The sequence below is a fragment of the Electrophorus electricus genome, chromosome 10, assembly GCF_013358815.1.
Source record: "Electrophorus electricus isolate fEleEle1 chromosome 10, fEleEle1.pri, whole genome shotgun sequence".
Taxonomy (NCBI): domain Eukaryota; kingdom Metazoa; phylum Chordata; class Actinopteri; order Gymnotiformes; family Gymnotidae; genus Electrophorus; species Electrophorus electricus.
Window position 1 is genome coordinate 12388848 of NC_049544.1, and position 60948 is coordinate 12449795.

Below are 60948 nucleotides of genomic sequence, written 5' to 3' on the forward strand. Positions count from 1 at the left end.
ATTGGAACAATCAATTAGGCATGATTCTCAGCTGTAAGTCTCACAGACTAGAACATAAAAGTTGGTAGTATGGTTTGGAGCTACGTAATATTAACTTCAACAGTATCCTTGACCCTTTTTTAAAATGTTAATCATAATCCTACATTACTCAGGTGTGAAGATTTGCTTTTATAAAATTCGACATATGTACACAAAGCTCTGAGCAGAATGGAGTGCTTGCATTTAAAACTTTGAGATCATATAATGGACAGACATAAGGCTTTCCGAAACACAGGACCATGTCAGTAAAAGTGGATTTAGGGACACGTCAATTTTATGAGTGTGCAGTTACAGACCTAGCCCTGTCCCCTTACTGTGGGCCACATAAAATGGCTCAAGTGTTCATGCCTCACAGTTACTGACATGGCTCAAGTCATGCTCATACAGTACGATGTGTGTACAGACAGAATTATGTGTCTCTGATGTGAAAATATTTTGCTGTGTGTTCTTTATGGGCATAAAAAGATCTTACGCAAGTCATATAAGCTAACATATAAATTCAGTGGTAATAGCATGCTCTTACAACAGCACCGAACTATACAGTGCATAATAGTATGGCACAATCTGGCAATCTGTCATATTGGTGGAGATGGGGTTTCCTACTCCAGCTCAGTAGGGGTATTTAACAAGAAATTCTATGAGCTCAAACACTGCACTGAAATCTGTACAAGAAGGGAGAGTGTTCGTCTGCCAAGTAAAACAAAGTAAATAAACAGTAGCACATTAAAAAGCCTGGCCCATTCACCTCTGAACCTCTGCACTGGACTGGGCAAACACACATTTGTCCTCAGCTTGTATTGACACTGTGTTCAGACTGTGATGGTGGTTTTTCCCTGCAGCCTTTGTAAACCACTGTATAATTTTTCAGTTAAAAAGGTGAAGGCTAAAACTGAAGTGCCATATACATCATTCATCATTGCCAGACACAACCTCACCCCAACATACTCTTGGAGACTCATCGTCTTTACGGGGGTTTTCCATAGACCTAGACCTACATGTTGCTGGTAAATATTGCAGTGTCTACTTCTGAACCTACATGCAACCAAACAACTAAATTAAATTATTTGACCCTTCAAGTTTTTAAGTGAAAGAATCAAACAAAAATCCAAACACAGCAAAACAAAAAAACAAAGAAAGTGTTTTCTCTTGTTGGGGAAAAAACAAAACAAAACAGAGTACACACACACACACACACACACACACACACACACACACACACACACACACACACACACACACACACACACACACACACACACAAACACACACAAACAAAGAAGTGAACTGTTTTGTAGTGAGTATAAACTTACTGTTTGTGACTAATTTGTTCCCCCAAATCACCCTGGCAACCTCACATGATGTTATAAAGTAATCAGCCCTCAATCATTTCCAGATAGAACTAGCAATAGTTGTCTATCAATGTACCTAATGATACTAAGCACTTAAAAGTACCTGTGTCAGCACTGCATACATCATTCAGATACTTTAAATACCACAAACATATTTGTGTGTATGATTGTGAATGTGTGTGTCTGTGTGTGTGTGTGCGTGTTGTGTTTGTGCATATGACCTGCATTATTCCTCCCACCAAAACGCCTTGGTTACAGTCATCCACATTCTTGACTCATGATTTGTGCCCTGAGGCTGACGGCAGGGGTTCCATACTTAACTTCCTGTAAAAAATACCACAGTACTCCACATCCTAATTAATCTGAAGGGCATGCCCAAGGTCCCTATAAAATCAAACAAGACTATGCCAATCTCCTGATAGCTCACGCACTACATGTGCTTCTTGTTCCTCAGCATGAGTCTGCTTCCCTGCAACTCTACAAACTCCATCTTCTGGGCTCTTTTTCATTCTAAAGCCATTTTACGTTAGTGAGATTTGGGTATTATAACATTATAATGAAAAGATCTTTTTTACCTTTGCCCTAAAACAAAACATGAGGATTATATGAAGAGGCCCCACTGGAATTTGTTCAGAAAACATGAAAACCATCTGGCTTCTGCTACTCTAGGACAGAATGGGATTAAATCATAGAATAACATATGTAGTGAACATACAGAATTGCGAGCCTCTTTGATCCTGCATGTCTGTGCGCACATGTGGGTGTGTACCAATATATGCATATTGAATTACATGAGTTTTTAAACAGTCACAGTCTAAAATGTACAGAAACAAGCACGGCTTACAGTGAGCACTCTGCTTCCAGTCAGAATGACAAATGCAGTGAAAGAAAAAAAGGCTCACTCCACATTTGCAGGAGCTGTGTCTTACAGTCTCAATGCCTGTGGACGCAGATGCATCTACCTTTTTCTTCTGTCCCACAGCCCAGAAAGCTACAGTGTAACAAAGATCAAGTTCACAATGAAAAATGCCAAAGCCAGTGCTTTGAACAGCGAGGCTAGCGATGTGTTGATGATCGGGATAATCAAGGTGATCACGACTTGGTACGGCACCCACTAATGGCCAAATGCTCTGATGAGATGGCACGAGGAGCTAAGTGCCTGCTTCTCCTCACCTGTAGAAGATGATGTAGTCCAGATTATGCTTCCAGCAATGCATCCGTGTTTGCTACGCACATGTCTAGAGCCAGGGCCAGCTCTGTGCCTTTATGCAGAATTGCAAACTAACAAATAATGTAAATGAACAAATTTTAAAAAGTATCTATCTATCTATCTATCTATCTATCTATCTATCTATCTATCTATCTATCTATCTATCTATCTATCTATCTATCTATCTCTCTCTCTCTCTCTCTCTCTCTCTCTCTCTCTCTCTATATATATATATATATATATATATATATATATATATATATATATATATATATGCTCATTGAGCATTAAATAACCTTATTTCACTAAAAAAATCTAAACTCTGTGCTCTACACCCATAATGTGAAATGAGTTTCACATAAGAAGAATGTTTTCGTTGGCCTCAGACTAAGGGGCAGGAAAAGAGGGAACACCAGTTGGGCCACAGCGACAGACTGGCCTCGAGGAAACAACTGTCGCTTGGCAAAGGCAAGAACCTTTACTGTCTGATGGATGTGGGAGCTGAAAGAGTATTGATAAGCAACTGTTTTGGCTGCAGCAGCAAAACATGTAGTGGAGAACAATGTGCAAAGTCAAAGAGAGGAAATTGGGATGTACAGCCATAAACTCACTAGGTGGAACATGAGCTGTGTTCTCACATACCAGTAGTTTCTGCTCAACAGGTTGTCAGCTCTAGTGTGCAATTGTGAAGCATGTGATGAACTAATCTAAACCTAAGAACATGCTTTACTACTTTTCATCTGTTAAAGGAGTAATCAAATCTCTGAATACCCTATATGTTTAGATATGAAATGAATAAAATGATATAAAGTGACAGGTTACTGTTCCAATAATAATTATTGTACTACTACTACTACTACTACTAATAATAATAATAATAATAACAATTATAATAATAATTATTATTATTAGGGGTCTACACACCTAGTGCCTTGTAATTTCTTATAGGACTTATATGATAATGATGATGATGATAATTAATTACAGACAAGGTAGCCTACTTCCAAATAAATTGTCTAAAGAAAACACAGCATACATCCAGATGAAAACTGGATCTGTCTGTTTGCTTAACTTTGTCAATCTAAACAGTCCCGCAGATTCTTGGTAATCTTTCCAATAAAGTTTTAGAGTGCACTAGATTACTTCACTTACCTCTAATATGTAGCTATACGTAACTTAAAGCTGTCATTAGTAACTTTGCGCTGTTTCGACGCCATTGAGCCACTTTTTAATAGGCAAACGTGATGCACTATCCAGTTAAGTTTAATAGCGTTTTAGAGCATTCAAAAGTAATCAAAAGCAGTTAGGCCTATAACCATTTTGTAGTGGCTATAACAAGCTCAAATTAGCATAGACAATAATTGAAATATTCTTACACAACAATTAGAACCATTTTAGTATTCTTTCGTTTGGTGCTGTATTAATTATTTGAGCAACATTGGGAGTGGTTTGCGAATACTCGTTAGCATTACGTCTGATGAGGAGTAATCAATTATCAACAGATGTGCTCAAATTTAAAGCTAAAAAAGATGATTTAGTAACGCGGACATTTTTGATGCAAACACACAAACATAAAATCATTGTAAACATCCATTAACAGTAGTTTACCCGATTGGTACAAGTGTTAGGTAGACTTAACGTACCAGGAACTGAAGCCTCGTTTTTTTTCATCTTTCTCAGGTAAGCTGATCTTTTATACCCATACTTACATGCATGCACACGGATAGATTCCACAACAGCAAGTGAAATTTGGGCACGAATGCTTAAAGTAGTGATAAAGTCTTTGACAGAGGTTAGATATTCCACGGTCCTCTAATCAAGCCATATTCTTAGATTCCTCCCAGCCATGCTCCATAACTTTTAGCCCTGCACTGTAGCACAGAATGTCTTTGATCTGAGTTCCTCATTAGCATTGCAAATACTTGTGGGTGCTTGTGGGTGCTTGCTCAGAAGGGGGAACAGATGAAATACTTGTATAACAGCCCAATTCATATCAGGGTTATGTTTATTAGTTTTGAAGCATATTTGCCATTTGTTGGGAAATACTAAACCAGTGAAGGGTCTTGGTGAAGTGCTGGGGTGGTGCTCTTTTCTGGGTCAGTGGGAGCACTGAGGAAATCTACTCTGACATTAACAGGCTGCTATAGGAAGTGTTGTTGGATTAAATTAACGTGGTGCTGGCGGGTGTAAGGGCTGATGGGGGTTGGGAAATAGGGTGGGTGGGGGGGTTGTCGGGTTGTTGTTTAGGGGGTGACTTTGGCTTGGGTGCTCATGATGTATTTTTCATGTTGAAATGGAACCCCTGACTGCAGCTCAGGGAAGGAGGAGCAGGAGATGTTTCATAGGTGTGGATGTATTTTTATTTCCCATTTACAGCATAATTATGCCCCAAGCTCAGGGGCCATCACTGAATGGTAACAGCAGAGAATTACAGATGGTGGGGTGCTGCCTCCCGGTTTTCATGAGTGAGTGTGTGTGTGTGTGTGTGTGTGTTTGTGGGGGGGTGTTGGCAGGGTGTAGGATGTGTGTTTGTGTGAGATGGTTTGCACTCTTAGTCCACATGATATATGATGTACATTGCAGAAAAGTTTGGTCTTGAGAGAGACCCTTTCTTCTCATTCAGTGAGATGAAGGAGAGTTTGGCTCTTTGTCCTTGAGCAAGGGTCACAAAAAGCCAACACGTTCTAGAAGGAGCTCAGGGAAATGAGGCTATCAGCCCCCTCCTGACTGGCCGGCCTGCCGCCCACTCTCCCAGATGAAGATTACAGTTGGATAAGGCTGTGGGGGAGAGGGGAACGGCGCTCCTGCCCTGAAGGAGCGGGACTCCAGGCTTGAGTAGCTGCCTCCTCATAGCTGTCTCTCATCACGCCGTTGACCCCCCAGGAAGCTTTAGATGCCAGGGCTGGTTTCATAATTCTCTTATCCAGGCAAATCTGGGAGATAAGCCCAGAGGAGTTGAAAGTGTAAACGGAGCACCGTGGCGCTGGACTCCTGTTGCAGACTCATTCTTTACCTGCCTGCCAGATTCACTTACAGCTGGCATCCTCCCCTGCACAAGCGAGTGTGTATTAGAGCTAAAGACAGAAGTCTGTGTGTGCATGCACGTGTGTGTGTGCAATGGACTTGGAAGGGGCTTCCGCCCTGTCAACTGCCTCACCTCCCTCATCAGAAGCCACACACACACATACACAACTCAGAGTGGTGCAAATTTGATTGATCTGCAATAAAACAGAGAGAGATGAGAGTGTGAGAGAGAGAGAGAGAGAGAGAGAGTTACAATAAACCTTATTAATCATTTACAATATACAACCACACAAACACCTTGCAGACACATTACAATTACAAAAAAGAAAGAAAATTTAAAAATCACCATCACACTTTATTTTTTTAGAGTACAAAAACATTTTATATCCCAAAAGTAATGAGAGCGAGAGAGAGAAAGAGAGAGAGAGAGAGAGAGAGAGAGAGAGAGAGAGAGAAAAGGTGAGAGAGAGAGGATGAAAGATAGAGAGAGAGAGAGAAAGAGAGAGAGAGTTAGTGAGTGAGGGTAAGAGAGAGAGATTTTGGTCACATCCTGTGGCTGGTGCTGATTTCCCGCTCCTGAATGCAGCCCTGGAGTATATCTGGGGTTCAGTGTCACGTTTGTATATATTTTCAGAGATCACTGAGAAAGTGAGCGGTGGCGGTGGCCTCCAACCTGAGCAAGTTTAAAGCCAAGCAGGGCCTCGCAGACATAAATCTGTGTCATGGGCAGCGGATGTAGCTACTGGGAAGTGCGCTAATTGATCCACAGATCACATGAATTGCACAAACAAAGGTTTAAACCTAAAGGCAGCCCTTTTGAACCCCCTTCCTTTTTGCCCCAAACCCCAGTCCCGTCCACTCTTCTCTTCAACGTCTTTCTTACCCATTTTGTCTTTAAGTGTGAATCCAGTTTCCTAGTGCTTTGTTCATGACGTGGGAACTAACTGGTGGTTTTTGGCTCAGTAAATAATTTTGGGAAGTGTAATTTAGGATGTTCCTTATTTACAGCTTGTAATTAGCTCTGATATTACACACAGTAACATGATTCATGCCCTTAAAAGCAACAGATTGTTTTTATATCTTTTTTTTTCTTCTTCTGAGCTGTTTTATATGACTCCTGATAGTGATTCATCTGCCCTTAATAATGTCTGCACAACTTGTAAACTCAGCTAAAACCTTAATTATAGGTACACTAAAGAACATTGTCACAGGCATGATGCAGTGCAGGTCACATAGGCATCCACAAGAACTCAAACAAGCATTGTACACTCTGAGGTAAAAATAAACTGCTCCACAAAAACTTGTCTTTACTGAGGAACACAGGAACTGAAGTTCCAATGAAATGGTAATCGCACTTAATATGCAGTCTTAATGGGAAGGACCACTTATCATTCCTTTATGCCATGGGCAGCATGTCTCCAAGGAAACTGCCTGCTTTGATTCAGTTAATGTTACCGGTTTTACTTATTACATTTCTTGGGTGTATTGTCTATATTTTATGTAAGACCCGGCAGCGTGCATTTATCCACCTCTGCTGTAGTCAGTAAAGGCCTGACCGTGAGCACCCCAGCCTCTCTCCTGTAGTCTTCAGGCTTCTCTTCACTTCCACGCCACGTTTTAGCAGGCCCAGATTATAGACCGCTGCAGCGTTTCTTGGCTATCACAGTAATTTAGTGATGCGCCGGCCCTTTAATTATCTGGAGTCAATTTTGCACGGCTTCCTTTTTCCCCTCCCTTTTCTCTTCTCTCTAAGCGGCTTCAGTCTCACTCCTTTCATCTCTGTTCCCACCTGACGGCGAGCTGATGTCAATTTGAGGGTACAGTGCGCTGGAAAACAAAATGACACACTGGCGGAGAAGAGCTTTTACACGCTATTCCCTTCATGTAATGAGACTTCAGGTCCCTCGTGGGCGTAAATCAGACGGACCTACACACATGCGTGCATGTACGCACGTGCACACGCAGACACACACACACACACACACACACACACACACACACACACACACACACACACACACTTTATCTAGTGTGATTCATATAGAACATGTTGAAGCAGTGGCTTCTGGCTGATAGTTGCCAAAAAACAAAATGGCTGAGGAATGACTTGCTGGTTATCTTAACATAATTAGTACCACACACATTTGATACTTTTATAGTGTGTTCATTTTGGTGTTATGGTTGTTTTTAATGAAGTCATTTGGAACCAATTATTGAAAATAGGAATATGGTATTCAGGGCACCATATACTGCCTTTATGTTTCAAAGGCTAAACCTTTCTTAAAGTCTCAAATGCACAGAAACAAGATACATTCAGTGATTCCTTAGAGTATGGTGATTATGTGAATCCAGTTCTGTTTCCAACTGCTTAAATGGGATGATCCTTTCTCGAGACCTCACACTACTATTTTAGTGTGCACACTTTTGCATGGCTGTAAGGCTTTCCTGGGCTCCATCATTACTGTAGTGTTCTATGCCACAAGGCTTACACACCATGATTACCATAACGTCTTTCCATTTACAGTAATCTGTTTCAACTGACCTTTGCCTGACCTCATAAAAACATTAATCAGCCCCATCAAAAACAACCTCAACACCACAGTGAACACACTATAAAAGTATCAGATGTGTGTTGTACTAATTACAGTGATAATCAGTAAGTAATTTTACAGTCACATCATGGAGGTTTATTTAACCAAACTCATTTTGGTCTTTAGCAACTTCCAGCTAAAAGCCATTGCTTTAATAAATTCTATATATAATACTGTATGAATATAGGGTGTGTTGTTTGTATTTGTATATTTTGTGTGTCATTGTGGTTATTTGAATTCTGTTTTATTTCCAACTGCTTAAAATTAGGTTTTTCTTAACTACACACTACTGTTTTGTAGAATGTACTCACTTGCATAGTTGTTTCATCATTTAGCCTGCTTGTCAATACTGTTAGTCTGAAGTATGCAGTCGATTGTTAGGTGTGTGTGTTGGGCGTGGGGAGGTGTTTACTGAACACCTGCCCAGATAACCTGGGGATTAGAACTGTTAAGCATTGTTTGCCCAGTGGACTACAGGGTTGACTCTAATGCAGCAGGTTGTGGTGTGTGTGTGTGTGTGTGTGTGTGGAGGCGGGGGTGAGCGTGAACACGTAATGTTCCCAGGCTCTTAAGTCAAGCCTAGTCGCAAAAACCTGACCCTCACATACAGACTATTTGGAAAACGAGAAGATGGAGAGAAATGGCAGTAATAGCGCAGGCTTGAGCCCATAACTGATGAGAAAATGCAGAAAATAAAGGATTAGAGGAATTTCTTCTCTTACTCCTGATATGAAAGACTGACTGATGAAGGCTGGCCCATAATGCTGCTCCCTCTTTCTATTCTATTCATTTAATTGAGAAGAAAGGGGAGAGAAAGAAGGCGAGAAACAAAGACACGTGAGGAAGAGTGAAAGTAAGTGACTGATGTAATGACACAGTGGGGTGAGAAAGTGTACATTTCACTGTTTGTGATGACATCTGCCTTGCCTGGGTAAAGGAAGCTGCAGCTTTTCTCTAAGGACATCAGAGTTAGCCAATACTGTGTGCTGTCTGGACATTTAACAGTTATTTGGCCAATTGAACTGCGTCTCTTTTTCCCTAATCCTGTACATGGAGAATGAGCATTTCTCTTGTAAACCTTAGAAGTTAACTGCTGGGTGACAGTGAGCTCAGCCTTAAAAGACAGACAGTTCTGGACCTTCTGCCCACCACACTCTTTTTTACACACACACACACACACACACACACACACACACACACACACACACACACACACACACACACACACACTTTATTCTGACCACCACACTCTTTCTCACACACACACACACACTCACTCACACTCACACACACACACACACACACACAGCATGTGACTGAATCCAGATTCAGTGGCTTCTCCCCAGAGGTGGGGGCTTTAGGTGAGGTTGCTGGGGCACTGGAGGACTCAGTCGGACCCAGGGAACCCCCACCCTCAACCTTACACCCCAATCAAGTCAGGGTGGCCTGGATTACATCACAGTGGCCATTGGTAATGTTAAAGCTCAATAGAGACTGAATTTCTAAATTCATGTTATGAATCTGTGGGATGAACACTTCTATACATATCCTCATTCATTCATGCTGATCGGGCCAGACTGTGTAACACTACCACAAAGTCCTACTTACCTCATGACATCCATTTAGTGTGGTATTTAAGGAAAATGCATGGGACCCAAGTGTATGAGCATTTGTTTCTGGGGTCTGACATCCTTTGTCGGACTCCGGCAGTCTCTCCGCCGCATAATGAACTACTTCTGAGATATAACGTGCATATGGAGACCAGTGGCAACTGAGATCATCTGGGTTCTGTCGCGCTTGACACAGGGCAAGCAAGGATCTGCTCTTAATCACTTGTCCGTCTTTACAAGCTCCTCTTCTCATTACGTTGCTCGGTGGTGGTGCTGGGGAATGATAAATCCCTGACAAAATATAGCTGCGTACACAGATATGAGCCTGTGAGCCCTCTCCATTATAGCCCGCAGGAGAAGATCAGCAGTCATGGCCTCACTCACAGAGGAGCACCTGCAGAGGACAGGAGGACTAATCTGCTGCACAGAGAGGAGCTGGCTAAGAGATTGGTATGCTGTAATGTCTTTTAGCATGGGATCAAATTGGAAATGGGGTGTATCTTCATGTGTGTGTGTGTGTGTGTGTGTGTGTGTGTGTGTGTACGTGTGTACGTCTGCGGCAGGTGTGTTGGATCCTATGGAGACATGGAGGCAAAGTATGTCAGCATTATTTTGTGAGTCTGCCCATGTGTGTGCATGTTTTGGTGCTGGACCAGGGCCAGTTTATGGTGAGCTCTTCTTGTTATTGCTTAGTGGATGCTTCCTGCTGGTGCTGGGACTTCTAGTGTTTGCTTTGTGGAGTGCTTCCATATGCAAGGTCCAACCAAAGAGGCATCTGGCAGTGGGAGCAGGGGATGGGAGATGGGAGGGAGGCTTTGCTGCACGGCAGCCCCGCTCCACTGCCTTACACGGAGCTCCACATGCCCACATGAGTCACAGCAAACATCAACAGAGTCCTTCCCGCTTGGCTCAACTTGGTCTATGGATGGTCCACTGTGTTGTTCACTAGATGTTTCAATATATCTTGCACTTACTCATCACTAGTAGCAGCCCCCTTTTCAGACTGAGCCACACTGACGCTTTTTAGTAGAAACGGGGAACAGCTTACACAAAGCCTGCTTCTTCCCCGGAGATGCCTTGCGTCACACAGGACGTGAAGTACCATCATATTAAAAGTCACTTTTAACACTTTCCCCAGACGGAGGGGAATGTTCCCTGCAGTATGGAAAAGGGTTTTTAATGGCCTCTCGCCACTCCCCACTCTAGGGGGAAAACAGGTTTAAACAATTATCAGGCTACTGTATGAACACAGTGCACAAAAACCTGCTCTAAATCACCTCGCTTAAGCTGTTTTAAAAAATGCACTGATACCTTAAGGAAGGAACATGTAGTGCATGACCCAAATAATCACTATCAGTTCTGCACACCTTGTGCTCCACTGCTGTGGGAGTATTTAACAAACTTCCTTTCACTTCTGTCACTCTTCCAGGAAACACAGTTTCTCACATGACCAGTCCTACCTGTTCGTGGCTTATGTTAGATACACGAGGAGGCATATACTAGATATGTGAATGCCGTGTGGTGCCCGTGATAATAGCAGCACAGACTGACGGAGCTCAACAAACAACCTGAGCATAAAAACATATTGTAAATCATTTGCTTCAGGCCTGTCCAGGGCGTCTTACACTTGGGGTTCGGTGGGGTTAGAGGCTAAAAGGAGGCCGAGGCTACAACTGATGGACAAGAGCAAATTGATTGCATGTGGGAGAGGAAGGCTTTCTATTAAAGGTATTTATTTTAAAGATGTATGACTATGCCTGAGTCCAAGCGCTTGCTTATTATAAGAAGTCACTTCCAATCACATTCTGGCCCCAGCCCTGTGGTGCGTGCCATGAAGCCATCGACGCCACCTCACTAGGCCCCTCTCACCAGTCTTGGCTCCTGCCCCCATTGCTGGCTCTGCCTCCTGCCCCAGCTGAAGGAGGCCATGCCAGCGAGGGTTGGGGTGTTTGGTGCTGTTGTTAACCTTTGTTTCACACCTGCTGCTCAGTGTGGGGGGGTCATAGTTCAGTGGTGCTCTGAGCGTAACTTTACTCAGGTGTTCCTGCTTGAGCACCCACCCCCCATCTGGCATCTCTCTGCACAGGACAATAAATGTTCTTGGTAGGAACAAGAACAAATCATAAACTGCATTTGACATCAAATTGTATTTTATAGGTTGTTTTCTCCTGGGAGCAGCCAAGCCTAGAAACCTAATCAGTTATGGTGCAGATATTTTTTAATTTATTGCCCATCAGAAACACCAAATGACACAACTGGTCATATCTAACCTAGGCATTGCATTAAAAGAGGTTAAAAGAGCATTGTATGCAAACTGTTTTAGTAAATGTGATTTCTCACCATGGTGAGATCCTTCCCCAGACATCTTCTAACTGGACAGGTAACAGTGAATTGTAGTAGCATAAGACAAGAGGCGCAAATATAAACTTGCATTTATTGTTTTTGCTGATGGTTCTGCTGGTGTTAGGGAGCTTTTTGAAGGTGAATGTGTCTGAGTGGTACAACAGATGAAGTGGAATTTAGCATTTATCATCTTTACTGTTAAAAAGAGGTAGAGATCTGAACCAGTCAAATCCATTTAGCTTAAACCAACAGCAAAAATACATGTGTATCAGACATCAGACATGTGTATCAGACATCAGACATCTGTATCAGACATCAGACATCTGTATCAGACATCACTGAGGAACCCAAGATGTCTGGGACAGAGACTGTGGAACTATGAATTCACTGCTATTTTATCTATCTTCAAAGTGCCAAGGGGGTTTTGGTTAAATTAGTCCAAATTGATGCTAATTGTGTCAAAAAGTGTCTTCTTTCCTTTGTTATTTTTTTATTTTATTAATTTTTTTATTGTCCAGGTCCATTGCTCCTAATGTTTTTATAATCAAGGCCTTACTTTGCTTATGTACAGTTTACTTATTCTGAGTGTGCTTACTGTCTTTTACTGGTTGAATAATTGCAGTGTTTTATTTTCACTGAATAGCTGTTCTGGCATTCTCACTGAAAGAATGGGAAGGACAAGAGGCACCTTATCATATTTATATTTTGTAACTGTAAAATTTGCCCTAAACTCAGCTAAATTGTCATATACTGGTATCTATGTCCCTCCAACCTTCCCAGGTTTGTCATTAAATTACTCCAGACTATATTGTATCCAGTCCTAGAGTCTTTTCCAGAGGTTCTCTGCTTTAAGAGCATGTATGACTGGTTGCTGAAGCAATGGTACACTAGTGGATCTGAAGAAATACTTTGAAGTGCAACACACATGGCCTTTTAGAGTAAAATGCTTTATGAAAGGTTGGGTGGCTGCATGGATAAATTATTCACCTTGGAGACTGGAGCTCCATTGTTCTGTCAGCTCTAATTGCCAATTTATATGACAGGCTGGTTCAGGATTAAGGAGATTTTTTTCCCATGGAGATTAAAACATATTGCTGAAAGTTGTTTAAAACAACACATTCACTGGAGGTCAGAGGGCAACCACATAGTAGTGCCTAATGGTAGCAAATAGTGTCAATCATGTCAAATGACCTGGTGGTAAGACTTGTTCCTGACTTTTACTGGAATGTCAAGAATGAGTTTACTGAGAGAGCGCTCAAGTGGGGTCACAAGTGGTAGTCCCTCTGTCACTCTTTTCCCATTCTTTCTTTCTTTCTTTCTTTCTTTCTTTCTTTCTTTCTTTCTTTCTTTCTTTCTTTCTTTCTTTCTGTACTGTCTCTCTCTCTGGCTCTCTGGTGCTCCCTTCCTCTCTTTCCCCTCATGTTCCCTCTCTACACTCATTTCACCTCTTTACGCTCCTCATTCATCTCCCTCTTGTTGGAGGTGTCACAGTGGTCAGGCCTGGTGAGAGCGTGTGCAATTATTGGCAGAGTTCGGGAGTCGACTGGTGGATGAGGAGCAGGGACTGGGAGAGGCATGACTAATAGCAGTGCTGTTCTGTCATCCAGCCCAACACCCAGCACAGCCAAGCACATCACACTCTCTCCGTCAAGGTGAGACTATGGGTGCACCAGAACCTTACTCTACACTCTGGCATCCTCAGATTGTATGTGCTCTGTGTATGTGTCTGTCTTTCTGAGAGTGGTGGGGCTGAAGGTGTTTTTGATCGTACACAAACATAATGTAAGTGTTTGTGATGGTATATAAACATGCTGTAGGTGTATGATGGGATTTGAGCACACTGAGTTTATGTGAAGGTATTCCCACATTATTGCTAGGCTTTCTTTACGTCAGCTCTGCCTAAAATCATTACTCATGATGTGCCACAGCTGATTAGGTGATTGTATTGCGGTGTCCTACACATTTTCTAGATTCATGTAACTGTAAAATGGTGAAACAGTCTGGGTGACAAATTCCAAGAATTTTTCACCCTACTTGAAGGATTTTTCATTTACCACCAAACCAGAACCTTTATTAAGTTTTTGAGCAAAAAGGTGTCTTACTGAATCATTATTATTTGTTACGGATCAACGCAGAACCTCAGACTCAGGATAGTTAACAGTTTAGTTCTCATGTATAATCATTTCACTAGTGTTTTTACTTTAGGAGGATAAAAAGTGTGGCATATTCATGTATACATTACACTTTAATTTGAACTTGATTTAAAGATTTCAGTGCATTTCAGTGCCGCTCTGCAAGAATAATGCTAAAGCATAGAAAGCATATTTAATAAAGAAAAGAGTGAGTAATAAAATTTTAGAAAGCTAGCTAAGTGAATAAGTGTATAGAAACAGTAATGCAACAGAAGTAGCACAAAATGCTCAATGTTTTAAACTAGTAAGAGAGAGTAGCTAATGAGATCTTAAGGAAGTGCATGAATATGAATAGATAAAAAGGTTGTGTCCTCACTTTTGACTGTGGGTATATTCTGTAAACCTATCTCCTTGGTAGGATAATATCTAGTTTTTAAATTATCTAAGTCTTTAAAAACTCAAAGGAAAACAACGTAACAGTAATTCCCAAAATTGAGTATTGTAAATGTTCTACTGTTTAAATTCAAAAGTTCTATTGTTATAATAGGGCAGGTTGCTGGTTCAAGCCCTACCACTGCCAAGTTGCCACTGTTGGGCCCCTGAGCAAGACCCTTAACCTTCAATTGCTCAAGTTGTACTCACTCATAATTGTAAGTTGCTTTGGATAAAAGTGTCAGCTAAATGATGTAAATGTATACAAATTCTTGTTAACACTTTAACCTGTGTTTTGTGCAGTTGAGCTACAGTCTTTTAGTGGTTATTTCAGGTAATTTTCTAACATGTAAGTCATGTTTGTAAGACATAAGATTAACATGTTTCTCCTCACTTTATATTTGTACAGCCAAATTCCCTAAAATGCGCCTAGATTTTTTTTTAGTTTTAAGTTATCATTCATCCACAATTCAACACTGATGTTTTGTTATTGTTGTTGTTGTTGGTGGTGGTAGTGGTGTTGGTGGTAGGAGGAGGAATAGTGGTTTTGGTCGCCACTGCAAAAGCCACTGCAGTAGCATGTTTAAGTTGTATTATTTGTAAACGTGCTTTGGGTATTGTAAGTATCTGTGAGACTAGTCTCCTCTCTCCTCCTGTTTATTTGTGGCTTTTGAGGTGAAACACACATAAACACATTTTTATAATCACTCGCAATGAGCACACAACTACATGCTATACTGTATAGTATAGTTTGTAAGTTTGTATAATAGCTTAGACCGCTGGCAATAGGTGAAGGGTGGGTGTGTGTGTGTGTGTGTGTGTGAGAGAGAGAGAGAGAGAGAGAGAGAGAGAGAGAACACTCTCTCCAAGGAGTACCTTGTCATTGATATGATGTATATCAGTATCAATGTTAGTAAATGGCCATTGGTATTCAGCCCATGAAACTGGATCTTTGGTGTGTGATGCATAATCAGGACATTAGTGTCACTACACATACACACAGACATACACACACACACACATGCGCGCGTACACACACACACGTACACACACATGCGCGCGTACACACACACACACATGCGTGTACACACACACACACACACACATGCTCGTGCACACACACGGTATTTTATATATTTTTCACTTTATTCCAACAAGTGTCCAGGAAAAAAGAGAGGTGCGTGGTTTGTTTTTCTTATGTTAGCCATTCCATTTTACCCTTTTGTAAGACTTTGATTCAGGACCATGGCATAATTTATTTACATGTATTCACTTGTCTCTAGCTAGAAGAAAGTGATGAGGTGAGAAAGTGTGTCAGTCAAGGACTAGAGCAAGTTCTCAGTGTGTGCAGGTGCAAGGTAACACTTTTATAAGCTAAAGAAACCGTGTGTGTGTGTGTGTGTGTTGAGGTAGGGGTGTCTGAAAGTTGGTGAATGTACACCTTAGAGACAAAGCCCAGTAAAAATTCCTTCACAGCGAAAAGCCAAACACACACACACGCACTCACACATGTGCATGCATGCCACTCTGTGTTTGATCAGTTTATGGCAGACCTTTTGGCACTGAGTTAAGTGTGAGAGATTCATGTTCCTCTAGGTGAAGAGAGCCTACCAGGGGCCAGTTGGGCCTGCTCCTAAATAAATGAGTCTGTGTACACACCTAAGTGTATGCACACATGTGTGTGCGTGTGTCTGTGTATGTGTGATCCAGTGCGCACAGTCCTGCAGTCATGCAGATGTTTGCTGACCGAGGCTGTGTATCATGACACCTGGTCCATGAATCCTCGCTCCTTTCATATTGCACTACACTTGCAGAACTCAGTTACAACAAGAATCATTCCTCCTGGTCATGTTTGTTTTTGCTCTGCTGAGCATGAGCTTTAGCAGAGGGAGACACTTGCTTATTGTGTGTGCATGTGCTGGGCGTACAGTAGACTATTTATCGACACTTTGCTGCCTCAGAACTGTCTCTCCATGCAGTGGGAGGGGACTTTATTCCAGGCATTCATCTAAAAAAAGCGGTAGTGTCATTGGTATTTTGTTGATACAGTAAAGTGCGGCATATGATTTGTGTTTTTCAGTGAGCTGCTGCCTTGGTGTCTTTGGTTTGTATAGTCTACGTTAAAAGACTGAGGGCTAAAGGCTGTTTTAGACACACATATTTGCAGATGAAAGATAACGCTGCTCTGTGGAGATGAAGACATGTCATGCCACAACTTCTTTTTTCTTGTCCGAGCTTCATCTCTCCTCTCTGAATGATCCCTCATTGTTCAAAATGAAATGCAGTTACTTTATCACATTAAGCTGCAATGACACTCAAAAGCAAGTATTTTCACAACCCACAGGCATCAGTGACCAAATCTAAAAAATAGCTTCATTCTGTTATTGACCAGATTATAAGATGGTGGGTGCGTCTTCACCAGGCAGCCAGCCTTTTAATCTCAGTGAGGTGCCAGCCAGAGAAGTTAATTATCTTTAAGCTTCAGTGCTATCCTTCTCGCTCTCCTCTTTTCTCTCGTTCTCCCTCTCTCTTTTAGCTATTATGAAGGGCAGTGTTGCTAATGTTTCTCTGAAGTCCCCAGAGCTGAGCTCATCACATGACTAGGGAACACTGTGTTCTCACACCTGTTAAATCTACTGATTTTAATTTTTTTAAAGAGCAGCTTTTTTTGGGGGGGGGGGGGGGGGGGGGGCTTGATGTGGAAAGGGTTATTTTTGTCCACTCAGCCAAGCTAACTTGTTTTGCCTCCAACTTTTCATATTTGTCAAAACAAATTAGAGGTATGGAGGTGTGTGTGCGTGCGTGCGTGTGTGTGTGTGAGTGTGTGTGTGTGTGTGTGTGTGTGTGTGTGTGTGCATGCATGTGCATGTGTTTTTTTGAGTATGCATGTTCACGACAATCCCCACCAAATCTATGAACAGAGACCCCCACCCCCACCCCACACAGCCTCACATTTGCCACAATACAAGAAGCCAACAAAACAATCAGGTTCACTTGAATTTGACACTAAAATTGACACCCCCCCCCCCCCCCCCCCCCCCCAAAAAAAAAAAAAAAATTGTCATTGGGACCATTAACAGTGTATGACCATCATAAAACATACATGTCTCTGTACATGTCTCTCTCCACAAGACAAAAGGAAAAATAGTATGGGGGTAAAATCTTGGTCACAGGAAATGAGGTAATAATGACTACACGGCTAGTCAACCTGCCTCTCTGCAGTGCATGCTTGTGTGTGTGTGTGTGTGTGTGTTTGTGTGTGGTGTGTGTGTGTGTGCATATGTGCACATGCATGTGTGTCACTGACCTGAGAACTGGAGAAGGAAAAGCGAGTGGGGTAGAGGAATGGGGGGATTTGGGTGAGTTATGACCTTTAATCCGCCGCTCAGCCAGACTCATGATGCAGGAGGCAGGCAGGAGGCATGACGCAGGAGGTGTAGCAGTGAAAGCAATCTAATGGCCAAGCAGTAATCAACACTATTGACTGTCCGGACTAATACAGCCTAGCATGCTAGTAAAGAAGAAGGGACACAAAATGCCACAAGTATGGAGTTGTTGCTTATAGATTTACACACACACACACACACACACACACACACACACACACACACACACACACACACACACACACACACACACACACACACACACACACACACACACAGAGTGTCAAAGGTATCAGTAATCAGTAATGTATGTGTCTGGGTGCGCTTTGGTGGCTTGGAACTAAGGGCTATTGTTTAGTGACTGAGGGCTAGTGGTTAGTAACTGAGGGCTATCGCTTAGTAACTGAGGGCTAGTGATTAGTCATTGAGGGCTACTGATTAGTAACTGAGAGCTAGTGGTTAGTAACTGAGGGCTACTGGTTAGTTACTGAGGGCTAGTGGTTAGTAGCTGAGGGCTACTGATTAGTAATAGAGGGCTAGTGGTTAGTAACTGAGGGCTAGTGCTTAGTAACTAAGGGCTAGTGATTAGTCATTGAGGGCTAGTGGTTAGTAACTGAGGGCTACTGATTAGTTACTGAGGGCTAGTGGTTAGTAGCTGAGGGCTACTGATTAGTAATAGAGGGCTAGTGGTTAGTAACTGAGGGCTAGTGCTTAGTAACTAAGGGCTAGTGATTAGTAATTGAGGGCTAGTGGTTAGTAACTGAGGGCTACTGATTAGTTACTGAGGGCTAGTGGTTAGTAGCTGAGGGCTACTGATTAGTAATAGAGGGCTAGTGGTTAGTAACTGAGGGCTAGTGCTTAGTAACTAAGGGCTAGTGATTAGTAATTGAGGGCTAGTGGTTAGTAACTGAAGGCTACTGATTAGTAACTGAGGACTAATGATTATTAACTGACAGAGAGGTTCAACTGGTCTCTGCTAAATCTAAGCGACACCTACAGGGCTGCTGTGAAGCTCGGAAAGCCTCTCCCCACTGACGGAGTGGAATGGCATGCACTAGGGGCCCACTCACCTCTCTAACTACGCGGCTTGGCTGCCCTGAAGAACTGAAATTTGTGTATTGCTTTTCCACGAGGACTGATTAATGTATCTGTCAGTTATGGATGTTTGGTGAATTTGGAATACGTGGGTGCACCAACCTTTGGTGTGTGAGGATTTTGTTCCCTAAAGAAGGGTAACCTTTTTCTTGCAAGTCCACCAGTGGTGATTACTCACTTTTAACTGCAGTAGAACTGTGATGCACACCACAGTGGTCCAAGTCCTGAAGTTCCTGCTTGTGCAGCTGCAGTGGCACCCGACCTGCGCTGTGGTTAAAATGGACCACTGGCAGATCAGATGGAATAATAAAAGAAAAGTGCTTGTTTGATAGGATTTATGGAAACACATAAAACTGCATTTATTTAGCTGGGAGGGTAAGGTGGCAAAGGGGCTATGAAAACATGCCTTGCCCCTGCCTTTGTGGAAGTGCCTCGCCCCTGCCTTTGTGGAAGTGCCTCGCCCCTGCCTTTGTGGAAGCTCCTGTGCCTTTCCTGCTCTTGGGACTCTGGGGTCCACATGCCAAAGCCAGAGCCCAGCTGAGTCTGGCCAACTCTGAGGTGTGAGGTATGCGGGAGAGAGAGCCCTCGGTGCATTCCCAGCCATGGGAAGTGACATGAGGAAAATGTACACACACATCCATGTGCCAAATAGACTTGGCTCATAGAGATTCTTATCTCTCCTGAAGGAACAAAGGAAACCATTTCAATGTTAAAGATCTCTTTTAATTCTGAAGAAAGGTTTCCTGTCTTTGTGTTCTTTCATTCACATAATGAAGCAATGCGATGCTTGAGATACTAGTCCAATCTCTGGAAGGGAGGTAGTGCATAGTAAGAGACCTGTGTATACATTTAAGGTTTTTTTTAAATAGGCATCTTAATGCAGTTATAAAATGTAGTGTGTATTAAGGAATATACACATATGGAAAAATGATAAAATCAGTACACCTAAAAAAATATTGATTATAACAAATATGCCACATTATATTCTTACTGATGTGTCAAGTTTATGTAATGTATTTTTATGACAGGAGCTGTCGGGCTCAATTACAATTTCAGTGGTATGGTTCCCAGAGTGGGGATTTTCTTGCATGAATTTGTAAAGGTGCCCTTTGAGTGCCAGTCTGGCAGTCAGTTAAGATTTAGAGCTGAAAGCTTTGACATCCAAATGTTTATACATCCTTATGGCATACTAAATGTTTATCTGTGGTTCCAGCATGCATATTTATCTCTCCTGAAGGAATGAAGGAAACAATTTAAATGTTTAAGATCTCTCTTAATTGTGAAGAAAAGGTTTCCAGAATTCACAAAAATTGGAATATTGGTGGTTACTAATAGTGTGCTTGTTTTGTGGCGGATATATTTCTATCCCCATCCACTGACTGTCCCCCAAATTTAGTTTGCCGATTTTTGGCTGGAAGGCAGCGGTCACAGTTGATCCATCTCTGCTAATGGCATGACAGAAGCCATCTTTCAAGAAAAAGGATGATGGAGAAAGTGGAAGCCTGCTAACCTCTGTCAAAGGCTCCATCCATCAACGGGCTGTTTAACCAGGGCCACACTGAAAGACGGCCCAATTACACCAACTAATGAAGGAAATAAATACGTCCTCACATTAGGCCTCATTACTACTGCACTCTGCCATTGCTCCAGTTGTTCCTCACTGGGGAGGGATCAGAAGCCAAGCTGGGAAGTGGAGGACCGCAGGCAGCATGGAGGCCACCCCTTGGCCCTGACCTTCATCAGTTGGTTACAGCCCTGGGAGCCTCCTGCTCTCTTGCTCAGAAAGTGAAATAAAGCATCCTTTAGTCCATAGGGGTTCAGTGTAACCAGAGTGAAGGAGGACATTAGGTGTTGGGTTTGAAGCACTGATTGGGGTCGGGAGAAAATGTCAGGGGAAAGTCATCTGCTTGATGCAGTAGAGGAGGAGCTTTCTCTTTCTGATCTCTGAGAATTTGGTGATGATCAGCTCATCGGGGGGTGACCTAGCATAAGCTAACCCACTCAGTAAACTCAGTGATTTGTGTTCTCATGTTCTCACTTCTGTACTTGGCCTTATCATGTTGATCGTGATTGATATGTATCACCCCAAGATCACTCATTCACCCCCTCTTTTTGTCCTGTTACTGTTTCCATTGCAATCCAGGTGTTTTGAGTTTCCTACCAATTTTTGGCCTTTAAAGCACAATAAAGGGGTGAGAAGCTGAGTTAAATGGGCAGGGGGAGGAGAAGTGTGGACCTCTGTTTATTAGACAGCACATAGGTTTATGATGTGGAAGGTCATTGTTGGTTAATAAGTGGCTACATGAGTGCAGGCAGGTGTGTTAACACCTCCTCTTAACTTCATACCATTCATTAGCTGAGTGGTAATGACGGTTCAGGCATTAATGGGTGGGTGGCAAAGAAAGATTGGCCAGTTAATCAATATGGGCCCTGTTTGAAGAGCTAAACCAAAGGAGAGGCAGAGCTGGACCCTGAAGGCGACGATAAGGATGGGCAAGCCTCCTGTTTCGGGTGGCATAGCTTGGTTGTTAGGAATGTGTTGACCTTCTTGGCGAGGTGCTTTTGTGTGTGTGTGTGTGTGTTGATTAAATTGTGTCAGTAATGCCTAGAATGCTGATGAAAGCTTGCTTGTTCTTTTACATTCTGAAGGAAATGACATTGCACAACTTAGTCTGGTTTCTCAGTTCCAAAATATCAACAGAAAATGGGGTAATGCTATTAGTAAATTCTATGTGAAAGCTTTACTGTTTCTAGACTGTTTAATTGACAGTTTCCCCTGAAGGCAAATCACCCCCTTATTTAACTCTCTCTAAAGGAGGGTTAAGCAATTTACCATTTGACTCATCTTCCAGGAGTGTTGACTTTTGTTTCTTCAAAAGAGGCATATAGATGGTAAGCTGCTATTGGGGAGCAGTGAGAGCTACTGAGCTGGGGCTCATTATATGCTGCCTGCCTTGATATTCTACTCCTGAATGTATTTCTGAATAAATTATTTTCTAATATATATATATACATTTACATTTATTTTTCTCTAGTCATTTATTTTACATGTATTGTAGGTTAAATGTAGGTTAAAAACAATTTTTTCTACCTACTAGTCAACACAGAGAGGGTAAGGGAGCATTTTAAAAGGAACATGCCAGGTTGTACATCTCTGGGCTTCCAGTTTCCCCTGTCCAGGATGTCTGAACCCCTAACCGGGTAAGATCGGGGGTGATGGCTGGCGTTGGGGGTGCCTGGAGCTTAGTGAGACAATATGGTGTGTGAATAACAATACGGAAAGGCCAAGTCAGTGGGGAGGGTATGGGATCAACGAAGCGGCGGGGCGGGGGGGGGGGGGTGCTCTTTTCTACACTCTGAGACATTACAAGTGGCCTTGCTGGCTTTCTTCTGTGTGAGGAGTTTGATATTTATCACTGTACTTCCCTTTCTACCCTCACAGAAGCACACTCACACTGATGCACAACTCAGAAAAAAGACCAAGAAAAAAGGAAAAATGTTTTCCAAAAAAGCAGGTTCTGTCTTAAACCATCTCAACCTACAAAAGAAAACAAAAACATCAATGCAAACATTTGAAGCAAACGCAAAAAAAATGAAGCAAAAAGCTAAAGCAGACCCATAAAGCCTCAAGCTGAGTAGAACCATAATTGTAAGTGAAGCATGAAGTAGTTTCTGTAGTTTTTACCTTCAGGGAGTAATTCCTCTGTAGTTATTGTTCTTAGGGAGATGTGTTTGTAGTTAGTTCTCTGTAGTTCTTACTCTTACATTGATGGTTTTATAGTTCTCTGGAGTGCTTTGTAGTCGTGTGCATGTGTAATTCTTTTGCTCATGTCCGGGAACTGAGTAGCTGCACTCTGCTCTTAGACTATAAAATGTTGTTGAGCATCTTTATGGTGCTGCATAGCGATTGGTGGACTGATCCGAATGTGAATGGAGTTTAGTGGCCCTTGCGGTAATGTTGGCATACTTTATGGTTCTTTAGTTTTTTTAAGCGATAGCTTGCAGCATTCATGTTAATTATATTTTGTAGCACTTTCATGGGTTTTTTGGGAACTTGTGGCACGTTGCATTAATGGCATCCAGTTGGGACGCGAGATGGGGTGGGGAGAGAGGCTGGAGAATGGTTAAGTGAAAGGAACCATTCTTTTATTCAGCAATTAACCCCATCTGGGTAAATAATACCGTGTTGTGCGATGGGGTCGTCGCTCTTGCACGCAGTGCTCAGAACCGGAGAACACTTCAAAAAGATCCAGCCCAGGGAATGATGACAAGACGCAGCAGACACTGCCTCTTACAAAGCATATAATGCACAGTATAGTGTGTCATTGTACAGTACACAGAGACAGAGAAAGAGAGAGAGAGAGATAGAGAGAGAGAAGGAACGAGAGGGAGAGGGGGAGATGAAGAAAGAGAGGGGGGAGATTGTGAGGGGCTTGAGCTCCTGTGATAACATAGATAACGTGTCTGGATGCACTTACCTGCCTGGAAACCTGATCTTATTATTTTAAATTCTGTGGCTCAGTCACTTATAAACAGAGAGAAAGAGAGAGCGATAGAGGGAGTGGGGGAGAGAGAGAAAGAGATAGAGGGAGTAGAGGGAGATGCTAGAGCAGTGCAGGAGAAAAGAAGACCTTTAAGTGTGACAGTGAAGGAAGGTAATGCTGTGGCATGTCTGTCTCTGTCTAGCTCACTCTCTCATCTTTTGGAGACGTGGATATGTTCATCTGCATGATCTGAACCCCCCCCCCCTCAGGACACACCCCCGGCCATCACATGCTCACTTAGAAGAGCTGTAATTACCTTTGATCAAGGCTTCATGCTCCCCAGATTGGGAGCAAAATGGGAGAAAATCCGATATGGTGAATGTGAGAAAGCCGGAGCAGGGGCTGGTGGCTGAGAGGGGTCCAGGGCCTCACGAAGAGGGGACCTGATCTTCCCACAGCGACGAGCCCTTCTGCCTCCAGCAGAACAGCCCTGCTCCTGGGGGTCCTGTTATCCTGCCACCCGCCACCCCCCCCCCCCCCCCCCCCCCCCACCAGCTACACACACACACAAAACGCACATACAGGCTATGGTGGAGGGTGGAGGGTGGAGGGAGAGAGCCTCTTGGGCCTGGTCTGTGGAATGCACCGCTGCAAGAGCAGAGGCCACTCACCTCCTTGCCATGGCTGGAATGCACATGGACACCCGGCCTCGCTCCCTGTTCTCCTACGTCTCATCTGATCTCCTCCCATCATCAATCGCTTTTTACGGCTTCCCTCTCTTTGCTAGGTGAAGTGGGATTTTTTATATACACTCTTTACAATTGAGAGTCCATTCATTTTTTGTCCAGCAGACTTGCTAGCACATGACACTTTTTTCATACGAGCAAATCATTTACAGTGTATTTGTCATTTTACAACAAACATATATCATTTAAATTGACCAAGAAACACAACACCGGCTGGTAAAAGCAGAGGGATTAGGTTACAGGCCAATGGGAAAACAGGAGTGTTGCAAACTGTAATAACTGTAATTTATTTTTCTTTAATAAAAATACTTCACACCAGGGCTGGACCACTGGAATAAACATGCCGTAAAGTGACCTCTTGGTGTAAACTTTCAGCTGTGTGCATGCGTGTATTTATGTCTGCCAGTGCACCACAGCCAGCAATACAACTGGAATCTATGTCATTTAACTAAAACATTAATTGATAAATTCTTTAAAAATAAACATTCATTTTTTGAAAAAGTAGGTGATTTATTTAGCATGAGTCATAAACATTCCTAAAGGCATAAACATCTTGGCATGGATGAAATGGCTCTATTAGCTCAGCAATGTCACTGAACGATAATCTACAAGGTTTGAGGCCCATCTATCAGTTTAACGTATGACTAGATGCAGGTGAAAAAGCTTCGGGACCGATGTTTAGTGCCAATTCATCCCTTTGTGAGAGCAAAGCACAAAATGTTCCGACCACAGTCCCCTATTAGAAAGGGTCCCATTTCCACCTCTGGTTTGTGTCAGCTCGGGCCCTCCTCGGGGACATGACAGTGCGACGGCGAGGGCCCGGAACAGGCTGCAGCAATATGGCTGGCGGAGCCATGCTATGCATCTCTGCGGAGTTTATTATCTAACCGTGGAGCCGTCAGAGAGCCAGCCATGCTCAATGGAGCCAGACGACACGGCCAATAGAGCGCCCGACGGCCTGCGTCGTCGCAGCCCCCGGAATCAAAAACAAATACGCAGTTCTTGTTGCCTTTCTGCTGGGACTCAGACGAGGCCATGCTTTTTGGGGTGGGGACGTGGGGGGATCACGAGAGTTGACGTAGCGGCACTGAGAGTGCTCAGGTCAAGTGAAGTGTGTTTTTATCCCCTCCCTTTATTTACTTCTTTTGCTGGCTGCCACTTAGAGGACACGAGCAGTGTGACAGAGAAAAGAGGATGATTGCCAGGTTGTTGTACATGGTTTTGAGCAGGTTGGTTAAGTGGATGTAGAAAAAGCTGATGGTCGTAAGATGCATTGCCGAAGCTTTATTTCCTGCTCTTCGCCTACTTGATAAGTGTTAATACCCTGGTTAAACCAAGCATGGGCTTCAGTTTAGTGCATCAGTGCATGTGCTAGCGGAGTGCCTCAAAAGAAGCAAATGTTCTGGGGGTCTTTGTTTGTTTGATTGATTTGATTACACCATTTATGATCACTTGGTTATTAATCCTCTTTAGTTTTCTAAGTTTGTATCATAGTTACACTGACAAATGAAACAAGCAGAATAAGGTGTGTTGGAGGCTTTCAGTTGGAGTTTCAGCCGGTTGCTTTCGTGCCTCTATTAATCATTAAAAGAACGGGTTTGTGCCATGAGAATGGTCCACTCAACCACATCCCATTAGAAGCCAGAGCCAGAGAAAGAGCAGCTCCCTGTGAGTGGATCCCACACTTTCTTTAAAGTCCTGTTTCACCTGCCTCAGGTGACTTTTGCGAGGTGATTGTATCTGCCCAAACCATTACACTGTCACAATCAAAGGAAACAGACCTTAAATAGTCTGTCAGGTTCGGCAGGGAGCTAATACCCACTCATTTTTCTCCCAGCATGTCAGCTGGCCTCTGAATCCTCCCTTTGTTCTCTTGATCACCTGCTTCCAAAGAGCCTGCTTGTCCTTACACTTCAGGCACTTAGATGTTCATGCTTAAAGAGGCGAGCAGCTTGGCCCTCAGGGCTCAAACACTGCTGTGGTGATATCCACTCTGACCACCTCCACGGACTACCCACTCCCCCAGTTCCCATCCGTTTGCTCTCTTTTAGCCTCTAAAAAGGGGGGGCCTGTGCTTGTTGAAATCCATCAGTGGGGTGATGTGCTCCCACTCTTCTGACACTGAGTGTGTATTTACGCATTTCCCTGTTCGTTTAGTCTGCTGAGAGGCTGTCCACGAGCCTCTAAGCTGTGCACACTGCTGGATGCTAATGTTTTAAATGTACGGCCTTATTAGACACCCTTGGTGGTGCGGGCAGTGTTTACAGCACGCCCTTTAAATGCTCTGCAGATCTCCTCTGCATCCTCCCCGTGCAGTAAAGCTTAATACTGGTTTCATGTTTTGGATCAATTAAAGGTCTAATAGTAATGAAGGAAGTCAGAGTGAAGAAAGGAGGCACCCTGCCACGTCTCCTCCCTCCTTTAATGATTTACCGGCCGCCTGGATATATGGCATTTGTGGAATGTTTGTCTCCCCGTACAGAGCACGAGAGTAATTGTGTCGGAGTGGGCAGATGGGGTGGGGGGGTCTGGGTGTCTGTCTCTGGATATGTGTGTTTTGAGGCTGGGTGATTGCTGATTGCCAGAGAGAGAGAGTCTTTGGAACGATCACAGAGTTACTGCCTGTTATATCTGATCTTTCTTATAAGAATCAGAACAGCTGGTTTCATTTTACCTGATTCACCGATCCAGAAGAAACCAGTGTGGTAATGGATTTGTTTAAATATATTCTCGCATTCATCTCTCCCTCATTCTTTCCTCTGTATCTCTCTGTCTCTCTCTTTCCCTTGCTGGGACACCCCATTCATTCATTTTTTATTAAACTTCAGCGCTCTCTAGGCTCATTTCCTTTCCCAGGTTCTTTCCTGTGGTTTGCGATGCTTGAGTAGAAAGGGAGCAGACAAAGAGTGACCAAGGCCGAGATGGAAGCAGCATGGTACACTGAGACCCGGGGGGGGGGGTTCTAGGCATGGGCCACCTGTATAACACAGACGCACCTCTCCGTGCACTTCTCATTTAAGCTTTGCAAGTTAAAAGAGTTTACCCAAACATCCAAAAATTAAATAGCAAACCTAAACAATTAAACAGCAGTGAAATCTGTTCCCATCCAACCTTGAGGATTTATTGTCCCTCTAATGCTTGTCTTGAAGTAATATTTTCTTGGCATTATTAAAAGATCTTAGCATTTACCATAAGCTTTTAGAATCATATGTTTAAGTAATATTTTTTGCTTGCAGATCAAACACACCTCTGGTCACATGGAGTGCAATCTCAATAGGTTATAATCAAAATGCGAAAATTCAACAGTTTTCAACCAAAGCAGTAAAAACAGTCCTTGACCTAATTTCCATTTAATATTCACTGAGTGACATTTTTAAATAGTTTGTGGGTTTGGTGGGTTTGCGCATTAGCTTTTGTCAGTCATCACCACAACTATCGAAATCAATATGATGAAGCCGAGAAGCTTACAAAGATCACTTTTAAATGTAAACATATGGATGTTTTTTCTTTGGTTCGTTGCTGTTTGAATAAATATAGCTCACTAAAACTTTGCTGTTCTTCACATTTGCATTGACATTTGTGAAACTAGCATAAACATCTTTTAGAGTACATTTGCACCTGTGGCCAGAATCCTGTGCCTGGCTATTCATTCTAGTGTGTGCAAATGTTTTAAACTGGTATGTAATCCATCCTAACAAGAACAGAATGTCAGTCAGCACTATGCCTGATCTTATATGTGGGAAGTCTTTTTTTCAGGTGCATTATACAGCAGTGGAAATCATCAATGAGATCCTGTTGGTTTTGCCGGATGGTTTTACTTTTCAAAACTGGACTTCATAGAGATAAAAATGCCACACGGAACAAAAAGCTTGTAGTATTTCTGTTCATGGGATTTCATGGGTGGTCATTACACAGGAACAGGAAGTAACCTGTCTAGTTGTATTGGTTACTGTAGGAAAAAAAGAAAATCTGGTGAAATGTGCTGTGCTTCTGGCAATCTCATATTCTCATAGCTCAGGTTCATGCAGTAAGTGCTTTCAATACCTCATGTCCTTGGTTTTTATACTACCATCTAATCAATTCCCCGTGCTGCTGTCAGCATGCACCTTGATCCGTTACAGTAAGCATAGCTGTGAGCCCTCGGGACATATGGCGTGAAAGATTATTCATCATCGCACAACAGTAAACTTCCTCTCCGCCTGCAGATGGCAAGCTGTTAGCCTAATGAGATGCATACCAGTGCTGAAGCCTGCGAGACAGATTGGGCCTCCTGCTAGCCCCATCCGCCGCGGTCAGAGACCCTGCCCTGGCTGCCCTAGAGGCGAGCTGCCCTGCAGGCGAGCTACCTCATCAGCGGCACCCCCTTGGCTTCCCACAGTATGCAGCTCGCTGGTCCTCCACGTGCCTTTTGCCCCACTTCATGCCCATCGAACCCGCACCAGGTGATAATGGGTTCTCGACAAGCGATAGCAAAGACAGCATGTGCATGAGATAACAGAGACCCCAGTGTTAAAATAGCACATGCAGGACTGAATGAACTCCTGCAGGGCTCACTGAAGTCCAGCTGGACATAGCAAGGAAGGAACAGCGCAAGTTCATTTTGTGGCAGGGATCTCATTTTTTGTTGTTGTTGTTGCTATGCAAGCCTTTTGATAGAGTTCATTGCTGGGGGTTAGTGTCCCTAACTGCAAGTTTTCAGGATGGATGAATGCTGGCCGTATGTGTGATGTTTTAAATCCAAGCCTCCCTTCAAAGGTCGTCTTATTACCTGACTGCCTATGAAATGTTACTTTCAGCCTTGCCCCAGGTTAGTGGTTGTGAATGCTTTTTATAAGCTGTAGTTTTATGTAGTATCCCCGAGTCACTGGGCAGAAGCAGCTCCTGAAAATTCCACACAGCCCTTATAACTTTCCCCAGAACATGACATTTAAAGGAGAATATTCTGGGAAACACCACATGAGAGGGACCACTGAATTCTCCTGCCTGTGACCTCTTCCGCACGCCATAAGTCTCCTCTGCTCATAGAATCCCCAAGGCATACACTCGCATTCCAGGCTGGTGCTAAGAAATGGCACCACCATGATCAAAAACACGATGGCAGAACAGAATCAGGTGCTCCAGGGAGATGAAGTCATAACGCCAGCGTGGTTCTCCTGCAATGCCTTCAGCATATGAAACATTCTCAATTTGTCATCATACTGCTTTATTTGCTTGTTCCTATGTAGAGTGAAATTGAATAAATAACCCCTTCAGAGTGCATAATAAAAGATCACAAACCCGTTGGATGACTCATTGGGACGCTAAAAAATTTCACCCAGTTGTATGAAATTCAGCAGAGGGACTGTGCCACCCAGTTCTGGCATTATTTTCTTTAAAGACCTGATCCAAAGAAGGGCTTCTGTTATATTCTTTCCAGAACGTTGTGTTCTATGGGTCATTGTCTGGCATGCTAATTGTTTTTAGAGTTGTGAAAACCCATCCTGATTAAAATAACAGTATGTGAGTGGAGCGAGTGCATTCTGCCCTCTCTCCTCCAGGTGTGCTGTGTTTAGTGCTAGCACACAGTATGCTTATTGCCCTGCCTCCCAGCTCAGCTCAGGCTGTATTGATGATTTCAGCAGTAAATTCCTGCTCACTTCTCTCTAGGTGGTATTTGTGACTGGATCTCATAGAAGGATTAAGTCCACCACTGAATCTCAACAGAGACCTGTTCCACAGTGCGTATAAGCTGTAAAATGACTACTGTAAAGCCTTAAGACTACGTTCTACAAGGCTTGTCTTAGAATGGTAAATTGTTTTCCTGGAAGCCCTTTTTACTTAATGGGGCTTGTGGTTAATTATTTTGTCTAAGATTGATCACCTCAATTAAGTTACATAATTTATCTTCCTCATTGACATAAATTGAATTTCATGGTTGTATTAAAATCCTTTGTTTTATATGCATAAGTCATTTATGTACATCTGTCATATGATCAAGGTAGTTTTATATAATTTAATTTCAGCTTTGCTCAGCAGTACCAAAACCTTTAGGCTCTTTGCTCCCAGAGTGGCTTTGGCTGGTTCACTTGAACTTTGCTTCTGACAAAATGTTGGCCTGCTTAGCACAATTTGGCTGTCAGAAATTGGAAACCTAAAGTATCCACCTATAGTATCACAACTGTCTAGACATTGAGATATAGAGAAAATGTTTTAAAATGTTTTCAAGTGCCCTCTGTTTCAGAATGAAATGAGTGCCTAAGCTTCCTTTCCTAGTGTTAAAAGACATACTATATTCATCATCAGCACACTCAAGTTATCAACCACACTCAAGTTTTCAATCAGCAACATCAGACTTTTGATTGTTTCATGGGTCTGGGTTCACAAAACCCTTTGGAATAGAAGTGCAGATCTGAAGTCAAATTCCCCCTGCCTGTCTCACTTTAATTAGACCCCTAATTTCTAACAATCTCATGCTACACCCCTAATTTCTAACAATCTCATGCTACATAGCTTGACTGAGATTCTAGGAGCAAGCCTACTCTATTGTGAATTGGAAAATACCTTAGCAACTCCACCACTAAGATAGTATTCCCTTTCATACCTTCATCATTAATGATGCAGTGATGCTTTTCATCTGATACAAATTCACAGAAAAATTGTGTTTAATAAATATCTTCAGACTCCAGTGAAGGTAGTGAAGCTTGGTGAACTTTTCATCAGGCTCTACATCGTTTTATACGGAGTGACCGTTATCTTTAAGGCTATATAGCAAAAGTATTTTTAAGTGCTATGCTTTGTAAGATACATTCTGAATATAGACCCTGGTCTTAAAATGATAAACTCTCTTTTTAAGATCATTTCAGTAACACTGCACCAACAGCTCTCATAATAGACAACAGATGTAGTGTGACGGTTTTGAAGTCCTTGGAAGCACTGTCTCCTCTTTAGGTTCCCTTCTTTTGAATCCTTGCTTTGCCCATGCTTCTTAACACCTAGCAGTGGTCTGTACCATCTAGACTGAGAGTGGGGGAGTTTGGAGTGACGGGGTCTGGACACCCGACTGGTCTCCACACTGACCTCAGCACGGGATGCCACACAACTGCTCCCTCAGTGCACAAACATCTACAGCCCCAAAGCTGTGATGCAGAACAGGGGGCAACTCTTCAGAATCGGGGGTAAAATGAGTGGGAATGAAGGCACTCCTGTGGCTTTTCAGTCACTATATCACACTCATCCAGGATATGATGTTTAACAGAATAAATTAAGAAGGAAAGGAGAAAACACAACTTATGAAATTGTGCATTTCAAAAGTCTTCTTTACTTTCTGGCTTGAGCAAGCCGAGTACTGTTCAGAACAGGGCGCCTGATTAATTGTGAAGCTTGCGATTTGTGAGCGCGCCTGTTTTTCCACATGAGGTTTGTATTGCACAGACAGAGTTAGAGAGAGAGGGAAAAGCAGAAAGTAAGAGGTTAATGGCATAGCCATGGTCAGACAGATTAATATCCACTTACTTGTTACTGAGGTAATGAACTCCTCCCTGGAACTGTGTTCAGAACAATTTATGTACAACTAAACTGATGGTCATTATTTCCAGTTTACTGTTTAATTGCAGTCAGCTGGTGTGTGGTGTTTTGTCACAGAGAAGGGAATCACACTCACACACACACACACACACACACACACACAGTGTGAAGGTGCAGCAGGTGTGTGCTGTGGTGATTCGGTCCAGTACCCCTACCAGCCATGACTCAAGGGGCCTCCCTCAGCCTCACACTTTCCACATCATGCCTGCGCAGTCGCTGTGCATGCGCCTGTAACCATCTCTGGCATTTATTTTGTGAGATAAACATGTTCAAGGACCATACACTAGAAGTACTGCTCACACTTCCATGCACTAGAAGTGTGAGCAGTACTTTGGGTATAAGCATACATGCTTGTGTTAGTGTGTGCTGTGTGTGGAGACCTGCGAAATGGTAAAAAAAATCAACTGCTTTTGCAAGAGTCAAATTCAATCCCAAAAGTGCCTCGAAGATGGTAAAGAAAGTTGTAGTTCTGGACCTCACAAAAGGGATCTATTACACTGACTACCAAAGAAATGGTCTTTTAATTAGCCACATCTATCTTTTTACTATGTTTTGACAGAAATTCTTATATAAACATACACCAAAAAGAGAGACAGAGCAACACAAAGCATGCTCATTTTTAAGTTTGACACGGCCACTCAGAATAAAAACACCAGTGACCTTTCTGTGCCATGCTTTCCATTATGGGTTTCTTGCCTTTTTCCCTGCATTCATGTGCTTCCAGGCAAGCACCTGCAAGACACAGAAGTAGACTGCAAATAGGTCATTTCAAATAATCCATTTTCTGACAAATTGCTGAGCTTGCTGTCCCTAGTCTGATATCCAAACGCTTGTCACCTTGCGAGCAATTCTGAATGTTCTTAGTCACCTTCACCCAGACCTGATGAGGTGTCTGCACTGAGTAGGTGTAAAAGCAGAATCCACATGTTCTCTCTTGACCCTTTCAAACAGGCACATTACAGGTGATTAAACTGAGGGCAAAAAGAATCATGTTTTACCTTCAGACATTACTGTATGACATGGTGACCTTTTATCTGTCATTAATGCAGTCTAGCACAGCATGGTTTGTATGAGGTCACAGGGCTTATCTTGGCCAGGCCGGCGAGAGCAGTGGGGAGGCAGTGGTTTTGGGCCGGTCACCTTCACTCATCATCCACACCGGCTTTTAGAACAGCGTGTGGCGGCACGGCCACTCTGTCTCCCTGTCTCCTGTGCCTCGGTGCGTAAAAAGATGGCATGAATTCTGCTGAACGTGAAACAACACGGGCACCTCTCCAAGTGTGCAGCTGGAGCCAAAAATCTGAAAATGTGAGGGGAAAGAAAACATCCATGATGCGCAGGAGATGACATGCGTGGAGAAGAAGGGGGAAGGCTAAGAGAGAGAAAGAGAGAGAAAGACAGAGAGAGAGAAGCAGAGAGAGGAGGAGAAACAGAGAGAGGTGGAGAGAGTAAGAGTGAGAGAAATCAGAGAGAGGGAGAGAGAAAACATGGAGAGTGAGTGGGTGAGGAAGAGAGTGAGAGCAAGAAGTGGAGAGTGAGGTGGAGAGAGTAAGAGTGAGAGAGAAATCAGAGAGAGGGAGAGAGAAAACATGGAGAGTGAGTGGGTGAGGAAGAGAGTGAGAGCAAGAAGTGGAGAGTGAGGTGGAGAGAGTAAGAGTGAGAGAGAAATCAGAGAGAGGGAGAGAGAAAACATGGAGAGTGAGTGGGTGAGGAAGAGAGTGAGAGCAAGAAGTGGAGAGTGAGGTGGAGAGAGTAAGAGTGAGAGAGAAATCAGAGAGAGGGAGAGAGAAAACATGGAGAGTGAGTGGGTGAGGAAGAGAGTGAGAGCAAGAAGTGGAGAGTGAGGTGGAGAGAGTAAGAGAACGAGTGAGAAACAGAGAGGGGGAGAGAAAGAGAGTGAGAGTGAGAAACGTGGAGAGTGTGGGGGAGAGAGAAAGAGAGTGAGAGTGAGAAACATGGAGAGTGTGGGGGAGAGAGAAAGAGAGTGAGAGTGAGAAACGTGGAGAGTGTGGGGGAGAGAGAAAGAGAGTGAGAGTGAGAAACGTGGAGAGTGTGGGGGAGAGAGAAAGAGAGTGAGAGTGAGAAACAGGAAGGTTGAGGGGGAGAGAGAGACAAACAGGGAGAGAGCAAGGCTGCTCGGTACAACACTTTTCCTTTACAATGTCCAGGTGCTGGGTGTGTAGTGCAGGGTGCTGTAGAGGTCTGTGCCATGCTCCTGGCTGGGCTGGATGGCGTAATGGGACCTGCCAGCTGCGGCAGTAATTACAGCAACGCCAAAGAGAAACGGGCCTGTTCTCCTTCTGGGGGGGCGTGTGGCTGGACGGATTTTTCATTTACATGCTTTAAGTGAGACGAAGGAGCTCAGCACGCAGGATTAAGCCATACATTAGCGAGAGTGGATATGTGCGATTTTTCAAGTGTTGCTCTTTGCCACCGCTGGACTGTTTTAACATGCCTTCTTGCTCCCCTCCTATTAAAGTCATTAGGCTTCGAGGCATGTGCAGTGAGCTGATACAAATGGCTGTTACCTTTGACCACGCAAGCGCCATTTCCCCACCGATTAATCAAAGCCGATTCTGCGGCCAGTGAGAAATGCTTACGCTATGCCAACATTCATGCATGTGCATGGAGTAACCGTGCAACATTAATTTTAGGGAGAAAAAAAACGGACCTGCTTTCAAAAATTGTTTTGAGGAGCCTAGTCCATTTTAGTGTCATCATGAAACATAGTGAATGAGACAAAGTTCCTTAATAAGGCGTCTGAAGCCGTACAAAATGGACCGTAGGTCAGAGCTAAGGAAACGCAGGTACAGCTGTGACTAAGGGAACATGCAGACGCCCTCTCTCTGTGTGCTAGTGAAATGAGAAAGTCGCTTGGCTGTGACTTCTGAAGCCTTCCACTAATGGCATTAGGGCTATGAGCACTTCACCTTCAGCCCTGCCAAATTGGAAGAAGGAAAGAAGTGGAGCGTTTGAATGTAAGCAGATGGCACTGTTTTACTCTGCCCCAGGCCATCTGGAGTTTGCTTAAACTGATGACTTCATAATCAAACATTGGCCCTCATGCCAAACATGGCACCCAACACACACACACACACACACACACACATACATTTCTGAAATTGCACACCACCAAACGTTGCTTGTGTACACAGTGCTGTTGTCATAATATGAAATCAATGATCAGCAGAATGCTGTTTGTAAGATGGACAGTGCAGGTCTTCTGGACAATGGAAGTGGAAAGACCACCACTGAAACAAATGAATGTTTTTTTAGCACAGTTTAAGGATGTTACATCAGAACTCTAGACTTATGAAATAAGCATTCCCAGCTGCTCTTGGAACTAGAAATAAGTACATATAATAAAAATTATTGCAAATGTTAGTACTGAACTTATTTTGCTCTATTTCCACATTTTCTGTACTGGCCTTCCATATTTTCTGGCCTTTCACATTTTCTGCACTTTTCCTTCCAGCCTTCCATAGCCCTGGCTTGATTCTCACTTACTGGCTGCATTCTGCCATACATTATGGAGATTAAAGGCTTTGTATTGATTTACAGTACATCTTATTCCCGAGTAGCTAGTTGCCTGGAATACAGTCATACTGCCTGACAATAACCCTGGCTTAAAACAATCTTCTCAATGTGGAGTTCCATAAAGCTGAACGTGTATATTTGGAAACAGTTAAGTGAGTGAAAAAAATAGTGATGGCAAGTTAACCAGAAGACTAAATGAAATTATTTTATCCTTTCCCCTGTACGTCTAATTACATAACATTTGTCAGTGGATTGTGTAGGAAATCATAAATTCTTTATACTGAAATAATATTATTCTTTATTCTTATATTAAGAATATCAAAATTGGCCACTGCTTTGTGTCCTCTTGGGCTTTATAGCTCCATTCTTTCTCTCTCTCTCTCTCTCTCTCTCTCTCTCTCTCTCTCTCTCTCACGCACGCATGCATGTACGCGCGTGCACACACACACACACACACACACACACACACACACACACACACACACACACACACACACAAAAGATGCTTTCAGGCTGCTATTATATCTTTTGCAAGTGATAAGTTTGAATATTGTACAATAGAAAACTTTAATAAAACATTCAGTAAAATTTGACTGAAGGCCACTGTTTAGAAGGCTACTTGACACCTGCACAGGCCATTTATAGCTATTTATGCATAGCTATTTATAAATGCTTTTTCCAAAAAGTATCAGCTGTCATAAAATCTGCTTTTGTCTACTTTGATGTCATGTTGAAATACCAGCTATGACAAGTGATGCGGATTTTAGGTGACATCAGGATTTTTAAAAATGTATTTGATTTATTTTGGTACGTCAGGCTGACAGTGATGCTGGTATGACACAGCATGCCAAGTGACGATGCTGGACTTGAAGAAAATGCTTTGTAGTATTTCCTCTCTTTCCAATGTGATGAAAAAAACTGCTGTATGGTGAGATTTTCCCTCACTATTAAAAAGTTATGTTCAGAAATGAAGAAAGATATTCTGGCACAATATAAGATATGGAAATAATTGCACCTAAACAAATATATATATATATATATTGTCAACTACCGTGTAATTTATATCATTTCACTTAAATCTGCAAGTCACCATTTGGCATATAATCAGTGTGAAATAAGGCACTATTTCTGGAAAATACACTAGCTAACAAGATGGCTAACTAGTTTTTGGATTATCTAGCTGGCAAGCTAGTTGCTGTAGTCTACTTTGTCTTTAATTTTTTTTAAAAGGCTAGTTAGCTAGCTATACCGGTTTGTGTTTTGATATACACTTAATTCAAATGAATGTTCCTGTATTTTGTAAGTTTACACATAGATTGTAGCCCATCTGTTATAGTTTTTGTTAATATATACAGAAATCTGTCATTACAGGTTAAAAACTGTCAAAAGCTTTACTAACATGTCTCTTACACAACAGTTTTTCATGTCATTGTTATGACCATACAAGATACTACAGAACATTTTTTTGAATTAATTTTTAATTTTACTTGTAGCCTCACTTGGCAAGCTGTGTCATATCAGGTGTTTGTCAATCTGACAAACAAAAAATACAAAAACCACTGAGCTGTAAAGACTTGTTATAATGTGCAATGCCATTTCTCCCCATGCAGTGTTATGAGACATTCTGATATGACCAAAATGTGTCTCTTGGAATAGTTGTTCTCAGCTTGACTTGAAAGTTGACAAAAGCAGCTTTTACAACGGCTCATGTTGATAGGAATAAACATTTATAAGTGTTTATGTATGTTTACATCAGTTGTCATGAAGGGCTTATGTAGGTGTCATGTAACGTTCTATACAGTACTCAAGTGTCTAACTCCTTAACAGTGCCTCAGAGTCAAAGCTATGTTTGTAAAACCTCCTCTGAGACACCTGTAAGAATTTGGTTAGAGAGAAAATGTCCAAGTCCTTGCCAATTAAGTCATCTTGGCACCATATTTTCCAATGCATGGCTTTCCCACTTTCAAGTGTTGAGGTAATTAAACTTTATGACATCAGAATAACCTCTTCAGAATAACAGTTTTACTATTCATGGTTATACTGCAGGACACAAGCCACCATAGAACACACTTACCTCTTCACTGGTCTCTATTACAAACGTGTTTTTATAGAGACAGGAAATTAAGACTTTTAAAGTATTTTTCATCAGTGTTTTGTGTGTGTGTGTGTGTGTGTGTGTGTGTGTGTGTGTGTGTGTGTATCTGTAAACCAAAAGTGTATGCAACTTTACTTCTAGATATGCTGTCATCCATTGCTGTAACACAGTGCATTGTGGGTATGTCTCAGTGTCATCAGGATCACCTGTCAACTGTCTGAGGCTCACTTCACAGATCTGACCTAGTCTGAAAAAACTTCCACCTTCAAGAGGAGACAGTATACGGTAGGGATGTGCTTTGGATTCTGCACACTAGTCAGATATTATCCCCCTCCAAGTCAAGGACTTTGAGGAATGCCCGAAACTAGGGAAGGCCAACAGTATGGTTTGAAGGCATTGGAAGGAGAGTACCACCTAATGAAAGTTGTTGAGATTAGAGCATAGTGCCAGTGTACTGGCATTTTTCTGTATTGTTTAGTGTGGGTTTTTAAACTCTAAACATATGCTTTATAGGAAATAGACATGCTTGGTTCCTCGAAATCCCCCTTGAAGTTCATTATTTGAGCATTTTGAGATACCATGGATGCAAATCAGGTTTATAGAGAAAAACACACAGTGAGCTCCGGACTATGATTTTGAGGTTTCTGTGCATGTGCATACCATGATCTGCTGCAAAGAGGAATTAACTTTGCATGCAAATAACACCAAAAACTAACTGCTTCCATTTCTTTGCTCTACACTTCTGTTATTGGATTCCTATGGAGATTGTATCCATAACCAGTATTTAACAGACTGTAATTAAATAGTTTTCTCTCCCTCTGCAGTTTTGCCACTTTACAGTCCTGCTGTGTGGGGTGGACTGACTTAATTGCACACACGCTTGTTACCATGACCGTAATCATGGTGGGTTTTATTTGACTGGGGGTCGCTGGGTGCCCTGTGTGCCTATCACACTTTCTCCCCCCTGTGTTTGAGCCAGGCCAGGGGCCTGGGGTGTCGGCTAGCTCAGTCCTGTCAGCGTGGCCTGAGGACCTAGAGGGGGAAAGGAGCCTGAACAGCCTACAAGCCACTTGATTATGGGCTGGCGGACACAGCTGCAGCCTGTACCACTTCATTAAAACTGTCATCTGCTTCACAACATATAGCAGGGCTTTGCAGAGTTAGTGCCACGGGGCCCAGGCCTGACCCATGTCACTCTGTAATGGAGAAGGGCTCAGTATTGCATGAGAAGACGAGTGTGTGATCTGTCAGCAGTGATCCCTACAACGTTATCATCAAGTGTGCAGATATATGTCCCTGTGTGAGTACGTATCTGCCAGTTTGTGTGTCCGTGTGGTTTGTTTATTTAAGGGGCATGGTAACGTGAGTTCAGGGATATTTCATTAGTTTGTTGTAGTTGTCTTACCTGATTTTAACTGTCTGTACTCACAGGACTGCTATGTTTTTAATATTCATATCATTATGCTATGATGTCCTGTACTGTCCAATGGTTCAAAACAGTTTAATTGATACACCTGGCTATGTTAATAGTGATTTAGAATTGCTCAGCAATGCACTACATAGTAAAATAAAACATTTCCATGGTGTTTTTTGAAAATGGCAGTGCATGAACTTGACAGATCTGGCATAGAGGCTGAATGTGAAATACCCAGAGGTTGTATCAGTTTCTTTTCCTGACTAAATGTATGACATTTTCCCTCTTGCATTTTGTTTACAAAAGAAAGTGAAATACCTTCAAATGGCATTTGTGTCGGGCTGCTCACTCGTGAACAAAGCGAGATGTCAAGCACTCAACGTTTCACTTCCTAATGACCTTCTCTTGGGGCACAGTGGCCATGTGGTTGTGAAGACCACAGCAAATTTCTCTCTCTCTCTCTCTCTCTCTCTCTCCCTCTGTGTGTCTCTCTCTCTGAAGAACACTCTACATAACCCTCATTTGGCAAAGATAGGATTTTTATCATGACTGCTTGTTTATTCCAAATTCTGAAATCCACAGTGTTTGCAACACAGCAACATAACTCTAAAAAGGATAAACTGTGCCAAAAGCGTGTGTGTGCGTGTGTGTGTGTGTGTGCGCATGTCTATGGACATTTGTGTGCTCATGTTGGAGATGTTTCAGAGTACATTTCCCAGTGCTCTTTCTAACAATGCTGTGCTGTATTGTGAATAAATATGACTGACAAAGTGATCTGTGTACAGTCCATTGTAATGTTTCTAAGAAGCAGGAATTTGTCATGTTACTTTAAAGCTATTCTCATTCATGCATTATTGATAAATATGACCTTTTTCTTGATGCCTTGGTTCATCCACACAGTCAGGTTTTTGCTACATTGATGTTTGGGGTGAACTGTTCAATTTCTTTTGGTATCATTTGAACCCTTGCAGAGTTAAGGCATTAGGAAGAAAACTGAGAAAGTTGCAAAAACAACCAAATAAATAAGCAAACAAAACAAAACAAAAGGCAGGAAGAGATGGCGTAGACTTGGATGTAGAAAGAGATGGCGTAGAGAGCATTATTGAGGTTAGTGCTGAGTGAGTCTCATTCAGTCTCTGTGCCACCCAGGTCACTCCCAAGAACCCCCAGACAGGAATTCCAGCTCAGCTTATCTGAGTGGCTCATCTCCACAGAGCGATGGGGAGGGGGTTCTGGAGCTCTGGGCTGAGTGGGGGCTGTCATGGATTAGAAAGGGAGGAAGCCCAAGCTTGATGTTAGCATTTCATTTGTGTTTACTAACAATCAATGATTCCGGTGGAATGAAGTGTAGAAAAGAGGGTAGGAGTATGGGTGTATGCCTGCTACCATGTAGTTCCTCTGAATTTAATCAGAGATAAAGAGGTAGTCTCTCTCTCTCCCTCTCCCTCTCCCTCTCTCAGGGGCTGATCAGAATGACCCAGTGCTTGATTAGGTCAGTATAACAGCCACTGTGTGGTAAGTGCAGGCTTGGCTACTAATCTGGCCTTCATGCTCCCAGTCTGGCTCACTCTCCTCCTTTGCCATAACACAAGCTGTCCTTTAACCCTACCAGTCCTTCCTAATGGACCAGAATGCATGTGAGCGGCAGCTGCAGTAATACAGTTGCACAACTGTTGTAAAAATGTCACAGCATAAAGAAATGATTCGGTATGTGAATTATGGAACTTTGTTACACCCCACCACCACACACCCACAGGCACACAGTAAACGTCTCTGCGTGGAGCGAAAAATGAAAGAGTGAGAACGTGGTGTTTCATTCTAAAGCAGGTGACACTGATTCAGAAGCCTAACAGCAGTCTTAAGCTGGACTGCTATTCTGAGTCGGCAGGCCTAGAGCAGATCTGCAACCAGCTTCATTTGGGAGTCTAAATCAGCATTCCCGCTGTGGAGGTGGGGGCGACAGTGCTGCCATCAGTGCTGTTTTACTGCCTATTTTAAAAGGCCTCATTTTAAATGGACGATTTATAAATAGGGGGCGCCTTGCAAACCAAAATGTTAGAAATGGTCTGTGCACCAATTCATCTTGCAGTAAACTTTAAAAGCACAAAATTTCAAGCTGAACATGTATAAAAATGTATCTAAAATAAAATGCCCTCCTTCTATTTCTTTTGGGAGTAGGCCAAAAGGCAAATGCTTCTGAGGTCACTCAGCACTGTGATTAGGTGGGATGAGTTACAGGTATTAGCCTGTTCCCAATGTCCTCTAAATCTAAAGTACATTTATAAGTACATCGTATTATACAAGGAACCTGCTTTTTACAAGTGTCTGTAAAACATTTCCCCTTTTTATCAACAGACCTTGTGAGCACCTATGTTGCCTGAAGCTGTATTGTGTCCTGTACAATTCGAGTGTTACAAAAAGAATGGATGTGAACTTGTGCCTGGTTGAGGTTATGACATCTTTTCCTCATAAAGTTGCAAAGCCAAATTCTGGAGTGTGCGGTTATGTGTTGTGTTAGTGCATGCAGGCCTGTGTATGTGTGCGTGCTTGGAGGAGAGGCAGAGAAGCAGAGAGAGAGTAAAGAAGTAAGCTTGCGTGGCCAATCTTCATTTAGAGTGATCAGTAATGGCTTTTGAAGTCATGCATCCTCTCATTCCTTTGCTTGTGGTGAGGCCATGACCCTGTACAGAGGAAGAAGGAGGTGGTTTGGATGAGTGTGTGTGTGTGTGTGTGTGTGTGCCTGTGTGTTCTCTGCAGAGAACTGAAACTGTGGAGAGCTGATGATCAGTGTTTCTGACTTGAAAACTGATTTGCCCTGGTGTTCACCTTTAATCTCTGATGTGGCCGGCCAATGAAGGGCTCACTGGGTGGTACTGCAGGCTTTAAGCCAAGCGGCTCATGGCCTCTGCAAATCCCATGTAAGAGTGCGTCGCTCACTCCCAAACGCACACAAGGAGTTTCCTGCCCTTTAGGGCACTGAGTCTTTGCGAGCCAGGGAACAGGTAATAAAGAATGCAAAAGAGGCCAAAATAAAGTGAGAGGTGAGAAGAAAACAAAGCAATAAGATGTGAGAGACATGCAAAAGGAACAAGGAGTCCATTAAGTGCACATATGGCTGAAATGTGTGTAAATAGTGATTTATGATATTACTCTTCTGTACTGTTCTAATTATCATGACTGTTTGCGTGTCAGAAAAGGCAGGCATGTTTTATGCTGTGCAAAATCTCAAACTGCTCCCTCTCACCACTTGTTTCATTCTTTTCGCCTGCAAATGTCTCCACTGGGAAACATGATCTCACCTCTATCAGATAGATTTTTTTTAATCCTCTCTTTCTCTTGTTTCTCTCTCGCTCTCTCGCTCTCTCTCTTTCTCTCTCTCTGTGATCTCTGCTGATGTGGAAAAAATTCCTGCACCAACAGAAAAAAGCCAATTAAAAAGCAGGCGAAAACCTCATTAGCTCACATTTCCCTCTATTATGTTTGATTAACATTGACTGTTTGTTCTCTTTAGTAACACTGTTGCGTGTGTGTGTGTGTGTGTGTGTGTGTGTGTGTGTGGATGTGCATGTGTGGTAGTGTGTTTGCGTGCACACACACTTGTTTGTTAAGACTTTTAATCAGCCAGATTCACTTGCTGTTGTGTCCTAAATCTTTAAAAATTACTCTCCACAATAAGTATATTTCTATCACATTTCAGTGTGTGAGTGAAATTGTGATAAACAATAATTAACTACTTTTTACTACCTGTTTTACAGTCACCTTTTTTAAAAAGCATCAATAAAAACAAAGAAACATAAATTTTCTTTGAAAATAAGGTGTAGTCACTAATGCGAATTATATAAGAGAATACTCAAAAAAGAAAATGTTTAATGATTTTTTACTATAGAACTGACTGTATACTAACACTTACATTATATTAGCATTTACATTAATTAGCAGACGCTCTTATCTAGTTTGACTTACGTATATATCAGAATGACAGTATGTGTGTTCTCCATGAAGCATTTAACAGCTACTGTGAAATGTCTACAGATTAATCCAGATTCCATGCAAAAACAAACAAGACAAATGTGAAAAAAATAACATATGGCAACAGTCCGGAATAGAGTTATCCAAAAAGGTTTTATACAAGCAGGATTACAGAATTCATTAATTTAGTAAAGGGAAGTTAGCAGAAACAATTAACACACAGAATGTCAGTTTGATCATAATATGGAATCTGGACAATCCTACGTTTATAACTGGGAAAGAATAGAAGACAAAAAGATAGAGAAAAAGAGGAGAGAGTGTCCACGTGGATTTCTGTGCTAAGGCGAGTGAGGAGTCTGGGCTGTGCAGTGTGGATGCGGTGCGTTGCAGAGAAGCAGTAGGCCATTAGCGCACCAAGGCAGGAGCACCCTGTCTTCAGGTCAGCCTAATGGGCCCGCCTGAACTTTCATGTGATAAATGTTGTTTATGTTAGGACTCAGCCCCTTTACATTAGTGTCTTTCAAATGCCTCTTGGCCTGGTTGAAGTTCAGTGTTTCTAAATACTTTAGTGCCCTCCTATGTAGTGACTATTATAGCAATGTTAGGGCAGGAGAAGGCCGAGAGGGGAACTGTAATTGAGCAGGAGTGAGTGTGGAAAGTATGTGGCCATTGCAGTGACCCAGAGGCTCACCTGTGAGTGAACTGTTGAGAGCAAACACTGCCCCCTATAGGCCTGACCTTTCTGTACTTTACTTTTGCTTATGAAATAGATGGCTGCTTGTATATAGGTGGCTAGTTGTATATTCGCCAAAAACGACAGCAACAGCAACAGAAAGCGCAAGTGTTGAGTGCAGTTTTGTATAGCGATGCTATTAGGAATAATAATGCATCATAAAAAAATATTTCATACAGCTGATGTTAAATGTGGATTTTGCAGTCAAGGCACAATCTCAGAATAAACATGGTCTCTTTGGATTTGTGGATTTGAATGAGGTGTGATTCAGCTTATGCTGTTGTATTATGATCCTGTCTATGAATAAAACAGTTGCTTTGTTTGTAACAGTAGTGCAGTTTGCTCACCAGCTAAAGCATAGTTTCTGCCTTGCATAATACACACATTGTAACCCCCAGCTTAATTCGAACCGTGACTTTTCCAAGTTCCAAAAGAACAACAGTGTTACGTGACAATAAAGTGCTCAACATGACCTTCCAGAGAAAAAGGCCAATCTCGCTTTTTTCAGTAGATTGTCTAATGCACCCTGGAGGAAGAGGTCTGCGCTGGAGCCCGAAGGAAAGGTGAGGTGTTGAAAGACCTGACGATGCGTCTCCAGCGTGGGACGCGGAACAACACAGGCGCTGAATGAAAAAAATCCATCATGCTTAATCGGATAGCTGGGAAAGACAGACAGGGCATGGAGCCAGGGCGAAGCACAGACCCACACACGCCAGTGGCCACTGGTCACCATCACATGGGGGTACCTTATGCCCTGTCTGCATTTTATGAATGCTGTGATTCCTTTGAAAGGTGCTCCTCCAACCAGGTGGAGTGTATTTACACAAGCCTGCCTGAGAGACGAGAGGTTATTCTCTTTACACAGAAAGAAGTGGTCTTAGTTATTTTAATTACAACTGGAAACAATTAGGCCTAGTTAAGGGAAACTTCAGGGATCAGGTCATGTGGAGACTCATAAGTGTTGCTACACTCCAGGTGCAAAAGTTTTGTGGTGATTGACATTTTTGTTCTGACGGCAGCAAGATCCCAATGGATATAATATTTTGTTATATGTATATCTGGGCCTGGATTGGAAAGAAGGAAAAAGAAAGAGATGGATTAATTAGCATGGGGAAGATTGGAATGCATGACAAAACCAGAGAATGGCCCTAAGAGCTCAGGTTGACAAGGCGTAGTATCTTAGAATATAACAAACACTTGTGACCTTTTGCAATACTTCTTAAGCCTAAATATTAATATACATACATGCTGAACTAATAAATGGCATATGAATTCTATTGCACTTTTATTTACATGACAGTGGCTCACTGTGTTGTGTGATGCCTTACAGATAATAAAACAAGCACAAGGACTGAAAAGTTAATGTGTTCAATATTTAGGTACAAATGAAAGCATAATTATGCAAACCTACAAACAAAACACCAATTGCTCTGAACTATTTGCAATTATTTAACAAACAGAAAGACATAAAACATGAGATTTTGTCCATGTTTATTCACTGTGAAATAATTTGGGCACACATAGCTGGATTATTGGGCTATTTAGCTCTACATAACTCTTAGGAGACCAGTGAAAGTATATCTCTGTATATGTTGATACTGCTTTATGTTAGGTCTTTCTTACTCTTGGCAGTACAAAAATTTGCCAAATCAAACTTTAATCGGCTCCACCTGTGAATGTTAAAAATGTCATGCAAACCTTAAAACTCTGTGAATAAAGCATGGTGTAGAAAATCTGTGTATTGTTATTAGTAACACAGGACTGGCCTGTCTTACCATGTTACTGTCCTAATTCACTTTTTTACATTTGACAGAGATTTTGCTAAATTATGTGATTTAATTAATAATTCATCTGTTAATCTAACAATATATGATATACATACAGTTACATGGATCTTAGATGATTAAAAGACCATTCAGTGAGGGACTCAGTACAAAGTGAGTGAAGTGCTGACTAGCTTTCTAACATTGACTCTTTGATACAGTTCCTACACCTTTCATCCCTTCCATTCACCATTTCAGTGCTCTGTACAATTTAGCTTGAGAATAGAGTTCACAAAGTGGAGGTGGCAATGTTTTAAGAATAATATCCCAGCCAGAAGATACATGGCACCCCATGAAAATTCTACCCTTATGATAAAGAAAATGGCATCCAGCAGTGTCGTGCATTTCTTGAGCAATATTTCACATAATGTTTTGCTAGAGTCATTGTGTGTATGAGCAGGTGTTGACAGATTCACTGATTATTGCCCTTGCTGGAGGAAGCTAAAGTTTCAAATGATACGATTTCTGTAGCATGAAGTCACAGTGTGGCCATACAGCTCCCTCTCAACGTCTGGGAAACTGACAGGTACGCCAGGTCATCAGTTGTGGAGGAGCAGAGCGGGGCAGTCCAGCTCCCACCCAGTTGGTGTTCCTCTGGTCTGCAGGGGGTTGGGCAGGCCAAATTGGCTGAATGTTTGGGATCCTTGGCAGTGGTCCTTCAGGGTCTTTTTGCATTCAGTAAGCCTGAGCTTTTAATTGTGTGACTAAACCAATTGTTCTCTCTTAATTGAATCCATTTAACCCCTTTCACCTATGCCCCCTCAGGTGTGCCACAGGTGATAAGTTTAAGGCTGGTTGAGAACCTGATAGCAGCACAAACAGGCAGGAAACCCCTGGATTACACCATGAGGCAGTGTCATCTCCCTCAGTAAATATTAATTATTGATAGAACTGAATTTAAAAAGTTATAGGTTGTTCCCTATATGGTTATTAAAAAAAATCCTAATTAAAGGTGTAAATTGTATTGTCACCACATGTTTATGTTATGATTTATGTTTTTAATCAATATTACAGAATTTAGCTTTTTTGTTTTTCAGTGGAAATGCACTATTTGGAGTGATGATTAGAAATAATAAGGTGATTTACCTTAGAACTTTACTTTAATGTGCTTTGGGTTCTCATAAATGTGAAGATTTGAATAAGAAACTGCACACAGGGAAATGACCCTGTGAAATAGCAGAGTGAATTTCCCTCCCCAGGATTTATGACTGCTTTATGGAGTATAGCCAAAACTTTTACGGTGGTATTACACCAGTTATGGTCAGTTGTAGGTGATCGCCAGTAGGGATGACCTTAAACTTGGGGGTGGACCAGAAGATATGTGAAAATTTCCATTTGTTTTTTTCCCATTAAGTAGTGCTTTACAAATCCTCAGTAAGTTTTTCCTCTGTCACAAATAGAGCATGGACACAAAGCCTAATGGCTTTGAAGAGGTCATCCACCTTAAATCCTAAAACACCTGTGAAACTGTTTAATTTGCAGGCTGGCATTTCAACATTAATTCCTCATGTTGATAAATTCACGAGGTCAGAGCATGTTCAAGCACTGAGAAGATGAAGACCTGTACTTGAGTAAGGCTGCTTTAGAAAGCAAAACTCTCCCACACAAAAAGCAGTTCTGGCCAAGGTTTGTTTTCACCTGAAGCAGCCATTTATCTTGGCATGTGCCCAGCGTTAAACCACTGTGTATGTTTCTATGGTCTCAGAGGGCCTGTGTGTGCACCACAACCACTTAATGTGGTGGGGAAACTGAAGATCTCCATAACAATCTTGAAAATGTGAAACCACACCATTTCCTTGTAGCATGGCTAACATGAGAAAAGCACATTTTTCTTAAGTGGATGCCATCCAGTACAGTCAAGGGAGAACATCAAACCATTAGCCAACTATAATCTAGAACGTTTTGCTAAATCTCTAAGTATTATGCTGAAATTTACTTTAACAGGGTTTAGATTTGTGTAAAAGGCTTTGGCGTTGGTTGCAATGTGACCGTAGTGCTTGACTAAAGTATGTTCCTGTGGCTCCGATACGGAGAAGTAAGCAAGTGCTCCAATCCCTGGCTCAGTGTCACTCACCTGCACAGTGGTAAATCGGAGGCATCCAGTGCATTCCTCGTGCCTCATTTAAGAGAATGGGATGGAGCAGGGTTAAGGGCCACATCAGCCACTGCACAACAAAAGAGAAGGAAAGTGTGACTTCAGGTATTTACTCGCAAAAAGGAGTTTCTTGCAGATAGGAACTTTGCTACAGACCAAAAGAAGTGTGTAATAATTTTTGAGAGGTTTACAGTATGGAATAATAAAAGGAGAGTCAGTGTTGTGCAATATGCATGCACTTGCTGGAATCTGCAGTGTAGATCCCCTGTGACTGACTGGAAATGGTAGCAAGGTCCAAGTGTTATCAATATATTCCACAACAGTATGTATAATGGCAAACCTAATACAAAACATGACTCCCTCATTAACAGAGCATGATATGCAACCATAACACAAACATAAAACAGGTACGTATGGGCCAGCATGAAGGGCTTATTTTTCCAAAAGAGAAGTGCTTGAAGCACATTCTTTAGTGAGAGTTTTTTTCATTAACTTTATCTAAGTTTATAGAAGAATTATTTTAAGGGATGTCTGTAATTTTTACACATTTCAAATGTTGCCAATTGTACACATCTGAGCTGCACATTTGAATATGTAACTATAAATACACTGCATTTTTCTGGGTTAAAAGTAAAGTAGAAAGTGTGATAAAACAATTAAAATTAATATGTAATAATGGCATTAGTTATGGCATGTTACATGAGGCTATTAGGTGGACACCACTGGGAAATAGCAAAAAAAATATATATTGTGAAAAATGAAAAATATAGAACTCGTATCTTTAATGGTTAGCATGGCAATTTCCTTTAGCATACATCAGTCAGTGCAAAGGGCTCTCTGATTTTGAGTCTGCTGAACTCAACCTGCTTTGGAATATGTATGCGCATATGGCAGTGCATATGTGGCCCAGCCGCACGTGTGTGGAGCAGGGTGGATCCCGGGCCCGGAGCTGTGTGTGCTTGTGCTGGACGTGACTAGATGGTGGGGAGAGAGGCCCCTGCAAGGTGGATCCCACGCCTACACTAAGATCCCAGGGAGCAATTTCACATTGCACATTGTCTATGATACAGCACTGGAATCGTGTGTGTGTGTGTGTGTGTGTGTGTGTGTGTGTGTGTGTGTGTGTGTGTGTGTATGTGTGTGTGTGTGCGTGTGCTTGCATGCTGGGCTCATTCTTCTTGGTTCTTCTCACCCCGGCCTGTCATGCCTCTGCCATGCTGGAGATGTAGGAGTTTTGACAGCTGTGTTTGAATCGCTGTGATGTCGATCTATAGGAAAAGGGTGTGTGTGTGTGTGTGTGTGTGTGTGTGTGTATGCATTATGTGTTAATGTGTGTAATCATGCATTTGAGTATCAGGTGTATGTTGGTATGAACTTAAACAACATAAACAAGAGATAAAACAATTAATATAATTTATTTTAATTGGCTGTTCGTCATGAATAAATGTATTAAAAAAATGAACAAGCAGCATTCGGCTGAGGTAAAGAGTGCGTGTGTGTATGTCAGTTGGCAGGGTGGAGTATTGGGGTAACTGTACTGCATAGTGTCCTGATCAGCACTGCCGTGCTTTGGGAGTCTGGCAGGAATGTGGTGTGGGTGGGGGCGAGTGGGCAGGTCAGCCCTATCTGATGGCGGGGGCCCACAGCCAGCCTGGCCACAAGTCTCAGCTGATCCCACGGCTTCCTGCCACAGGCAGCAGCAAACACACGGGCTGGAGGCGTGGGCCATCCTTAGCACACCCTTCACTACCTGGCCTGCAGGAGGAAGTTGTCTTCAGGAAAGGGCCGTACTGGGGATCCTAGCTCACCTTGTGGCTGCCAGATGTCAGGTTGGGAGTAAAGGAAGCAAAGGGCTAGTAAAGTGGCTTGTGGCCAGGTCAGTGGAATTGATTTGAGCTGGAATGAGCAAACACAAGAATTGGTCTTTTGTGCGTCGCATGTAATATATCATGCTTTATTATTTTCCTTGGCTGACGACATGCTCTCTCACAGCTGTGAAGTGAAGTGTATTAATTGGGTCCAAAGAGTTCATGGAAGAGCAAGGTGAATCACTCTTACTGCATGCCAGATGTATATGAACCAAACTAGCCATGTTCCTGCTGCGTTACGGTAATGACATCCTGTGTGTTCTGATACCAGGAATATCACAGAGCTCTAATGACTTCATGCGAAGTAGTAAAGTACTCACACTTCCATAAGCAGTTTATTGTATGTACCTTTACTCCATCTTACTAGCTAAGCACTGCAATCTTATCAGTTGAGCAGTGATATAGGGGTATATGAGGACACAATGCAGCCCCTTCCCTCTTGGCTAGAAAGTTTACCAACAACAGCACACCTGTGCTAAGTTCTGTAAAGGAGAACTCATAATTTAACTGACCTTGGCAGTAGTACAGAACCCTAATCCACTATTATCATTTGGTTAACCTGCCAATGCTGAGGTTTCCCATAAGGAGCTGATTGTGCTCAGGCAGCCCTTCGGATGGGAAAGAAAGAAAACTGCAGTCTTTTCCTGGGCACTTATTTGTGTTACTTTTTTCCTGCTGTTTACCAGGACGGTCATAACTCGAGCTTACTCTCTCATGGTAGGATCAGGAAGCAGTTCTCTTCTCTCCCCCTTTAGTTTGACTAAGACGCTCATAAAAACACAGGACATCCTGTGGACTTTTAATGACACGGCACAGATTGTAATCAAATGAGTCAAAAAAGCATTCCCAGTCATGCTATCCAATAAGCACGTGGAGACGAGCGCTTTTATTTTTCATTTATCATCTACACAACCTTAGTAGAATGACTGGCCTCAAGGGCATTTGACTAGTCTGATGCACAAATCTGAGCATAATCACTGGAGTTCAGAGCAGGCCTCCATCATCCAGTCTCCCAAAATGACCAATCCAATAATCAGGCAAATTAGCTCATGTCCAATTAATGCAGTTTAGAGCCTGTTGATGGGGGAATTTGAAAGAGCAATAGAACTCTCAGACATTTTGGTGTTATCCTGCCACCAGGTGGTTGGTCTTTGCTATAGCTAATGAATATATAACATGGTTGTACGTTTTAGACTGTCTAAATAGTGCACTAACATCTTGAAAACAGCCATGCATGCTGAATCAAAGAGGAGAAACATTTTCCCACAGTCAGAGGAAAGGTTGACAGTGTTTGACTGGCAAATCTTTTCTTGTTCCCTACTGATGTTTTGAACTGCGTGGATATAATTCATTTGAAAGTCATGGTGGTTTGGGGATCCATAAAACACTGTATATTTTTGCTAGGAATTATGATGGGCTGTGAAAAGGGCTGTTCACATACACTCTGGATTATTACATTTGCTGCTGCTTTAATCCTGTTCTTTCCTTCATGGTTCCTTTCATTATTGCCTTTGTACATGAATATATATGAAAAGGATTTTAGCAAGTGACTTACATGATGCATATAAATATTTTGCTTCACTAAAAGATAAGGGTGTGTGGTACAGTATTATTTTAGTAGTTATACATTTCCAGGTATGAACCTTAAAAAAGATTGACGAATTGTGTAGGGATTTAAAATTAGATATTGTCATAAAACAGCAGACAGATTATGATTTTTGGCCATAATATGCCAGAGTAAGATGATACCTGATGTTATTTCCTTTGTGCCATCTTCAGTATCCATCCAGTTTCATTTGTTAGTCTCATGTTCATCTACATTTCTTAATTTCTAACAGTGAATTTGAGATTAGATTAAATGTACAGTGGGTGATTTCCTTGATTACCCACCATGTTCTCAACACATGGTTGTACATAACACATAGGAACATAAGTGGCCGATTGACATAAAGTCTTGACATTAAGTCTTAATAATCTATTGCTTATTCATGTGCTGAGTATAGTTCATTTTGGTTTGAATGGCTTGCATAACACCTGATTCCATACCATCTTTTGGCCCCAGCAGTTGCTGTGATACGTGGGTCATGCACTCTCCCTCCCTCCTGCCGCTGCGCCCTTTAGACATGATTAACTATATTCTGCTTTTTTCCCACTCTCCTCTGCAGCATCTCCCCCTCGGCTGGAGCCCAAACCCCTCTTACTGCTCCTCTCTCACTGCTCTGAGATGTGCTCAGCTCCAGCAGCTGGGGATATGGGCATGCGAGTGAAGTTTGTGGGCCGTTTAGTGGCCATGAGTTCTGAGCTGCTGGGTCGTTTTGTGCTGGAGAGTGGTGGACTACACAGGCTGACGGGGGCTCTGGCTGTGATCAGGGCTGTAAAATCCAGGTGGAGAGGGCGAGATCCTGTAAGATGAAACCCCGCACTCTGTCCATATCAGCGCATGACTCCGCCGAGACAAGAGAGAAGAAGCAGGCAGTAAATCCGCTGGAGCTCACTGATAGCGCTGTTTGCACAGCCACTGCCACTTCCTTTGATCAAATCGCTAGGGGAGCAGGGGGTCGTGTGTCGCTGCCAAAGGTCAGCTATATATTACACTCCTAAAAGTGATTACTGAAATTCTTAACTGAAACCATTCTGCTGCCAGGGTGTGCCAGAAGCCCCCGCGGCGGAGTCTGGGCCGCTCGGGGGCCTCTCTGCAGCCTCGTGCGCTGCGCAAATCCCTCACCGCTTGTGTTTTCTATCATCAGTGGAGGGCCCTGAGAACAGCTCCCAAAGAAACACGCGCTATCCGATTGCAGCATCCGTGGGTAAGCGCTGGGAGGGTCCGCAGCTCAGGCCTCCAAGACAGGAAATATAAATGTATGCCGCACTTCAAAGGGAGGAACTGCAAATTAAGGCGAGCCGAGGAACAAGACAGCAAGTGCCTTAGCATCAGCAACAGTATAACCAATGTCTGGCTTGGGTTTCTTCTGGGTGCTGCATGGGCCTCTCCGGCAGATTGCTGACTTTGAGCTGCCCTGTAGGTTTCACACTTAAAAAACAGCTCATTGAAAAGTTGGAGATTGAGTAAACGACAGTCTCAGTTGAGTCATGAAGGTGCAAACGCCACCCGTGCAGATTATATTGACTGTAGTACACACAGCATCTATAAAGCAGTGGAAAGTATGACTCCTTTATAGAGGAACTGAGAACTATTAGTGATTAGAGGATGGTGTGGGTCACAAGGTGAGAGCATGGCCTTAAGGTGTGGAAACCCCAGACAGCTACACAAACCCTCCAACTTCATTTATTTCAGAGAAAGCACTTTCCATAAAAACAAATCTGTACTTCTTCAGTAAGCCTCCATAGCTGTAGCAGAGTTAAGATAGCGGTATATTAGACTAATGTGAAGAGGAATGTGAAGTCATGCTCAATGAAACTTAATACACATTTGCTGATCATTACCTAAGATTGCCTTGTGTTAACTTTGGCAGACCTCCGCTTGGCTTGTAAATTAAAAGGGATGATGTATTTCCTCTTATTTGTTATTTGCACTTAGCTACTGAGAGAGAGAGAGAGAGAGAGAGAGAGAGAGAGAGAGAGAGAGAGAGAGAGAGAGAGAGAGAGAGAGAGAGAGAGAGAGAGAGAGAGATTCTGTGAGACCTGCTGGAGCATGCCAGAAATAACAGAGCAAACCTTGCTCCAGAGCCTCATTAGCTGGTGGAAAACAGTTCCCAGGAGTCACAACAGGGTGTAAATATATATTTTAAACTTCTCAGACCTGAGAAAGTGTCTTGCCAAATTTTCCTCCTCTCTGACATGCAGAGAAAGAAAGAGCCTATAAACTATAGGCTCAAAACCCATGCTGCACATCTTGTAGAGTTTGTTGTTGTATTTTAAAGTGACTTAATATTTTTTTGCCTAAAATTTTAAACAGCATGTGTATTTCAGCATATTTAGACTGAAATCAGACTTAAATATTAGCCTTCATTTCAATGTTATTTATGGTAGTCATTGTGCAAAACAAAAACCCTATCTATGGGTATTGATACAGGGGAACATTTGTAATTGTTACAAATAATTGCAAACAAAAGCCTCACAGTTAACAAACAAACAAACAAACATGCAAAAGCAAAAAAAAAGGCTGAAAAGCAAAACCTGTCATGAACAGCATTTCCCCTCTGCCTCCTTCATTTCAGTCCTTGGTGCTGTCAAATCGTAGTCAGTTCTCCATTCATCCTAATATATTTTTAGAACAGTTAACTGAAACTTATAGTGTGTGTCCTTTAAAAAATTCCTATTTTGTAAATCAGGTTTAAGCCACGCAAAACGAGTAATAAGGGGTCCTGACCAATCAGAAACTCGGTTATGAAATCTATCATGAAATCTACCTGAAGCAAAGCCTACTCTCATTGGTCTTCTGAATTTCATATACAACCTTTCTTTTTGTTACACAATAAAAGGGAACACATTTCAGACACTATTCTTTATCAACAGCATGATTGGAATTTGGAGTAATAGTATGTAAGCCTATGCTTTCAGTGAACTATCAAGATATCAAATAATAAAATCAATCAAAAAGAAAAAAGAGAAAATTCTAGGTCATTGCTGCTGCAAAGGAATAGAAGTACTGTCAACCCATTTATTACTATAGTATAATTTATATAAATAAATAATGAATGAATTCCATCTAATTGCTGTAGATGAAGCAAATATACTATGATAATGCAAAGTAATGATGATTGGAAAATGCCTTTCTGTTCTACAGTAGCCAGGTGAACAGTTAGGTTACTTCCTACTCAGATGTCATAAGAAGCCATGTGGTCAACCATTTAAGCTGTACAGGGCTAATTTATGGCCTAGTCCTACTGCAGGAGATCTACTACTGAGCAGAGCCAAGTATCTAGTAGAGGGGAACCGACTGCTACTCATGAAGCTCTTCCTTTCAGTTTTAACCCTGTACAAGAGTTCTAGGAGAAGGGTTGAACACCCCTGGGCAAGCTAATAAAAGCTAACATACGACTGCAATAGAGCAGGTGAACATGATGAGTGTCCTCAGTGTCGAGTCAAAACAAATGTGAAATTCTAACTCTTAACTTTCTAACTATGAATTCACTGATCACCTAATGTCTGCTTGACCCCATCCCTTCAGAGGAACCCCCCCCCCCCCCCCCCCCCATCACATCTATAATAAACAGCTCTATGACACTGGGTCATGTGCCAGTGGCCTTCAGTAGGAGTGGGGCACTACTCTCAACCCTCTGACTTCAGCAACTATTGAATGGTATCTCCTTCGTTTCCTCTCTAAAAAAAAAAAACTCTGCAACATGCTGTTAACATTCAGTTGTCTCTCCTTACCTAGAACAGACTCCAGGGTTTCTACAGTCCTTGTGCCTCTTCTTTTTTCTCTGTATACCGACTATCTAGAAGAGGTAATACTCTTAAATGGCTTGTACCACTATTACCACTAAGACACTGAACAAATCCTCCCTCAGAACACTAGTTAATATTGCAAACGAGAAATGACTAGCTGACATCTCATCATGGATGACAGATCCTGGTAAAACTTTCCCACACCATTATCTGAACATCTTTTGAGAAGGTGTGGTCCTGTACAATGGACTATCATGCCATTCTCTGTTCATGTTGTCATGTTACTAGCATAACTTGTGCATTTAGTTTTGTTCTGTACCTTGGAAGGATTGGCCCTGGTAACTTCAAGATTGGACTACTGCAACTCACTCTTGCTCACTCTAAATCATTCACACCTCATGTACTATGTAATGGAAAGTTATGTGGAAAATTAAATCTACTTGATTTTTCACTTACCCCAAATGGAGTCAATTGGCTTACTTGTTTGGAGTCCAATTTTTGCTTAGTTAGCTGCTAACATTAAAAGTTAACAGCAACCGTTACACCCTTTGTAAGTAAGATATACATGTCTACAAACTTCTCGCAGCCTGGTCAGCCCGTATTCGAGTCACTGTTTCACTCACTGTTATAGCTCACAAATTGACCAGTCTGTTATATCTTTAAGACCTGGATACAGTTTGAGCAGGTTGAGAGGTTTGTGGGCATGTATTTACAAAGGCCCTGTGGGTTGCTGTTAATTTTTGTTAGTTTGTTACCAATACTAGCACTTTGCAACTTTTGTTCTAAAGAAGCAAAATAGATATTCCCAACCTTTATTGACCGATCAACCGCATCTGGGTAAGGGGAAAATAATGTAAATCTGATTTTTAGCAGAAATACTCCTTTACATTTACGGAATTTAGCAGACGCTCTTATCCAGAACGACTTACAAAAGTGCTTTGTCATTTACTCATAAATGTCTTTAAAAGTCTGAGTTGTATTGAAATATTTGCCCTCTGGTTCTGTGAAACGGACATTAGAGGTAACAGAAGCATGTCACAATGCCATAGATAGTTAACATCAAATTTGCTTTGGCAGCAAACGCCAAATCTTAGCCGGTAGATGGTACCTTACACATAGTTAAATGCCTAAAGCGAAATGCTCTAAAGTGTGGTTGTATTTCACCAAAAAGGATTCCGACGACGGGCCTCGCAACAAATGTTTAATAACCATTGCGTGTACAAGGGGAACACGAGAAATGTAATGAAACATATTTATATTTACATACTTTTTGGCGTTAATGTATTCATTTTGAGGTTCACATTTTCTCCACTCGAATCTTGGTTATGGAATTAATTCCCACTACCTGCCCTTACAGCTGAGACGTTTCCTTTGTATAGCCGTAATAAAGTCCCACGTTCAGAAGCACTTTAGCTAATCCATAAGCACTTTAAAGGCACCCGATTGATTACCAGTTTTCCACTTAACATATATATTATTTCAAAAAGAAATCCTGTTACTTATATGTATTTTCTGCATTGTCCAGGGCTCTTGCTAACAACAAAGCACTTCTGAAAGTTTCTGGTTACAGTTACAAATGCTGTAACTGGATGATAGTGAATTTACAAACATAGCACCCCCCCCCCCCCCCCCCCCCATAAAACATTTCACTGTGTAAAGTGGTTAAGTACAAACATAAGCAAACTTTATTGTTGCAAAAACAAAATAATTCAATTGATTTGCTTGCATTTCCTTAGAGACAATATACAATCAGATAAAAAAACAACCAAAACAATTCACATCTAATATGGTGGCATTTCAGTTGGCATAGGGTCATGCATTACATCTCATTCATCATGTAGAATGCTGGGCTAGAAAGGCTCTTATTCTCTGCAGAAGTTCTTTCTTCACACTGTCAGGGACTAGGGCTGAGAAACAGTAAAAGCATTACTCTGATCATCTGCTCATTTCATTTCATATTTGTTTTATTAAATGTATGCCTCTCTATTCTTCCAATAAATAGGTTTCTCTCTTATTGATACATTTCAGGAATGGAAAAGCAGAAGCCTACCTCTTCCTTTAGGTGTAACTCCAGCAACCAAGTCTTCTACAGTAACATTCTCAATCCCCTTTTCTTTGATGACTTCTGTAAAACAGACGTTGCTCTGAGCACTTCTCTTTAATGTACATAACAGTCTGTATTCTAACAACTATAAAACTGGCACCTATAAATAGTCTTCCGCTATACATTGGAATGTTACATTTTGAACTTGTGTCATGTATATGATTTCTTGATTGTAAGTAAATAATGTTATTGTTTGCCTTGAGTTTCTATACACTAGGAGCTTACAAAAAAAAAAATTGCAAAACCAACTACAAGAAAATCGTGTGTGCTAGTAAGGCAAATCTAGCATACCCCGATACACGCCAAACGAGTAGTTCGCCTAGTATTGTACTAGGCTATACAGCCGGAGATAACCAGAAGTCGCTCATGTCGTAACATTTGAATTTAAATTGCTGGATACACGAACGATGTTCTATGAATTATCCACTCCGGACATCATTTGTTCTTGGCATTTTTCCTGGCTCTGAGCTGGCGATTCTGTCCTTACCTTTACAGTGTGCTTTTAACTGATCTCTCCATCCACACTCAATAAGTTTAGCTCTGAGTAATTCCTTCAGCCTGTAACGTAGGTTAAATAAATGAAATGAGAAAATATCTTTCTGGTTCATCTGTAGCTAGCTATCGACTAACTAGTTAGTTTAACTATTATAAGTACTTACCGCTCCCTTTCACCCATCTCAATTAACTTCTGGTTAATTGTGGCCCTCATCTGTAACTCTTTATTCATCACTTGACCTGTTGGAAATAGTCTCGTGTTAGTAATTGCAGAAACTAAGCCATTGGCATCTTAGCTAGATTGCTATCTTAGACAAGCATGTCTTTTATTTTATTTACTAGCTAATAGCTAGCTAGCTAAGCGAGAGACGATGATGAACAATCCAGTCTATCAAGTTTGCAGGTTTAAGTTTGCTCAGCTCTAAATTTTGGTTAGAAGTTTGTTAACAATAATACTCTAATAATTTAGAGTACTAGCTAACTAAGTTAACAATCTAGCTAGCTGTTAGCTTAGCTAAGTCAGGCAACACCAGCTAGCCATGTTTCATGTTAACTGCCCAGTTATTTACAGCACAATACAAACACGTGAAACCAAAGCAAAAGCAGAACGCACAGAACTAGTGTTGTAAGATACATCTAGGTAGCTAACTAGCTACACTGGATAATTGTACAATTTACCAAAGAGGTTTCAAACATTAGCATAATGTTTTCATTAAAAAGATTCCAGAGGATTCCTACTCCGTTTTGTACACTCCCTGAAACAAGCAGACAAGAAAGGTTCCTTCCACGTAGGTTCCCCCGTGCATTAATTGCATACTTTATCAAAAATCGTAGCTATACTAACATACTAAATAATATAGCGAAATAATTCACCATTCGGATTTATATACTTGTTTGATCCCGCAAAGATTACACCTCATGTGTCACACATTATTTCATTTAGAGTACCCAAAATAAGTTGATTTTTTTAGGTCTTGCACTAACAGTAAATGCTCATATAATGGCAACATAATTTGTAGCATGTATATAGTATATAGTATGTGGTTTTGTACACAAGTATGTTTTCATAGTAAAGTAAGTTAGAAACCTTCTATGCCAGATCTACATGTATCACTCGAAATAGGTGCATGCATCACTCGTAATAGGTGATATATGCAAACAGCGTATAACATTACCTGGAACTGTTATACTGGTCGATTCTAGTCTTGGTTAGCCATATCAGTTTATTTCACCGATTGTTCAGAATAATTTGATTTTTCATTTTCAAGCGTCACAGATTGTAACAGTAAATGGCTTAATATCCCCACACGATGGCAGTATTGCCTTAACGGATAAATAAACGGGGAAGGCTCTTCAATGAAGTCTAGCTCTGTTGCCACAAAATAAGTTAATTTACTTTTCTGTTCAAATAAACTGCAAACTATTTTAATCAAAATTCTGAAGTTAAAGATGAAAATTAAACAGGCTAATCCAGACCTTGCATACCCCTACATTGTTCTGCACGGCAGCTTCCAGCACACCTGAGATAGGTATTCTGTGTTCTGCAGTCCATGATTGCTTTGTGCAGGCATGCTGAGAGGAGAAATGGAGCCAAAATTCATGAGGAACTGCGAGACTCTGAAATACTTGGTGTACACATTGACCAGCACTGTTTTTTCCTCTTTTCCTAAGCACTGCATTATTTAGAATCGTCTACATGCAAAGTTCTATATTTAAAGCATTACATGTGACATCTACAACTCTAGTCAACTCTACTCTACTTTTATGAACTCTACTCCAGCTTTAGTCTATTAACTCACTATTGTGCTATCATGTCTAAAATGTCCTGATGTTCCACAGCTCATACAGAGGCAATTTCTAGGTGTGTTATCCATTAATTTATATTTATTTGTTATGAAAACTGGGAAAAATCTGAATTTTCATTTATGCATAGAGAGAAATAACACAGCATAAGGCAATAAAAAGTGCTACCAAAATAACGTAATCTGGAAAACGTATTGTTTAAATTTTCTGCAGCCTCACTGTTCTGTAGCCACAGATTGCCCTAAGCATGTGATTGTCTCTTCAGAGGGACAGGGCAGTGCTTATGCTACCTACCCTTAGTCTGTTATCTTCACTCTAAAGTACCCAAGTGCTGCCATTCAGAAAACTATTGACCTATTTCTTTCCTTGTCAGATGATTTTTTTTTTCCTGTGAAAATTTAATTAATAATGCTTGTTTGGATGTGATGGACATAACAATGTCCAACATATTATTTTCAGATTTTGGCAAATGTATTATAGAAGACAGTCACAAATAAGTGTACAGCCCTAATGGAAGTCCTTGCAAATCTGATTCTTAGTCAAATCTGATTCTTAATAGTTGTAGTTAGAATGCCCATATTTACATCTTCAATTATTATAAAAATGTTTTAGACGTCAGTTGAACCATTAACACCCTCCATATTGTGCTCTTTCCAGAAGATGCTTGTGGTGGACGGTTTGTTCTAGAGTGGAACATGTTGAGTCACATTGTCTCTCCCACACAGGCTGATGTCTGAATCAGCCTGGCATTACAGCTGCTGAGGCACTAATGGAAGCTTCACTAGAACCATTTGGAATGAATTTGGCATGTGCCTTTGTGTTAAAACCAAGGTGTAACAGAAAACGACACCCAAGAAAATGTCAGTCTCAATGCCACACACTTCTGCAAAAGGCAAGGCCAGGCAAGTTTATTTATATAGCACCTTTAATACATTGCAGTCATTCAAAATGCTTTACAAATGAGAAAATAAATAGAAACAGATGTAGCAGAATAGAAATAAAACAAAAATATGTTCAAAATGAATAGAAATTAAAACATTTCTATGCATAAATAAAAGCATTCATTCAATCCCTGAAATAGTCCTATCAACAAAATCTTCTTTAATCCATGAGAGGATAACACAGTCTTCAGGATAACACAGACTTCTCTTAATCCATGAGATGATAACAGTGTTCTCACAATCATAAACAGCAACAAACAGCTAAAGTAACACAGTCATCTCTCAGTCCCTGAGAGAATATCCATCTTCTCCCAATCACGGAGATCATATCAGTTTTTACATGAGTACAAAAGCATAATTAAAAGAAAGTATAAAAATATAAAACAGAATAAAGGCAAAATGAAAACATTGTTTATAAAAGATAACATAAGACAACAAACTGATATTACAATAAAGGTAATAAAATTAGCTTACTCATAGTAAAGTGCATTAAAAATAGAGTACACGTTTTAGAGCTCAGTCACAGATACATGAAAAGAGAAAAATGGATTTAACCTGGATTTAAAATTTCTAGATTTAAGCACAGCTAAGATCTTCCGGCTGTTTGTTCCAGTTAAATGCAGCAAAACAGCTAAATGCTCTGGGCTTGATTAGCTGACCTGGATCTGAGAGACCTACTCGGTTTATATTCTTTAAAACATATCTGAGATGTATT

The 60948-nt window shown here is 41.8% G+C and overlaps 1 protein-coding gene across 2 annotated transcripts; it reads right to left on the reverse strand.

Moving 5' to 3' along the window:
* Positions 1–56552: 56552 nt before the first annotated feature.
* eny2 (ENY2 transcription and export complex 2 subunit) lies at positions 56553–58246 on the reverse strand. 2 transcript variants are annotated; one of them, XM_027024279.2, is made up of 5 exons: positions 58168–58246; positions 57654–57729; positions 57482–57552; positions 56941–57015; positions 56553–56797 (listed from the first exon to the last, which is right to left on the reverse strand). In XM_027024279.2, exons 2-5 carry the CDS (start codon positions 57719–57721, stop codon positions 56724–56726), a joined length of 288 nt encoding a protein of 95 aa, XP_026880080.1. In that variant the 5' UTR covers positions 57722–57729; positions 58168–58246; the 3' UTR covers positions 56553–56723. The 2 variants fall into 2 exon arrangements, with proteins under 2 accessions (XP_026880080.1, XP_026880081.1); XM_027024280.1 differs by having other exon boundaries at positions 58103–58194.
* Between the last annotated feature and the right edge of the window lie 2702 nt (positions 58247–60948).

Bases quoted from the DNA above. Each gene is read 5' to 3' on its own strand.
- eny2 (XM_027024279.2), bottom strand. From the start codon at position 57,721: ATGAATAAAGAGTTACAGATGAGGGCCACAATTAACCAGAAGTTAATT. The intron at 57,553-57,653 runs GTAAGTACTTAT...CCTACGTTACAG, and splicing joins GAGATGGGTGAAAGGGAGCG to GCTGAAGGAATTACTCAGAG. The intron at 57,016-57,481 runs GTAAGGACAGAA...TCTGTTTTACAG, and splicing joins GTTAAAAGCACACTGTAAAG to AAGTCATCAAAGAAAAGGGG.